At 41.6% G+C, this 61,955-nt stretch overlaps 1 long non-coding RNA gene across 1 annotated transcript; it reads right to left on the bottom strand.

Moving 5' to 3' along the window:
• Positions 1 to 15,444: 15,444 nt before the first annotated feature.
• Positions 15,445 to 26,364, bottom strand: LOC146002469 (uncharacterized). The gene is made up of 4 exons (XR_014443713.1): positions 26,188 to 26,364; positions 24,228 to 24,291; positions 16,926 to 16,957; positions 15,445 to 15,981 (listed from the first exon to the last, which is right to left on the bottom strand). It is a non-coding gene; the product is annotated as an uncharacterized LOC146002469 (long non-coding RNA).
• Between the last annotated feature and the right edge of the window lie 35,591 nt (positions 26,365 to 61,955).

The raw sequence follows: 61,955 nt of genomic DNA, 5'->3' as shown, positions 1-61,955 counted from the left end.
TAGAAAAGAATTTCTCTGAACTTCAAACCGTCGTGAACGATATAGACGCAGAACGCTTGCATGTCGTCGTTTCCAAATTACAAGAAGAATTCACCAGCACGTTGGAAGAAATTAAATCCAAGTTGCAGACTTTGGAAGATACAATGACGAACCTACCATCGTCGGACGAACTGCAGGTCATCGGTAAAAGCGTCGCGAACATAAAAATTCAATTGGAGGCCTATCGAGATTTCGAACACATTCAAACCACCATCGCCACGCTTCAGGCGTCCTTGGAATTGATCAACGAAGAAATTAAAAATATTCACGCTGAAGCGAGAGCGTTGACGAGCATTCAAGACACGTTGAGCACGGTTCAGCAGAAGATCGAATATTTAGAAAATTTGAACGTCGAAACGAATCTCGCTCATTTTCATCACGTACTCGACAACATACAGGGTGACTTGGAATCGTTACGGACGAGCGTGCCTTCGAGCGAAGATTTGGAAAAATTGAAAACGGCGGTGACGGCACTATCCGATTCGAGCGACATCAAAAGTTCATTGAGCGATCTCGAGAGTAAAGTGGCCAATCTCCCCACCTCCAAAGAATTGCACGTTTTGAAAAGAAACATATCTCGAATGCTGAAACGACTGGAAACGGAAACGGCGAACGTGGAACAGATTCGAGACGAAATTAGTTCGCTGGTGTCGACGCTGCCCACTTCGCAGAGCGTAGTCGACCTTCACACGCAGCTTACAGAGATGCGAAGCATCGTGAACGATCTTACCGAGAAGAGCTCGAAATTGAATCAAGTCGAGAACCTTCAGAGCATCGTCGTCAACATCAGAGATCAAGTTGGAGTGCTGGAATCCACGCAGGAATCGACGCAGGCCTCTTTCGGTGCCAAGTTGCAAGAACTCAACGAAAACTACAAGCAGTTGAACGTGGAAGTGAAAATCAAACCGTCGTTTTCTACCGTAACGGATACCATAGTCGAGCATTTGCTGCCCATCGAAAATAAACTCGGACAAGTTCACAGTAACCTCGTTAGCGTCGACACTAAATTCGCTAAACTGCATTCTCTGCAAGCCATCGAAATCAACAGCGTACCCAATCAACAAAGAATCTCCACGTTCGTCGAAGGTAACAAACTGTACATGTTGCATCCTTATCATCCGTACTACAAGTTTCTCCTCGATGGCACGATTCAGATAAACGAATTTTCGTACTGGTCTCACGGCAGAAAAGCTAGCGTTCCCACCATGACTTTGATATCGAATCGTGGTGTCCAGAAAGCAGGAAACATTCCTCTGGCACGTTGGAACGAAACGCGCAACATATATGAAATACACGAAGACGAAGATCTCACCGTTTTCGACGTGAGTGCCGGCGATAAGCTGATCATTCAAAACACGAGCGAAGTGCCACCTTCTTTGAATCCCATCACGCTTGTGCTTCTCTTGAAACGTAATCTCTAAACAAAATGTCTAGGCAAGCCATCGTCGAAGAATTGCATAAACCTGCACGCCGCAACTACGAACGTTTGGCTGTGGTAACCAAGGGCATCGACGACCTCTGGCAAAGTGACCTCGTGGAGATGAGTAGCGGCAATTTGAAAAACGTACATAAATTGAACAAGGGCAACAAGTACCTCCTCACCGTCATAGACACGTTTTCGAAATTCGCATGGGCTCTACCTTTGAAGGCGAAAACGGGAACGTGCATCACGGAAGCATTCAAATTAATTTTTCGCAAAAGCGGTGGCAGACGACCACGGTTTCTGCAAACGGACAACGGTAAAGAATTTTACAACGCCGTATTCCAAAAGTTTATTCAAAAACATGGCATTCGACATTATTCGACCTTCAGTCACATCAAAGCCAGCATCGTGGAAAGATTCAATCGAACCTTGAAAACACACATGTGGAAACGATTCACGCTTCGGGGAAATTACAAATGGGTCGACATCCTGCCGGAACTCGTCGACACCTATAATAATACGGTACACAGAACGATAGGTATGAAGCCAGCCGACGTTACCAAGTCCGACGAGCAGCGTTTAATTTCTACTGTTTACTGCCCAAAGTACACGCCCACGACAAAAAAAGCTAAATACAAAATTGGAGACCGGGTGAGGATCAGCAAATTCAAACGCACCTTCGAGAAGGGATTCACAAAAAATTGGAGCACGGAACTCTTTACGGTGGTTCGAGTTTTACCTGGAAACCGACACACGTATATAATAAAAGATAGTAGCGACGAGATTTTGAAAGGAAGATTTTACGAAGAGGAACTCTCTAAAACAAAACACCCCGACACGTACCTCATCGAGAAAGTATTGCGTAGGAAAGGTGACAAACTGTTTGTCAAATGGTTGGGACTTCCGGAAAAGAGTTGGATCGACGCGGACGAAGTGATCTTGTGAGTACGTGGAACGTGGTGAAGCGTCTACCGGATCCGGAAAGTCAAACGAGAAAGAAAAAAAACGGCGAGTTACTTCCCGACAGCATCCGCTGTCTGATCGTAGGTCCTTCGGGGTGTGGGAAAACGACACTGCTCGTGGACAATTTTCTCCTCGCACCGAATTGGTTAGATTGGAAGAACAGGCACCTGTACGTGTTCTCGAAAAGTTTGGAGCAATCCAAATACCAGCAACTGATGAAACTGTACGATGGTCTGGACATTGCAACGTTTGCCTCGGAAATAAAACCACTCGACGATTGTCGTGAAAATTCAGTTGTTGTGTTCGACGACGCCATCCTGGAAAATCAAAATGAAATTCGCAACTTTTTCACGCAAGGTCGTCACAAAGGAATGGATTGTTTTTACCTAGCTCAAACGTTTTCCAAAATTCCAAAACAGTTAGTGCGCGACAACGCCAATTTCATATGTTTGTTTCGTCAAGATCACACCAACCTCAAGCACGCGTACGATGACTACGTAGGCGGAGACATGAACTACAATCAATTTTCGGAAGGCTGCTCTACTTGCTGGAACGGTGACGATTTCGGATTTGTGACGATCGACATGACGAGGAAACCCAACGACGGAAAATACAGAAACAAAATCAACGACTTTCTAAACGTTGCAACGTTGTGAGAAACGACGTATATAAATAACGTCATGACGAAACGAAAAATCGAAGACGAAAATCTCAAGCTTCGCGATTACCTCGCGAAACGCTTCAAAGGTTGGAAATCCGAGAATCGAGGATTCTACGAAGAGAAGAAACGTCAGGATCAACCCGTGATCGATGCCATCAGCAGTCTAGGTAAAGAAATTAAAAGTGTCACGGAACAAAATAAAAATTTGATTAATGAACTCGTACCGCTCGCAGCTAAAAGTTACGCCGTACCCACGCCTATTTCGAGCATTCCTTCGACGCCGTTCGAACTGAAGGATGCACCGGCACGACGTCGAGCCATAGGCAGCACGTCGTCGTCTTCGGATAAAATCGAGTTGGGGCCTTTGGCACGAGACTACCTGAGCACGGGGAAATTCGACAAGGATGAAGTGTTCGGATTGTATCCCAGCATGGAAACCAGCGAAGGCGGCGGTGTGGTGTGGAAGATTGGGAAATCGAAGGTGACCTTCGAAGGCAACGACATTAAAGTCAATTTAGGCGACAAGGATAGTTGGAACAGGTATCCGGGTACGGTGGGACTGTGGGAACTCGTTGCCAAAAAGCAGCCGAAAGATTACACCGACGAAGATTACCAAAGTTACAAGGAAATTCTGATCATGACGGATGCCTTGTACCAGAACAACGACGCCTCGCAGAATAGGGTGAAATCGAGCAGCGGCGAGAAGTACAGGAATCTCATCAAACCGATTTGGAACCAGGTCAAAACAGGCAGCGGCGTCAAACGCTACAACACGTTACCCAAAGAATTCGTTTGGGTGGACGACGTTAGGAAACTCGTGGACCGATTGTTGGTGATAGCCGGCGAAGAGAATGCAGGCAATCGTAATTTCTACAACGAGAAGGTTGGCATCGTGGACATGATCAGCACGAAATTTTCCAACTTCATCGTGAACGACGACAAGGGCATAGGTTACCTGATCAAAATCATCAACACGCTGCCTCCGAAATTTTGGAACGTGGCCGAAGGAAAGGGACTCGTGAACGACATCATCAACAAGTTACCTTTCGAGATGCATCTACCTGGCTACCAGTACTGCGGACCGGGTACCAAACTCGAGAAAAGATTGGAGAGAGGAGACAAGGGTGTGAATCCGTTGGACGCCGCATGCAAAGATCACGACATCGCCTACAACACTACGCAGACGGATCTGGACGCACGTCACGAAGCAGACAGAAAGTTAGAGCACGCAGCTTTCGAAAGATTCGTGAGCAGAGACGCATCGCTGGGTGAACGGGTCGCCGCACTGGGTACCACCATCGCCATGAACACGAAACAAAAATTGGGGTGGGGTATATAAATAACATACAGTAAAAAAAACAACATGTCTCGTATAACTGATTTGCCACCCGAGCTACTATCTAAAATATTCAAAAAGGTAGTTAACGGAGATGTTAATAAACTTGTAAGCATGGCAAAAACAATGCCGGAATTTCGCATCCCTTGTGAAATGGTTCTCAAGGACCTTCTTCGGGAGATCAGCGGCCTGAGGTGCGATGATCTCGACACTCTTCTGTCGGCTGCAGGGGAAAAATTAAACGATAGGTCGGACGAACTGTACGAGGCGATGCAGGGAAGAAGACAGTATACTGATGATTGGTACAAGTCTATGCAGGAGAGGAAAGATATCACTACGCACATCCTCGCGTTTTCCGAAGCACGGACTTTCTTCCTCTGTTAAAAAATAATAATATATATACGTGCCAAAAAAAAAACTTGATATATAAATAACACACATCGTGAAAAAAATAATCTTCGGTATATATAAATAACACACATCGTGAAAAAAAAAAAGCAATTAAATTTCTCTCTAACACTCTGAAATTTTTTTTGATATGACGACCGAAAAAATAAGCGATCTCCAAGCATTAAAACAAATGCTAAATTTGTCAGTCGAGTATGTAAAAATTCAGGAATTGGAAGTCGACAAACCTTACACGATAACTTCCGGTTCAATCGTTTCTACCCAGTATGGTCCCAAGGTACGCCTGTTGCTCAACGCACAATACAGTCTATTTTTACCAGATCGATACGCTAACATGTTATCCGACGAGAAGCTATCTATTTTAATCGAGAACAAAACTCGAATCGTGTACAAGGGGACAAAGGAACTTCTTGGCAAGAAAACGAAGCACGTAATAGAATTTGTGTAACGACAGCGAGGCCTTGAAAATATATAAATAACATACCGTAAAAAACTACACAAGAAAAAATCTCAGAATATATATATAAATAACATACCGTGAAAATAACACATAGAGCATCAACATGAAGCCCAAGGGTGTCGTGTACCAGATACCATACTCCAATCTAAAAAATCTAGGTGCTCTCGATGGGTTACTCACCAAGAAACAACGCGAGAAGAAACGTTCTTGCTTGTCGAAAGGACACGGAATGAAATTGCTGCTCAGCACACCTCAATTGAAAAGATTGCAGCGTTCGCGGAAACAGCAAAAGGTCGGAGGTTTCATATTCAGCATCCCGGCCATCCTGGCAGCATTGGGGGCCGTTGGAAGTTTAGCCGGCGGAAGTGCCGCCATCGCAAAAACCGTCATCGACTCGAAGAAGAACAAGGCGGAATTGGAAGAACAGAAACGTCACAATCTGGCCATGGAGAAGAAGGGGAAGGGCGTGATGAAAAAGTTTAAAAAAAAGAAACAGAAGCACTCACCAACCGAGACATTGAATCTCTGATCGAACCGTTACAAATCAAACACTTCAGAGGAGTTTTCATGTCCGACTCGTTACCTTCAACCGTGAAAAAAAAAGAATGCGGAGTAGTCAACTTGGACGGTCAAGAAAATCCAGGCACGCATTGGATATGTTACCACAAAAACGACAATGATAAAGCATTCGTTTTCGATTCTTTCGGAGGTGTTCCACCTGCAAATTTAATTCATTATCTGAAAACGAACAAAACCTCCATATACTACAACGACGAACGCATTCAAAATTTCGGAGACGTGAACTGCGGTCATCTCTGCCTCTCCGTGCTCGCGTTTCTCTCTAAAATAAATAACCCTACGATCGAGGATTTCCAGAAAGCATTGTGGAACCTCAAACAGCATCACTAGGATGGGCGTGTTCCATCTCACGAGCGAATCTTCAATCTTGAAACTCACGCTGCACGACGACATCGTCTATCCTAAATCCGTGGCTCTGCGTGCATTCTACAGCATGTACCTCATACCTAACGTCACCCAGCACAACAACAAAATTAGCGTCGGAAGCGAACACATCGTCGTCACGCCAGGACAATACAATCTTTCCACTTTGCAAGCTCAATTACCCAAAGGCACATACCTTTCTCAAAATTCGGTCACGCACAGAGTGGAAATCCTATCCGCGACGGAGACCGTGGACCTGGGCACCATGGGAGAACTTTTAGGTTTCGAGAACGACACCAAACTCGAAGCTGGCATCAAGCACGTAGCAACCAACATTCCTAAATTCTTGGCCATAGAGACTCTGAACGTACACTGTAACGTGGCCGAAGGTATGATCACGAAATCTTCGGACGGATTATTAGGAAGTCACAAGCAGACGGGAATCATAGCCACGTTCAAACCAAGTTCCGAGTTCATGGAACCGATCATCTACACGCCCTCTTCGCCGATCTATTTTCCAGTATGTCGCAACCGCATAGACGACATAGAGTTGGTGGTGACGAACGAGAAAGGAGACGTGGTGGATTTCGCAGGTGCCACTACGACGGCCATCGTGGAGATCAACGTATAATAAATAACCATACATGTAAAATGGAGCAAATCGAAAGTTACGAATTGCAATCTTTCCCTCCCAACCGTCGCACGTTCGCCAATCTCAACGAAGCGAACAGGGAGATCGAATACGACGTGGACGTAGGCGACGGGTTCGTTCATCCTCACAGAGCAGACCTCTACCTTCAATTCGACGTGGTGAAGAAGGAAAGCGGAGACGCGTTTCCTGCAGCAGCAAACTTAATACTCGTGGACAACTTCGTGCCTCACCTGTTCTCGCAGGTGGAGGTGAGGAAACACAACACCGTCATCGACAGAATAGATTATCCAGGCATCACGTCGACGGCGGTGGGAACTTTGAAATTATCCAAAACGGACGCAGCGTACTACCAGGCCGGGGGATTCGAAGCCGGAACCAAAATATCGACGAAAAGTCACACGGTGCTCTTTCCCATGCGTCTGCTGCCTGGTTTCTTCTCGGACTACAAGGAGATCATGTGGAAGGGAGGACTGAGGATCACGTTTCGAAGAGCGGCCAACGACAACGACGCACTGATGCGATACGCTACTTTGGGTCCGGACGGCACCACGCCGATAGCCAATACTTTACCCGAAGCAGCAAAATGCATCATCCGGAGCATGGAATTGAGAATGCCGGTAGTGGAATACGAAACAAACTACGCCCTCAAGTACAAAGCGGAGATCTTAAAAAGTCCGCAGGTATTGATTCACTTTCACGGTTACCAGTGCGTGCAGAAGATGGCGTCGGGAAGTCACATGGAATTCGACGTGACGACGCAGTTCAACAACATACAGTTCGACATGCCAGATTTCGTCGTAGTGCTTTTTCAGACCGGGCGCGATAACAACCAGGAGAAAGATTCCAGCAAGTTCGACGACTGCAAGATCAAGAACGTTTATCTGAAGAATGGACGCAACGAAGTGTTCCCGCGCGAGAATTACAACCTCGACGTGACCAAAAACGATTACCTCAAACTTTACGAAGCGTTTTCGGCTTACAAACGCGTGACCGAGGGAAGCGTGGACATGTACTACACGCCCAGCGAGTTCAAAGCACGGAGACCCATGACCGTCATCAACACATCTAAGAGAAAGAAGGTTGTGGTCAACGATCGAACCAACATCAAGGTCGTCTGCGAGTTCCACGACGCGCTGCCCGAGGATACCCTATGCAGCGTCATCCTGATTGCAGAGAAGTCCTTCGCCTACGACGTGAAGAACGAGAGGGTCACAGAGCAGTTTTAAAATTCATAAAAAATTGCCACATACTAAAAATCAACATCCAACACATTTTAGGTTATATACAATTTGTGAAAACCTTATAATACTGAAATATTAAAACAAACAGAGTCCCCCTTGAAGGTTAGTTCGGTGCGTAAATAAAAAAATGATAGGTTAAGTTATATCACTTAGGATCGTAAAAAAAAAGATAGGTTAAGTTGTATCACGTAAGATCCTGATATACCTACCAAGTACGAGTGGGGAAAAAAATGAGTGCGGTGAAAATTTGTACTAAAACATCGCTAAACGCTATAACATCGACAAAAAATTGTCAAAATATGTCAAAAAGTGATATTCGATTGATAAAAAAAGAGGATACCTACAAAATATGATCCTCAAATAATGACGTTCAAACAGTACCTAAATAAAAAAAATGATAGGTTAAGTTATATCACTTAGGATCATAAAAAAATTAAATAATCGTAAAAAAAAGGATAGGTTAAGTTGTATCACGTAACATCATGATATACCTACCAAGTACGAGTGGGGAAAAAATGAGTATGGTAAAAATTTGTACTAAAACATCGCTAAACGCTAAAACATCGACAAAAAATTGTCAAAGTATGTCAAAAAGTGATATTCAATTGGTAAAAAAAGACCATACCTACTAAGTACTACTTTGAAACGCCCCAATAGCCAAAAGTTGCAGAAATGCGAAGTAAAATAAACCAAATCAATCAATCGACAGTTTACTAAGAGCTTTTGTAACCATAACATTTAGCTGCATTCGTTATGTGGACTCCTTTTTTATCCGAGTTGCAATAAACACTACCATAAAACTGAAAACTTGTTCCTATGTGTGGGTGGCAACATTGGTATTTAGTTGTAACCAGTTTTCAGTTACCTCCCCTTTGACAAAAACCGCACCAGATGGTACACCCGTGTTGGATTTTCCAATGCACAATGGGCTCATGGAGCCGCGCGTCTTTCCCAATGTCATCAAGCCTGGTATAACCATATTCTATGGTATAACCCTCCTCCACCAGCTACCTCTACCTCTCTCTCTCTCTCTCTCTCTCTCTCTCTCTCTCTCTCTCTGCAGAATATTCATGGATCTTTGCATTCCATCAGCTGAGTATGTAAATTTTAAATCAACTTTCCATTTTTTTAAAATAAATGTTCATTATAAATAATTAAGGAAGCAAAAAATCAGGAGATTTCCACATTTTCATGAAACTTGTCAGGAGATCAGTAGACCGTGCTGAAAATCAGTAAATCTCCTGCGAAATCAGTAGACCTGGCAACACTAGTGACTGTGCTTCCCTCGCTTGTGCGCCTGCCTGTGACGTGGGACGGGCGAGTCCATTTGCTCGGAGGTAAGGTAGGTATGTCAACAACATGTGCTATCAGCGCCACTACTAAGCCAAGCGTCAGGTTAACCTTGCAGCAGGTTTTATGTATCAATCCGCGCGAGAACTGAGCTCAGAATCTTCCGTGCCAGTCTTTCCTCAACCGCCGAGCTGCTTACATCGGAGACACTGAGAAAATCTACAGTATTGCCAACCGCACAACACATCAAAACCCGCATGCATGTCAAGTGGATTGTATTTTTGCTTCTCTTTGTCTCCTGAAACATAACATTTTAAAAGTACTTTCTGCGCATATATTATTTAATAAATGTGTCATTAATATAAGAGCGAAACAACTTCTAAACATGAGAGCATGTGTGTATATTTCGAGCACGCAAAAATAAAAATAAACAAAGATAAAAGTAAACAACGATAGGCCCCTCTTGAATTTAATGACAAATTATTGTTTTTGGTTTAGAAAGAAATAGATTTATGAAAAACTTGGTTGCTTCGTTCGCAATACATCCGTTACTGTAAGACACACGCACTTCAAGTTGTACCACCAAAAAAGCATGATTTGTTATTGGTGATATATACAATCAGGTGCATTGTCTGTCGCTATTACTCTGGTTTCAATTTATGAATCACTTCACTAAACCAGGATTCAAATCTTGGTCTGTCTATTTGTTGCTGATAATCACCCTTCCCTTTCTTTGCGCTGAAAAGTAAATATGCGCCTTCAACAAAGCTTTCATTGCCGCCAGTGGGTGAAACAATAAGCCTCCCCCTTCCCCTCATCGTCGGTTTCTTCAGCCCTGGCGGTGGTTTTGCATGGTGGTATCCTTCCATGGTTTATTCCCCCTTCCCCCACTCACCGAGTTGAAGGACGTCTCGTCCAAATAATAAACATGTTTCTTCTCACTGCGATATATTTTAATACCGCGGAGATTCTTTTGTCGTCAAACAACAAACAATCGTTTCCTCTTGCTAAACTCAAACCGCAAATCATTCAACACCCGTGATACAATTCGTGTGCACATTGACGGCAAATCACCTCACGCCCTGTTTTACTTTGATCTTGTTGCCGCAAGGAGGATTATGCATTTAAAACAACTTGCTTGACTTTGAAGAACATTTCCTTTCGGATGAAGCCCAAAATAACATTCGGGTAAAACCGCGCGCTGAACAGGAGATTCAGCCATTCTCGCCGCTCTACAATAAACATAGGGTTAAAATAGTGGGATGTGCAACACTGGTATCAGCGATTTCACGCGCTCTGCAACGCATTCAGTCTCGCTCGACTCGCTCTAAAGTTTCAATGTCTCTTCAACGCAATACAGATTCGAGTTGGCGAATCTGCGGTTCTAAGTTCGTCTGCACAGTGATTGCAACCAATTAAGTCCATACCTGCTAATCAATGTATTATTTTGTCTGTATATTACAAATTAAATAACTGTTTTCTTGCAAGTATGCAGTTGTGTCGGAATAGAACCCGTCTCAGTGGAACTATATTCTTGCGCGCACGTTTGGATCTACATATGCTAAAACCTGCTGCAAGGTTGACCTGACGCTTAGCTTACATTCCATTGCATAGTGTCTCCACAGCAGTGTTGCCACTATTTAAGTTCCAACCCTTGTATATCTATAAAAATTTATCCGTACCAGAGGTAAAGTTTCAGAGTTTTTCACTTGTAAAATAGCACTCAACTTTACAGAATTTTTTTTATATATATCTTTTCTAAATATTTACTTCTTTTTTGTTTTTCATGATAATTTAGAATGTACTCTATCTATCGCCGTAAAAAAAGTTATCTTAGTGCAATTGTAGGGAGTACAGGCGATCGGAGCCTGGTTCTGAACACTTCACATCCACAAAAAAAGTTGATCATGAATGTGTGGAACCTTACCTCCGCATTCCTCTGTGTGCATTCATGCTACGTTGTAATGAGAAGGGAATTGTTTTACCTTTAACCTTTAGTATTATTATTATTATTAATAATAATAATAATATATTTTCGTCGCATGTAGACAATGTGTCCCGCACTACGGCCGTGCGGTCTAAGGCATCAGGCTCCTTGAGGGACGACTGACTTTTCTCGTGAGGAAATTGGGGAGCTACGAATGAGTAGCTTAAACTGGTCATGGAAACCTACAACAGCGACAGAGGGTTTCGTCGTGCTGACCACGGCCTGGCCCTCAAGGGCTGTTGCGCCTCTGGTTATTATACAGATTTTGTGTGTGTGTGTGTGTGTGTGTGTGTGTGTGTGTGTGTGTGTGTGTGTGTGAGTGTGAATGAAGAAATTTGAGGAAACTATGCATTAAATCGTGGTTATTGTCAGTGACATGGTCAAACGAGGGTCAGCTTCTCGAACAATAATAAAATAAAATTACATTTGTGAAATATTGTAAAATTCTGCCAATAAGGATACTTTTTATTACCTTTTTCCTGTTATATTTTAGGCACGACATTGAAAATAAAAATACACTTCCAGGAAATACTTTTTACTCCCATTAATATGAATTTTGAGTGCACTTAATGTATGCTTTATATTTCTCACAAAAGGATGATGTTCCGTTCTTCCACCACCAAGCACTAACTTCCGCAACCATCATTGCTAATGCGCTACAGAAATAACAGCCCGCTATAGCACTGTCTGGTATTGTTTCAGTTATACAAAACCCTCTCTTATTCCAGTATGCATTCCTGGTATGTATTGCTAACGCGTTCGGTGAGAAATGCTACACTTTTTTTATTTATAAAACTAGCGGATTACCCGGCGTTGCCCGGGAATTTATTTATCCCAATCTTCTATTAGACAGGAAAATAATGAATTCTAACTATAGTGTAAAATGAACTTGGAGTTGAACGGCATTGGGAGTGTCGCTATTCATCTTAGCGACCCCGAAAACTATGTATTCCACACTAATATCGGTCGTTTTACATGTCACCTCTTCCCACCCCCACCCCAAGGGGTGTCAGGGGTGTCTTACCCCACAGTATTTATTTCCAGATTGAAAGTGAAACGTGTACCAAGTTAGGTTGAAATTGCTCCGGGCGTTCGAGAGTTATGCCGGAACAAACATATATACATACATATATTTTTATATATGTATATAGATTTCAAAGAGAGCCTTTGGAAACACAAGAGAATATCACTTTTTTGCTCTTACGACGATAAAAAAACTGAAGACATACTTTTAAAAAATTGTTACCATAGATTAAGGCAGAATTCAAATGTAGCTCGCTGTTATGTAGGTCTATCGCTTAAGTTTTAATTGGTGTCCGAACGATTTATTCCCGACTCAGGATTACCCAAATTAAGAACTATGGAAATTCTAATGAAAACAGTGCTATTTCAGGAATTGGTCTGTACCAGTTGGATATTTCAGTGAAGTGTTTTCCCAACTCAGTAAGTCCTACTAACTGCCTCGGGGAGGCTAAATTGGTGTTTCAAATAGTTGACACTACGCACACCTATGTAACTGCTGACCTTACCTAGCCTACAAGCAAAATGTTTGCAATATATTCAAAATATATTAGAGGAAAGAAGAAACTCCCCGTACAGCACAGTACGTTTTCTGCAAGTGGATATACATCACTTCACCTTACCCTAAAACCTTACGTGATGTATATAAAAAGTAAAGTAAAGTTTTTACTTTTCTTTACTTCTTATATACATCACGTAAGGTTTTAGGGTAAGGTGCAGTATCGAAAAAAACTCTCAAGAACCTGTTCTTAGCTCTACCCCTTGCCTCCTGAGGCAGCCGTTCCTGAATTGGAAACATTAGACGTGAAAATATCGGTTCCTGAATTGGGAAAATTACACGTGGAAATATCGGTTCCTGAATTGGAAACATTACACGTGGAAATATCGGTTCCTGAATTGGGAACATTACACGTGGAAATATCGGTTCCTGGCTTGGGAACATTACACGTGGAAATATCGGTTCCTGAATTGGAAACATTACACGTGGAAATATCGGTTCCTGAATTGGAAACATTACACGTGGAAATATCGGTTCCTGAATTGGAAACATTACACGTGGAAATATCGGTTCCTGAATTGGAAACATTACACGTGAAAATATCGGTTCCTGAATTGGAAATTTTTGTCATAGTCCCTGAATTCTTACGTCCTGAGTTGGGACGTAAAGATAATCGACAGTTTCAAGACTACTGGATTTTATTCTTTCACCTCATTCAGATGTTAAAAAGCAGAAGGGGGCACGCAATGTCAGGGATCACTCATTTCATTAAAACTACGCATCAACTAATTCGGGAATAATTTAATAATCCTAGGTCGTCCTAATTTATGATTGTACTTTAGATTCTTAGTCGTGATGTTCAACTTCCATAGGTTTTCCACGTTCAACTTGTTAAAAGTCTCGTATTATCAATAACAAGGAACAGAGAAAAGATTCTCTCAGGCTATCGACCAGGTGAATTGTGGAAAGAATTCTAAGCTTTCGAGAACTAACGTCACTCTCATCTTCAGGGAGGAAGTGCAGTGGCGGTTTGACGCTCAGGACTGCAATAAAGCTTCAAGCCTTACAACAAGAAATGTAGTCAAAGACGAGCTTAACATAAATTCGAGTTTAAAGTTGAAGCACGTAGTTGCCAATATATTTCGTACAGTTAGAACAAAGGGCGGTCAAAAAGTTTTGCACACTTCATTGTAACTTTTTTATTATTTACACTAGGTCAATGAGGTTTCATGTGAACATACTTTGGTCCTTTGAGTACATAACTATGGTACTCAATGTAACCCCCGTTTGCTGCCACACATCTGCGCCAGCGTTCTTTAAATGCCAAGAAGGCACTTTGGTAAAACTCAGGGGGCTGACTTGCACACCATTGTTTCACACAGGCAATGAGGTCTTTTTCGAATGTCTTCCCACGCAGACGAGCCTTCAGACGACCAAATAGAAAAATATTCATAGGGAGCCAAGTCCAGACTGTAAGGGGGTTGAGGGACCACTTCCCATCCCATCATTCTGATTTTCTGCAGCGTCATCGTGGCTGAGTGAGGCCTTGCATTATCGTGGTGCTGTTTGATGTCCTTATCTCTTGATGCTGAGTTCACGTCTCAGTTTGCTCAATGACAAGCAATACCACTCCTTGTTAATTGTTGACTCACGTTCCATGTTGATCCCAAGTAAAGGTTGCCATTATATATTCGGCTGATCTGGTGAGTCTGGGTTCTTTCTTCTTGGGAGAACCATGATGACGTCATTCCATCGACTGAGTCTTGCTCTCTGGATCCATATGGAATAACCATGTTTCATCCAAAGACAGATCGCCATACACAGGAAGCAGCTTTCTTAGAATTGTTGTGGTCGTGTAAAGGATTTCTATCACGGACCGTTGATGGGTGCGGCTGTCTACTTCATTGGCCATTGTGTCTCGCTGATAATTACAGAAACGAAATTTGTATAATCAACTTTTACATAAAGGACCAAAGTATGTTCACATGAAACGTCCTTGTCCTAGTGTAAATAATAAAAAAAGTTACAGTGGCTTGTGCAAAACTTTTTGACCGCCCTTTGTGCTTTTCGTAGTTCTACAATAAATCACACATACCTATTTATGTACTTAATGCCCAATGCAGGGGAAGCTTAGACTTGTATGATCGTGAGGTATAGTCCCGTACTTCCTCCTTCCCCAGGCAGACGCTTAGGTTGAAGTGAAAGGTGAAATCAAGGCACAAGATTACAGTCGCCAAGATCGAGCCCAGAGAAGGAAAGCAGTGTTGCCAGTGCTGAGAACAATTTTCATATTGTCATGTTCCACTGTAGAATGTGATATTTAGCTTGATGAATAACATCACTGACGTCAGATCATCATTGCTTATTATTCACGTCTCCAACCTTAAGTTCATAAATTCAAGTGGCCAACCGGCCTCTCCGGTGGTGCAGTGGCAACAACGTCACCTTGTAATCAAGGAATCCTGGGTTCGAGGGAGGGGGCAGAGGTTTTCATACACTCCTGTTGATTCTTCTCCGTATGAGAAACGACTTTCGTTTCTTTCTAGCTATATTTTAGATATCTTGTAGTTGTAGTAACAGTGCTAAATGAATGCTTCTGTATGTTTTTAAAACCAGAGTCTGTCTACATGAAAAATAAAAATTACTGTAGCACTTATATTTGAAAGACAAAGTGAAACATTACTTTTTGATACAAACTGGTTAGTAACATGTTCTACTTCTTGTTTTTAATGTTGTTTTGCGCTGCCATCTGTTGCAAGAAACACGAATCACAGTGAAGTATGTCGTTAATGATATACGTGAAGTGTCAGTTCTTATAGATTTCTTTGTTCAATGTTTTTCAATTCTGCCAGAGTGTTGACTCTTGTCCGGCATCCTTTGAAGCACGTTATTTTACTTCAGGCTGGTCTCTTCTTCTTCTGATTGTCCTCTTGACTCCCTTCTCCTTTGGTTTTACTTCTGGTCATATTCTTCATATTTCTCATGTTCCACGGTCCAGTCGATAGGGTCATATATATCACCTCTTCTTTTGTGTGGCTTTTCTATATATGTTTCATTGGTCTGAAAAATTTAGAATCATTGGTTACTATAAATCTCTGTCTCTGTCTCTCTTTCTCTCTCTCTCTCTCTCTCTCTCTCTCTCTCTCTCTCTCTCTCGCTCTCTCTCTTTCCATCTTGCCCCCTCTCTTTCACAAACTCACGCACAGTTTATTTTATCTCTATACTTCTCTTCCCGTAACTTTCACCCATTTTTTCCTCTCGAGTTTCTCCCTTCTTTCTCTACATTTCATTTCTGTTCCTCTTATCCTAATACTCTTTCTCTTTCCATACTTTCCGCTTTTCTATTCACACGCACACAATTGCACAACCTGTTCTTATCTTCTCTTTCGTCTTTTCCATTTATTTATTTCTCCTTCCTCATTTCCTCTCTCTCTTTCACACTCCTTTTTTGTTACCCAGTATTCAGTTTCCCTGTACTTTTCTTTCTCCCTGTCACCTTGTCTTGCTCTCTCAATCTCTCCCTCTCTCTATCACTCTTACCCTTTACTTTACTTTTACATTTTGCTTCCCCCTCACTCTCACCTCACTCTCATGCTCTCCTCACCTTTCTCTCCCCTCTTCATTTTTCTTTCTCTGCCTTTCTATTTTTGTCCATCCCATTCTATAACCCTTTCTACTAACATCTCCCTTCTCTTTTTGTTTCTCTCTCTCTTTCTGTCTTCTCTATTTCTCTCTCTCTCTCTCTCTCTCTCTCTATCTGTGTGTGTGTGTGTGTGTGTGTGTGTGTGTGTGTGTGTGTGTGTGTGTGTGTGTGTGTGTGTGTGTGTGTGTGTGTGTGTGTCTGCATCACTTTCCTACTATCCTGTCTCCCTTTACTTTTAGGTATTAATTTATTAATTATTATAAATCATTATAATGCAAGTATTTCAATGTTATTAGCCTACAACCCCCTCCCTAAATAAAGGCGACAACTATGGAAGAAGTAATTACTTTTTATCACTTACCGTTGGACGAATATTTTCTTCCTGCGAAGTAGCTGAAAAATAAACAACAACTTATGAGACTGGCGTGATAAATATTATCTAATATTATAGTGTAATAAATCAGTTTAAGACTATATAATAAAAGATAAAGGGATACTAGGAGACCAATGAAAACGCTGGATTAACGACACGTGATTAAAGGTAGGGCATAACACTCCTCCCAATGGGTTTATAATCATTTTACTTTACTTCATAAACTCAACGCAACTGTTTAATTCATCTATTTACAGTATAATTCCCATAAAATTGTGCATGATAGAATCTACAGGGCCTCCAAGATGGCGTGGTGGTAACGACGTCACCTTGAAAGCAGAGGGTCTCTAGTTGATACCAGGTGGAGGCGCATGATGGTTCGAATCCCTCTCCAATATGATTAATTTCTCTGTGCGCAAAATGGACAAAACAAGTTTTAAAAGTAGTAAATAATACATGGGTTAACATATTCCGATGCTCTTATTTTTAATTTTTGGAAAAGCGAACCTATGCTTAAATTCATGATTTCCCAAAATTGAAAACAAACGAACATCGACATAAGTTGACAAATTGTGTAGGTTTGTCATTGAAAATTTAAACAATAAATATCTTTTTTAAAAAATAACTTGTATGTGTCGCTAACCATAAAGGCTAAAAGGCATATGTATGTAATGTGTATATATGTGTGTGATTTTATTTTAAAAAGTCACAGTTTATATTGGACACATATTTTAACAACATCCTGTGGTTACATACAGAAGTCATTCTCATCTGCGTTCAGAAGTCAAATTGACACAAAATGAAGTCGTATTTGATCTCCACTTTAATGTGTATTGATTTAAGATTGCATGCATTGATGTCATTACTAAAGTTTTGCTCTTTATTCAACAATCGGAGTCTCGGAACATTCATGATTGTTGCATTGCGGTGACCCATTTCTTTTAAGAGTATGGAATTTTCCATGCGTGTTTAGGCAGGGTTGTAAATTAACCAGTCACGGAACACAAGGTCCGTTCTGTTTGACGCACACAGAGAATCATAAACTCGCCAATTTATAGCAAGTTAATTGATTACCGTGTGGATAGATATCATTGCTGTTTTTAGATTGTGTTGCAATGAACTGATTCATTTTAAAATTTCCTTTGTAAAAATGCGTACGTTATTATAGAGATTTATAGTATTCAGGAATAGCGTGGTTTGAACAAAGACAGGGATACCAGTATTAATAATTCGAATCTTTGATACATAATAACAATAAACTAAAATAATATTCAGGGTGTACCAGAAATGATAGTGCAAGCTAAAACGGTGAAACGGAGACGATAGTAGAAGCCATGGCGTAACTTGGGACCTAACTTTGAGGGGACAGAATTAAACTTGGGCCCAATTTTCAGGGGGTTGCATCAAACTTAGCTTAATTTTGAGGGGGTTGAATTACATTTGGGTTTAGTATTGATTGGACAGAATTACACTTTGATTTAGTTTTGAGAGGACAGAATTACACTTGGGTTTAGTTTTGAGGGGACATATTACACTTGGGTTTAGTTTTGAGGGGACAGAATTACACTTGAGTTTAGAAGGGACAGAATTACACTTGGGTTTAGTTTTGAGGGGACAGAATTACACTTGGGTTTAGTTTTGAGGGGACAGAATTACACTTGGGTTTAGTTTTGAGGGGACAGAAATACACTTGGGTTTAGTTTTGAGGGGACAGAATTACACTTGGGTTTAGTTTTGAGGGGACAGAATTACACTTGGGTTTAGTTTTGAGGGGACAGAATTACACTTGGGTTTAGTTTTGAGGGGACATATTACACTTGGATTTAGTTTTGAGGGGACAGAATTACACTTGGGTTTAGTTTTGAGGGGACAGAATTACACTTGGGTTTAGTTTTGAGGGGACAGAATTACACTTGGGTTTAGTTTTGAGGGGACAGAATTACACTTGGGTTTAGTTTTGAGGGGACAGAATTACACTTGGGTTTAGTTTTGAGGGGACAGAATTACACTTGGGTTTAGTTTTGAGGGGACAGAATGACACTTGGGTTTAGTTTTGAGGGGACAGAATCAGACTTAGGGCTTAAGTTTAGGGAAAGAGACTCGAAAAGTTTTCCATCCCATAAAAACAGCGTCCAGGAATATTTGCTAAATAACTGTGACGTTTGCGAAATCACAAATATTACTCTTTATTACCTTGCTCCTCAGGTTCTTTAACTTGTAAATTTTAATTAACAAACCTGAAAATTTGCCCCCTACCTTGACCCCGCCAAGTTACGCCTATGGTAGAAGCAAGTAATGTTTCAGCAAACGTGGGGTCGAGCTAATTGCGAATGTATGGTAACGATTCTCCACTGGCTTGATTGTTTGTACACATCGTATGCTTTTCACGTACCAGGTGCCATAGGCCTACTTAGTAACAATGGACTTCCCCGATGGTGCAGTGGTAGCGTCGTCACCTTGTAATCAAGGGGTCCTGGGTTCGATACCCGGTGGAGACACATAGTGGTTCGGATCCCACTTTAAACTGTGCTTTAAGTGGACTTAAAACACCAAATCAACCAACCAACCAACTTAGTAACAAATAACAGAATTAAAGGTTCACCTCGCTAGACATTAATGTTGCTATTATTACCAAGGACTGTTGTACTGTACAGTATGTTACATGTTCGACAGTGTTCAGTTCTAAACAAAGACACCTTGTAGTGCGCAAGGAGACAAGCATACGATGTGTACAATCAAGTCAGTGGTGGATCGTAACCTTACGTTCACAATCATCTCGCAAATGGTTCCTTGGCTACCCCATTTTTTTACTGAGCCTTCTTGCTTCTACTATCGTGTTTTTTCCCCCTCCGCCTTTAATCGTCTCGAATTTACTAATTACCAAACTTCTTACTAGACCTTACTAATTCATGGTGATGAAAAACTTTTAACAGATAAAAATTAACAACAAATAGAGGCTTTAAATCCCAAATCCTTTCTCTCTCTCTCTCTCTCTCTCTCTCTCTCTCTATATATATATATATATATATATATATATATATATATATATATATATATATGGATGTTTGTGTTCGTCCGAATAATGAGAAACAATGTGAATACAGTGGAATTTGACATGTGTGAAAGTGTGCTGCGAATGTGTGAATGACGGGTGATACTGCCGAATAGGGGTATTCCTTAGAAAAAAAAAAAAGTGGTTAGCACATCGCGCTGCGACGCCAAGGGTCCCGCGTTCCAATCCCGCTCGGGCTTGGTTGTTTGTGAATGTCCATTCATCAATTTCATGATTTCATCACTCATCCCCATCTTCACAAATTAGCCAAGAGGCACAAAACGCGAAGTAAAATAAACTAATTCAATAATAATAATAATAATAATAAATTTTCTTTATTCAGCGGGCGAGGTTCAGCCAAGGGCTGCTCTGCCACCTAACCCTTGTCAATATGATAATACATATGAGATGATTATAAACTTATGGAGCAGTAAGCTAAACGTAATAATAATAATAATAATAATAATAATAATAATAATAATAATAATAAAAATTTAAAAAATGAAGAAAGAAAAAATACATAGGAATTAGTTGCATACAAAAAAAAAGTGTAACTAGAAATACAAAAGACAATAGTAATAATAATACAATAATACAATAATACAATTCCTTACAGTGAGTGACTTGATACCTTCAGTATGTGCCCCGACTCTGCCATTGTTCCATTAACAGCAGATCTTTTATTTTACCTTTGAAATATAATGGGTTGTTTACACTAGCGATATTTGCAGGCAATGCATTCCATGCTTTGGGAGCCGAAAAGGAGAAAGATGATTTGTAGGCCGTGGTAGAGTGATGGGGTAAATCGAAGTTGTTCCGCTTACGGGTAACATACTGATGGATTTCCCTACGGGAATGCATCTTCTCAAACAGGTACTGCGGTTTACCTTCTGTCAGTATGCGGCGTATAAAACAGAGATAGTGCAACTTCCTTCTGTTTGCCATGGTAAGAACCTGATTATTATTTAATAATGGAAGAATATGATCGGATCTTTTTGCTTGAAAAATGTATCGGAAGCACGCATTTTGCACCATTTGTATTTTTTTACTGAGCTTTTGCGAGAGTTGAGGGCCGTAAACATTATCACAATAGTCGAACAATGGGTAGATTAATGCTTGGATGAGTCTTAGCTTGCATTCCGCAGGGAGGAAGTCACGGAAACGATTCAGATTCCTAAGTGTTCCATAAGCTTTCCTACATTGCGTTTTTACATGTTCTGTCCAATCAAAAATTTCGTCAAAAATCGGACCAAGATTTTTAGCAGTGTTATGCCTGACAATGGGCAAATTGTTTATTTTGAGCTCGATCTTAATATTTTTAATTAATGACCTTGAATAATTAGAACCAATGATTATGAAAGTAGATTTTTCTGGATTTATTTTAAGACCGTTAGATACAGCCCAGTTACTGACGATGTTCAAGTCAGAATTTAGTGACTGAAGCTTATGTTCCAACGAAGCGTAATGATCTGAGAAATATAACTGGGTATCGTCTGCGTAAAAATGTGGAGTGAAGAATCTTATGACTTGCTGCAAATCTGCAGTGTAAAGGGTGAAGAGGAGGGGGCCTAATATCGATCCTTGCGGCACGCCTGCTTTCAGCGTTATACTTTGAGACACATGAGATGGTGAATTATGTAATACGACCCTTTGACGTCTGTTAAATAGATATGTTTGAAACCAGTTTAATGTTGAAGGAGAAAACTTGTAATATTTAAGTTTGGCTAATAATAAATCATGCTGCACAGTGTCAAAAGCCTTACTGAGATCCAGAAGTACTAAGATAGTGACTTGCTGTTTATCAATGGCATAGAGAATATCATCCAAAACTTTAGCAAGAGCAGTGGCTGTGCTGTGTTTCTCACGAAATCCGGATTGCAGCGGGGGCAGTAAATTATTCGTGTTAACGTAGTTTAACGTCTGCGAATGCACTATTTTCTCGAGTACTTTAGATAGCACAGGCAAAAGACTGATAGGCCTAAAGTCAAGAAGTAAGAAGTGGCGATCTGCTTTTTCTGAAGTGGCAGGATTCGTGCTTCTTTCCACATTTCAGGAAAGACGCCACTGGAAAGAGAGGAGTTAATGACGTGCGTTAGCGGAGATAAAACATAAGGCAAAGAAAATTTGAGCATTTTAGTGCTGATACCATCTACTCCAAAACTATTTGAGCGTATGCTATAAATAGTTTTATGTACATCTTTTTCAGTTACCTCAGTAAAGTTAAAATATTGTTCAGCGGTGGAACAGGTTTTGTTCTCGAAATGCTTTATTTGCTGAGCCTTAAGTGGAGGAGGAATTTCAGATTCATTGCAAATTTTACCAAAATGGTCATTAACAGCATCTAAATCTTCAGTGGTACTTATGAGCGAGAATGTATTATCGTGAAACTTTTTATTGTTAACAATACCCAATTGTTTCAACTCATTCCATGTTTCTCTCCGGTTTAAATTTTTCCCGCCAAATTTGAAGGTAAGATAACATTTCTTTTCTTGTCTTATGACAGTTGTTGTAAAGTTCCGGAGTTCTTTATATTGTTGCCAGTCGCTTGGATTGTTCGAACGTTTGAACTTTCGTAGCGCGTTATCTCTGATTCTCATCAACAATTTAACATTACTGGTGATCCACGGTGCATTTTTCTTATTGTGTTTTACGATTTTTAGAGGTGCGTGCGTGTCAAAAAACATTTTGTATATTTGAGGTCAAAAACTCCACTTTATTATTAACATCATCAAGTGAGTAAAGCTTTGACCAATCTACATCAGTTATATCTTTTGCAAAAATTTCTTCGTTGATGGTATTAAAATTTCTACAATAAACGTAACTCGCTTGAGGTTCCGGTTTCTGCAACAAGAAATCAGCGTACGCAACGCAGTGGTCTGATTTACCGATTGGGACAGTGACGTCAGTTTTAAACAGTAATTCTGTATTGTCAACGGCTATGATGTCAAGCAGCGTTATTAACTATTTGCGTTAGACCAAATGAATCAAAAATCGATCTTAAAAACCGTGTTTCTGGTTTATTCGGGATGAGATAATCGCGGTTTACATCTCCTAACAGGAAGAGATTATCAACTAGTGGATAGATTTCGGACATTAATTCTTCGAACAATGTAAGTTTTGTGTATGGGACATTGGGCGGTCTGTATATGGAACATACGCCAAACTGTTTATTCATGTACTTCAGAATCAAAGTTAATGTTTCGATGCCTTCAGTATTTACTTTCGTCTCTATTGTTCGAACAGTTAGGTTAGATTTATGAAAAACTACAATTCCGCCACAGCTTTTCTTGGTTCTATCAATCTCTAAATTTAAGATCCTAAAAGCAATAATTGAAGCATTCCACCGAATAACGCTGCATGGCACATTTCAGTGAATGCGAGAACAACGGATAAAACCTGTTGTATGTTACTGGACTACAGTAGAAACAACATAAAACCTTATGCAAACACAGTAGCAATCTTTGGGCAACATCCGACCTTATGACTGGCCAGCTTGTAGCCTGTAGAAGCAGGGCCGCAACATAATTTCACTGGTAACTCAGCACATTCCCTAAAGTGCCATAGATCTAACACAATAACTTTTTTACCATACTTACACTATTATTTGGAAACCAATGATTATTCTGGTCTCCGAATAATCATTGGTCCATTTTCTGGTATGATTTTAAATCATACCTATATGTAAAAATATGTAAAAAAAAAATAATAATTACAAATAAGGATAAAGAACGAAGATAAACGGGGGAATCCGGTAAATATTTCGTGTCACAGACGTTCCGGTATAATTTAAGGCTCCGGGACAATAGCGCATACCTCGAAGGCATTTTCTGTACTTTTCACCGTTGCCGTCTACGCTATAACTTTTGGTACATCCTGTATATATTTAGACGAAAAACTTTACAGCGTATATGAAACTACCTGACATCCCATCTCGAATTTCGAACATTGTATTATTATATTAATCGAACATAGCACTGGCATCAATAACTGAGCTGTTAGTGTTATGCCATAATGGACCAATAGACTTTAAGTTACAATCATGATTATAAATCTCTTACGTGCATACGGAAGAATATGTTATTACGATCAATTAACTGTCTACATATTTTTGTCATTACCATGTAAAACAAGACATGGAAGTGTGCATTTCCTATTAATATAATTGCAAATCAGACAGCAATTACATGTATAACACTGTCTTAGAAATTCAGAATTAATTGTTCTACTTGTCTGCTCACCATCCTTTAACGCTGTACCTTCCTTGCTACCATCAACATCTTCAGCATAGACAATGAACTCAGGCTGCAAGAACAAAGCAAGAAAGTTAAATAAGAATTGGTTGGCTGGTTGGTTGGCTGGTTGACTGGCTGGCTGGCTGGTTGGCTGGTTGGTTGGTTGGCTGGTTGGTTAGCTGGTTGGTTGGTTGGCTGGTTGACTGGCTGGCTGGCTGAGTGGTTAGCTGGCTGGTTGGTTGATGTTTTAAGTCCACTGTATGAACAGTAAGGCTAACCACGACTGGACCTACAGCTTTAAGTTGGGATCCGAACCACTATGCACCTCCACTGGGAATCGAACCCGGGACCCCTTGATTACAAGGCTACGACGGTTCCACTGCGCCATCGGGGAGGCCCAGTTAAACAAAAAGAAGCATTTCTTGGGACTCTTTGTTTGTTAAGCACTGATTACTGAGTACCAAGTAAAAAAAACTGTTCAAATTTATAAATAAAATGTCAATTTATGGATATTTTGGAATCTAAAACTGGTTTCGATAAGACACGCGTTCATTGGTCGAGCCCTCTCGAGTTCTACTTGTGCAGAAGACTAATTTCCGGTTGCTTGCTCCAGAAATTCCCGAGACAGAGTTTATCGGTCTCGTTCTCGCACGGTAAGCCTCGGTTTTGTCTCGTGTCTTTAAAGTTTTCACAAATCTGACTTCACCACTGAATTCCTGGTGAAATTCTAGCCCAAACCCATACCCCACATTGCCCCCTTTCCATGTAAAGAAATGAAGTTGGATCCAAGATGGCGGTCACCAAGATGTCGGACGTTGTCATTACATGCACCAAAAAGTTTCCCCCTAGGCCTAACATATTACTACCATTATTAATTGCTGCAATCTACACTCCCTTTCAATGTATAAGGGGTGGTCAGGGACTTTTGACTCACCCTGTATATAGTGTAAACAGCATGTACAGTCACCGGATATAAAAATGGGACACATAGATCCTGAAATGCTAGCTTCCCTGCAAGGCGTTATTGGTGTTGCCTAACTCAACGGCGTTAAGTGGATTTTAATAGCTACTATTAGAGTTAGACAACCAAGTAACAACTTGCAGGGAAGAGAGTATTTCAGTATCTAGACGTCCCATTTTTATTGCCGTTGAGTGTACATTGTGTCGCAGGAAAAGCCAAAATATCACTGTGTAGAGGTCATTAAGACAACTTTAATTAACAAAGTTTTTTGTTTGACTCCTCATTTCGACGTTATGAATTCTCGAGAAATGGGAATTTATCATAAATATGTATGCAACAACGCAGCACAGGTTTACACTTCGCTTTTCATTAAGATTGTTGTTTTTAATTTTATACATAAAGTGCTCGAAATTGGAGAATGATAGATACACTCTAGATGGGTAAATTTCCGTGAAGCATTCTTCTATTCAGGCCCAAAGCTTGAAGAAACTTCCTCAAGCATATGATAATGTTAGGTTTGCCACGCGAGTCTTGAAGCCTAAAGTCGCATATAGTCTGCGTCACTGCTGTAAGGCTAAGTATTTTATCTCAGATTTTTCCTATAGCGATTACATAAATACAGGATCCATCCTGCTCTGTCACTACAGGCAATAGTAGAATGGTACACTTAAATAAAGCCATGAACTGGTTTCTTACCTCTCATTGTCGTATTGGGCTTTCGTTGCGGTTAACCTTATGGTAAAAAGCGACAATAATTATTCATCGCTCTAGGCCTCTCCGATGGCGCAGTGGTAGCGTCGTCGCCTTGGAATCAAGGGGTCCCAGGTTCGATACCAGGTGGAGGCACATGAAGTGGTTCGGATTCCACTTTAAACTGTAGGTCCAGTCCCGATTAGCCTTAGTGTGCGTAAAGTAGACTTAATACACGAACTGAAATTTATTCATCTTTGCGATCACGGTAAGGAAACAGTAAAGAAACGTGTACAATGGAAATAGAACACTTACCGCTTGGAATAGGTAGACAAGACACGCCGCTAAACAGGCCAAAATTGTCTTCATTTTGAGTCGAGGCGTTGACTGATATTAACAAAGAATTCACCACATCTTGTCCAATTTTTCTGTCCCACTTTCAGCAAGGTTACTTCATACAGGTGCTGCGTTGAAAGCGAAAAGGAAATAGCTTTTATGATTGCACCATTATTGCCTGCTGAACGTGATTTCTTTTGGAAAAGGCTGAAAAATATGTTGTGAATGTGTTTTCAATGTCATGTATTGTCAGCGGAAGCGAATCAAATGTACAGGAAATGGCGATTTTCTGAAAGCTAAATGTGGTTTTGAAATCTTCTGGCGAACGGAGGGCCCGAACCGTTTGTTGCAAATTAGCCATATGTAATCAAAGTTTCCGCCAAGCTGTCAACAGTAGGGGGTCGAGTTGCTGTAGGTGCGGTCAGTGTGTGCGTTTCCATTTTTAATGAATAAATTCCTATTTTTTGTGACAATTTTTACGTAAGAATCAATTAACTTGTACCTTGCAAAAAAAAAACATACTAACGCTTATGCTTTTGTCCGTTAATAAAGCAAAATTATATGTACAGTGGGATCCACTAGTATTACTCGGCAAATTGTCCATGACTATTTTGATTAATTTTTCTCTTACATCCTATGTATTTTTAAGTAATGGATTTTTATGAGTGCTGGTGCAGAAGTTGTCAACAGCTTGTATTGAGTTTTCTTTGAATTCTTGAAGCTCTTATTGGGTTAAATGAAGTTCACGAACATGGTGATGGACAATTTGCATAGATCCCACTGTACCCATATATTGTCTAGCTTTCGTTTTTGGTAATAGTTTCATAGGAACAAATTTCAGATTTGCCCCCCGCCCCCTCCCAAATTGAATAGCCTAGCTGCGTCCCTGGAAGGTCTTGATCCTCAAAGAGCTGTAGCAACACCCTGGATTCCTTGAAGGAAACACTCGTCCCGCGGAATCGAGGCTGATGTAACCGCGCAGTGGAAACGTCCCAGAGTGTGGCCCTATGCGTCTCGAGAATGTTCATTGGAAATTAAGATCTTAAAATTACTACCAGCATTTCTTTCAAACAGATAAACTTGAAGTTTATTCATTGCAGGGTGGATAAGAATCACGATTTGTAATTAAATAATCATTTTTGTTGATTTCTTATTTATATCTTTTTTATTTAAAAAAACATGCTTATATTAATTGTATTGTTCTTGGCACCATACACATAGATACATGATTTTTTATAGTAAGTCTTTTTCTGGTAAACGTCCCTGTAAAATATTTGAATAGTTTGAATAAAGCAAATAAAAATATATGTAAATATATATTTTTTTAATTTCTGATACTGTATATATGAACCTACTATGGAAATGTTTGTTGGGAGTGTTAATGAAACCATAATATTTTCAGTAACTTTTCTTTAAGTAAAAATAAAACATTATGGATGTACTAAATAATTAAAATATTTTTTTTAATTTTTTGTAGCTGAATTTTGGTGATTGTTTTAATGATAGCTTGCAAAATATCAGCTGCCATATTTATTTATAGTTTATGACGACACTTTTTACGGTTTAACACGATTAATATCTTGTATATTATTATACAACAAATGTTTGTTATTTTTGCCTATAAAGATTATTGAATTTTAAATCAAGAGAAATTTAGTGTGGTTAAAGTAAACATATTACATTTCCTTTCGTATGAGCTTCACCCCACCAGTACATACAGGTTGTATCATAAGTAATAACGCAAACTGACGGGTCCGCAAACGAGCCGTTTTCGAGATATTCGGCACCTCACTCAAAACCCTCGTCACTAGAGTGGACGTTCTGCAGAGAGATGTTGGCTCCCTTACGAAACGTGTGGAGGAACTGTCTCAACAAAATAACTGGCTGGAACAAAGACTGGACGACCAAGAAGACAGAAGCCGACGCGATAACTTGGTGTTATACGGTGTTGAAGAAGGGGACTCGGGAGAAGACTGGAGCCAGACGGAGACAAAAGTGCGAACAATAATTAAGGACAAATTAAACATCGATCTGCAAGAGGATTCCATCCAGAGAGCGCATCGGATAAACACAAACAGTAACCGAGGTCCTCGTCCCATCGTCTGTCGCTTTTTGCGATACAAAGAAAAAGAAAAAGTTATTGGATGCCGCAACAAGCTGAAGGGAACGAAGATATTCCTGGAGCAAGATTTCTGTTATTCCACTCGCAAAGAACGTCAAGGATTACTCGAGCATATGCACCGAGCCCGGAACGCTGGTCACCGTGCGTACATTAGTTATCGGGAGCAAAGTGAAAGCGGAGGTCAAGAACCCTCACCCCTCGTTCGTCCAGGAAATCTAGGAATGCAGGATGGAAGGGGGAGCAAGTGGGCAAGAGGTAGCGGTCTCCGAGCTCTTTGAGGATGTCAAGGTAGCCACGCCCAGCGCAACTTGTCAGGTAAGAAGTTTACTTCACCTGTTCTTGTCCCTGCTTTTGTGGAGACGTCAATCAATCTCGCTAGAACTGACCCATCCAAAACTCTGTGCGACAATGAAAAAAACAAAATTAGCATGAACATAATTTATCAGAATCTGAGAGGAGTTCGATCAAAAACCAAACAGTTCTTTTTAAGTGTATTGAGTAACAATTACGATGTGGTGTTGTGCACGGAAACGTGGCTAAATTCTTCAGTTTCTGATTCCGAACTACTCGACGATAGATATAGCGTCTTCAGGTCAGATCGCAACACGTTAGAAACTGGCAAAACTCTAGGTGGCGGTGTCCTCATCGCCATAAAGAAAAAATTTAATCCTGTAATGGTCGATGCTCTTTTACACGAACAAAGCATTGGCAGTTTAATTATAAAATTTATAACAGAATCTGGTCGCGATTGTTACATGTGTGTAGTGTATATTCAACCTGCATCTCCCGTGGCCGTATACGAGAACTTCTTTAGTCATATAACTGCACATTACCCTCTGGGTAGCCCGTTGGTCATTGCCGGTGATTTCAACATCCCTGAAATTAAAAATTCCAACACGGAGTTGCTCACGTTAGGCGCACAATGTCGCGAACTGAAATATTTCCTCGATTTCAACGACCTGAAAAGCAAAAATTCCATCCAGAACGCCAATAGTAGAACTCTCGACCTAGTCTTAACAAATATTGAAAATACTAAAATATTTCGCCAAGAGCCTCTGGTAAGCGAAGATAAACACCATCCGGCTCTAGAAATAACTTTAACACAAACCATGCCTAAACAAAGAGCTTTAAATCCAAACATCCAACGATATAATTTCAAGAAAGCAGATTTCATTAATTTGTATCGGAAACTCGAATTAGCTGACTGGGACCAAATAAAAGAATGCAAAGACGTAGATATTGCCGTTGATAAATTTTATGAAATGATCGAAAGCATTTTTAATGAATGTGTTCCACGCTCTCGCTCCTCTGTAAAAAAATCTTACCCATGTTGGTTCACGCGGGAAATTATTAAAAATCTGAAAGCAAAATCACGTCACCACAAAAAATGGAAACAAAGAATGGGAAATGTAACACATCACGAAATTAAGTATAAAACTTTAAGAACGAAATTAAAATGGGAGATCAGTAAAGCTTACCAAAACTATATTGAAACTTCAGAAATCAATCTTGCTCACGATACTAACCAGTTTTGGTCCTTCATTAAAAATCAAAGAAAAAATCCACCCGTGCAGCCAACTAAGTATAATGATAAAACCATTGACGATAATGAAAGTATCCAAGATCTCTTTGCAAAGTATTTTGAATCCGTATATTCCAAAGAACCATCTATCTACAAAAAATCCGCATCCTAATGTAAACATGAACTCACTTCCTAGTATCTTAAATATCTCTGAAATATCACTAAATGAAATTGAGGAAGCCATTAAAAAACTGAAACCTAAAAAATCCGCCGGCCCTGATTCAATCCCCCCGTATGTAATTAAAGGATGTTCGGAAATTCTTAAGAGTGGCCTGGAGGTTGGCATGAAAGTACACTGCCCTCCAGAAATTAAGCAACAACAAGAAAATGTAAGGTAAAAGAAAAAACAGTTGAAGAAAAGAGAAGAAGAGTGGTGGGCACGCTGAAAGAAAGCAACGAATGCGTTAGGGAAAACAGGTGAGTCATAAAGTGCGATCATCGTGCCCTCGCACGGATTTCTGGCGTACCAGGTATGGGAGTCGAAGAAGCGCGTGCACGGAAGAGGTGTGTGTCTCTATCTGGAGAGTGCAGAGGTGAGTCAAGTTCGCGGAAAGGGTCGAATATGGCAACCAGGCATCATTTGGCTGATGAATTAAGGTGGCGTGCCATCGGTAGACTAGAAGCCGGGCAGCGTCAGGTCGAAGTGGCCAGGTGGCTCAATCTCGATCGTTCAGTTGTCAGCAGGTTATGGAACAAGTTCCAGAGAATGCAAAATGCATCGCGGAGTTTCAGTGGAGGTCGATCGCGTGTGACATCGGTCAGGGATGACCGATATATCCGTTTGACAAATCAACGTAACAGGTCCGCAACAGATACCCAAGTGCGTACAGCAGCTATTGCTGCCACAGGATGGCCTATGTCAACGAGTACAGTACGCAGACGGCTACACGAGGGTGGGTTGTATGCCAGGAGACCCGTGTTGTGTATACCACTCACCCAGCGTCAGAAGACAGCCCGCTTACGTTGGGCACGAGAACATGTGAACTGGACACTGGACCAGTGGCGGTCTGTTCTCTTCACTGATGAGTCCAGGTTCTCACTGGACAGTGATTTGCGACGCCCATTGGTCTGAAGAGAGGCAGGACCTCGTTACCATCCCTCCAATATTGTTGAAAGGGACAGATATGGTGGTGGAGGTGTGCTTGTATGGGGTGGCATTTCTATTGGTGGATGTACTGACCTCTATATCCTCCTACGTGGCACCATGATAGGTTAGCGCTATAGGGATGAGGTCCTTGCACGTTATGTGGAACCCTTCGCACGAGAACGAGGTCTGGGCTTCATTCTGCAGGATGATAATGCCCGTCCCCATAGGGCAGGACTAGTCGATCGGTTCTTGGACGAACACCTATGACGCTCCAGGAGAACTGAGAACTCCAACCGGTATTATCCCTTACTTTGGAGGAAGCCCCCCCCCACAGGTCACTCTCGCAGCGCCTGAAAGCGCAGGTGGGAGGAAATTTGCCGGGGGAGATCAACTACCCCAAATAAAATATGACGTCAGAAACCCCATCTGAGTATAAGTAATTTTCGTATGACGCTCCAGGAGAACTGAGAACCCTAACAAGTATTTTTCCCTTGTTTTGGAGGAAGCCCCCCCCCCCCCAGGTCACTCTGAATAAAATTTAAATTACCATAAATCCTTTACCACTTATGGTATTTAATGCACTCTCAATGAATTACAAACACTCTGTACACAGTTCAACTATTAATCATAGAAAAATACAAGATTCTTGTTTCTTTAACAAAGAATGCTCTAACCAGATAATGAAAACGTCGCCTGTCAGTTGATGTACATCATGACGTTGCACACGATTTTTGTGTAATTTATCTTGCAACACACGCCTCACACGAATGCATGCATATTTGTACACTGTTAATTTTTGGTAGATCTACCTAATTTGCGTCGACATGAGCTCATGCTAAAAGTTTGGAAAACAACAGCTTACCTTCTGTAGCCGGGAAAAGACGCCATGCCGTTGTCCCTCTGTGGACTATTTGGGCACGATATTTTTAACATATCACTTACGCATCTTCCTTCTCCAAATCTTAAAGACGTTCCTCACCCATTACCGGTGTGGAAACAACACTCAGTCCTTGTCTCACAAATGTGTGATCACCAAAATTTTACGGGAAAAGATTATCCCTTCTCTTCACCAACAAGCTTCTTCCGCTCCATTTTTTCCAGAATCAACCGCTTTTTTTCTTCCTCTTCTTCTCACCTGTACCACCGTCTTTTTTGTACAACAGATTTAACTCGGATAATTTGTTAGTTAAAATAGTTGTATATTATCACAATACTTGCAGATGCATATGCCCAAGATATTTTTGTAATAAACGTTTGAACAAACTGTCTATATTTATTCATGCGATAGCATGGAGAATATTACGCTGTAAATTTTATAGGTTTTCGCCATCACTGCAAATTGTCCTTGCGTGCAGCCGCCGTCACATCAAAATGTCCTTGTGCATAGCGAAAGCAAACTGTTTTTGGCGGTAAATTTTACGACAATGAGATCTTCAACAACAAGAGATTAAAATTTGTTATAAAGGCACTTGCAAAAAGATGACTTTGAATTTAACTTCAAAATAACATTCACGTACAATGTGATTAAAGAATTTTACAATTTAAAATGACTTACAAATGGTGCCATCTAGCGTTATTTTCTGAACTTCGTATTGTACCGGTTTACGGACGTAAGTAGATTATTTAAATGTTCTCAACATTCATTACATTCTTTTAATATTATGATGCCATATGACAATAACCGTCATACACCATATTCAACGCATGGTGTGGCCATTCTGTTCCCCGGACCTTAACCCCATTGAACACATGTGGGATGCTCTGGGGAGACGTCTCGCTGGCCTTGTGCCCCCTCCACAAACACTCCAAGACCTTCAACTGTCTCTCTCCCAACAATGGACCCTCATACCCAATGAGTTGGTGGATAACCTTATTGGCAGCATGCGGCGGCGTTGTGAGGCGTGCATTGCTGCGAGCGGTGATCATATCCCTTATTAGTGTCAGACAACGGTCACATTCCGTCTCCAACGTTTACCACCTGTGATGCTCCATGCGTACATTTCATTTCTTTTGCCCACGAGTGTACCTTGTTTTGTGTTTCTTCTGTTCTGTAAGGCGTGGGACACTTGTTTCTTTCTTTACAAATAAAATATGTACACCCTCCGACCTTGTGTTTGATTCTATTGGATGATCACCATTTGTTGCCTAATTTATGGAGAGCAGTGTAGTTTCCTGGCCCGATGCGATACAGAGACACCTAGCGACATATCAGAGGACTAGGAAGAGAACCTTCCTCCCTTCACCACCCCCTCTCCTCCGCGTGACTCCCGCAGTGAGGTTTCCAGGAAAAGGACACCCACCTGTTTCTTTTCATTCTGGTTTCGGAGGCTAAAATTTCTCCACTGGCAAAGCAATTCGCATTTCACTGCTTGCTGGCTGACTCTTGCTTGGAACGAGAAGAGTGGCAGGCTCCCGAGACAGAACCTTCATCGCTGAAGTTTTGATTGAATAAATTTGGTTGATTACAGTGGCTACTATAATTATGTTGAATTTTCTTGTTGAGGTTAGAATTATCATTTGAGAGTAAAGAAGGAGGTAGAGAATATCAGTTGAAAGAAAGTATTTTTTTTAAGGGGGTGTTCTTTTATACAAAATCGATATATAATAATAATGATAATAATAAGGCAAGAATTAGTAACAATTATTATTTCAACTATTAACGATTCGAGTCCCTATTAGAGATGGGCAAGAGCGAAACTACCTGGAATTTAAAAAGGGGAAACGTGGACATGCGTAATAACATATGGAAAAACTGAAAAGGAGAAAGACGGACAAAACAATGTAACAAAATGTACAGTAGTAACAAAGATGTCAGGAAACAATAGTATAATATTGAACATACACTTTGATGAAGTAGTTTTCTTTGTTATGATCTGAATTAAGTCCCTTTGCACAGTTCTCATCGTTGGAGTTCACAGCAGCTTTAATCGGCCAAGATTGATTGATTTTCTTTATTTTACTTCGCCTTTCTGCCACTCTTGGCTAATGATGATATGATGTAATCGATGAAGAGACGCTCACGAAGGACACGTATGCCCAGACCGGATTCGAACCCGGAACCACTGGCGTCGTAGCGAAATGAGATAAATACTCCACCACGGGGCCGGCTAATCGGCCTAGGGTGGGGACAAACTCTCAGTGGTGATGGGAATCCCCTGTGGAAACATATGACCAGTTCCTGCATCACATTAGTTGCTTTCTCCTATTGTGATTTTTCCCAATGTTAATTGATTGCTTCCCAAGTGAAATTTCAGTCCAACTAATGATAGTATGATCTTCAAGGTCAACACTATACGTGTTATGAAGAATTCGAAGTAATAACACTAGTCAACAAATTTAAACTTTTTTTCTGCAACACGGGAAAAAAAGGGCCAGTTTAACTAAATTGAACCTCCTGAACACGAAAATGATAGTAAAAATGTCGTAACACGTAACGTTTTTGTGTTACACTGGTAAAGAGGATTATAGTGAAGGCAACGAAAATATATTACGTGACTTGTATTTTTAACTAGGTTACGAATGCAGTTATTACACTTGTATGAGTAAGTATCAATAAGATGTAAAAAAGATCAAGGTACAAACATGCACACATATGTGTGTGTGTATATATGTAATATACACAATATACAGCTATCACAATGGATGCACTTACCCTAATTTCCTCCTCTTGTAATGTTTATCACTATCTCTAACTAGGAACCAGCAATAATTGCCCATCATGTGAGGATCCCATCTACCTTGATATCTTTGCTCCATTGTGCGAATGTCTTGATGGGATCGTTCCCCTTGTTCATCACTGACAGCTCCTAAGTTCTTTGGGGGAAAATCCAGGTGGGAGTGGAGAAAGTGGATTTTGAGCGACATTCGACATCCAAGCTTTGCATAAGAATCAAGGAGTTCCAGAACTAATTGAGTATAGTTTGGTTCTTTAGTATTGGCCAGAAATAGTAGTAATGCACCGGCGTTGAAGTCGATAAATCAATTGATTGGAAAAGATCGATCAAAGATCAATTGATGATGTAGTTGTGTGGGCAAGCAAGGGGTATTGTTGTTCGCGATGACGTCATAAAATGGGCGTGGCTTATTTTGTAGGTTGATTTTGATTGGTGGGATGTTTTAAAATGGGCGTGGCTTAATTTTGTGAGGAGCGTTTTGATTGGTTGTTGGAGGAAAAGTATTCGGGTTTTTCCCGTTTTGCCGACGTCTGAAAACAGATGGCGTTGATGATTCTGAAATTCTGGGAATGTGGGTTGGGGAGATTCTCGGAATTTCCGGTGTCTGAAAACAGATGGCGTTGATGAGTCAGACATTCTGGGAATTTGAGGACGTAGCGCTATTGTTCTTTTTTATGGGAGTCACGTGACTGTTTGTGACGTCACAAAATGGAAGTCACGTGACCAGATTATATTATTAAAGCATTATTAATTTAAAGATTATTATTATTATGAATTGTTTTAATTTCTGGGACGCCATTTTGTTTTTGTTATGTTATTGTGGTGTGTGACGTCATATATAAATTGGAGTATGTGTTTCCGGTGTTTGAAAACAGATGGCGTTGATGAGTCTGAAATTCTCGGATTGGTTGTTGGGGAGGAGGAAAAGTATTCGGGGTTTTCCCGGTGACGGTTGGTCTATGTTTCCGGCGTCTGGAAACAGATGGCGTTGATGAGCCAGAAATTCTGGGAATGTGACGGTTTCTCGGAAGTTCCGGCGTCTGAAAACAGATGGCGTTGAGGAGGCTTTTAAGGCGTGCGGTGAATATTTCGGAATTGAAGCACGTGTTTCCGGTGTCTGAGGAAAGATGGCGTTGATGGGTTTGAAAGTCTGGGAGAGATGGCGTTGATGAGCCATTCTTGGGAGGAGGTAACTGTTTTGCTCAGAATAGGGATCTTTCCTGCTTGGCTGAGAGATATGGAATTCTTGGAACGGTTGAGTGATATGTGTGGCGTGTTTGTCGGGCTGATGATATGGGTTTCCGGCTGTTAATGGGTCTGTGACGGTTGAAGAAGAGAAGGGAAACGTTTGGGCGTAATCTTCTAGGAATTGTGCCTGTTTGAAATATTTTTAACGGAAAACGTGATGTTGGAAAATAGAAGGTACAAATAGAAGGGATAAAAGATAATAGGATCTGGTAACGTTTCTTGTGTGGGGAAATGTTTGTTCGTTTGTTCTAGGTAAGAAATGTGGTGTCTGTTGAAAATAAGGAGGATAAAAAGAGGAATAGGTGAAGATGGGGTTCGATAAAAGAGGAAAATAATATATTCAAAAATATGAATTATTTGGAGGAATCTCGAATGGGTTATGTAACACTCAGGATAAAAAGAATTGGTGGAATACTTACGATGACGATTATAAAACTTATGGAGCGCACTGTACATGGTGTTTTTAAAATGAAATCAAATATGGGTAGTATGTATTGTAAATTAAGTAAAATGTGTACGTTTTGCTGAATTTTGAAGTTCTTATTTCGTGGAAGAAAATACAGCAAAATACTTATGAAGCCCACTGTACATGGTGTTCTTAAAAGAAAAACAAATATTGGTAGTATGTATTGTAAATTGAGTAAAATGTGTAAGTTTTTCTGAATTTTGAAACTCTTACTTCGTCGAATAAAATACAGCATAAAACTTATGGACATGAAAAGAACTATTGGTAGTATGAATTGTAAATAAGTAAAATGTGTAAAATGTTCTGAATTTTGAAGCTTTTATTACACATCTGTTGCGAGAGTGAAGAAAAATGAAAAGGTAAGAGACAAATATTTAGTTTTAATGTTCTACCTAGAACAATTCAAATCGCTGGTCAAAGACCATCATCACCTTCACACAGTGGGAATCGTAAACATAAATACATCTTTCTTTTGAAGCAGACAGCTTGAAAGGTGAGAAAATAAAACGGCCCCTCAAAAAATAACACATTTTTACAATGCCCTCCTATATTTCTGTTCCGATTAGTCTCTGTGCATAACACAAATTTGAAACATCGGTTCAATTTGTCATTCGATCGGACCTTCAAGAAAATACCACATTTTCTACCACGCCTTCATATATTTATGTTTCGATTAGCTGTAGTGCATAAAACGGATTTGTAATATCGGTTCAATCCGTCACTTGATCAATCGATCGGACCCCGAGAAGGTACCACCTTTTCTATGATACCCTCGTATGTTTATAAACACTTCCCGTTTCCCTTATGTTTTTTACAATGAAATAAGTGCAGTTTAGCATTATATTCATTTAGAAGGCCGTATTCGTGCTGGATATTCTGGGCACAGTGTAACACGGAAGTTGTGTGAATCAAGTTATCTTTTTCATGCAGCCTCAAAGAGGATGTTGTGGTTATCTCAGGAATGCTACAAGCAAGTTGCATCCGTTCCGTTATCCTACACAGAAGTGATATATTTGAATATGTTGTGACCATCACTGCAAAATTTTCATTCTTCCTCAACATCTTTAACGGTACAGCAGTTATAGTACAACGATGGACGGAGAGAATGTTGTAAGTATAGTTCTACACAATAACATTAATTCAGTTCATTTCCTTTTCATCTGTACATCAACATGGATAACGCTCGAGAACTCTTCCGCATTGTAAGTACCCTTTTGCATTTTACTCTGTATTCTATGTCCTTTGCCCCATTTGCAAAGGTGGAATAAGTGCTAAACAGACATTCAGAACCAAACCTCTCCGATGGCGCAGTGGTAGTGTAGACGTCTTGTAATCAAGGGTCCCGGGTTCGATACCCGGAGATATAATTGGTTCCAATCCTATTTTAAAAGTGTAGGTCTAGTCCCGATTAGCCTTACTGTGCATAAAGTCAGGCCGGTATTTGTAGGGGATGGGGGCATTTCCCCCCACAGGCAATTTCTTAACTACCACAGTGCATAACTTTAAAAGTGTAGGTCTAGTCCCGATTAGCCTTACTGTGCATAAAGTCAGGCCGGTTTTGTAGGGATGGGGGCATTTCTCCCCATAGGCAATTTCTTAACTATCACAGTGCATAACTTTAAAAGTGTAGGTCTAGTCCCGATTAGCCTTACTGTGCATAAAGTCAGGCCGGTATTTGTAGGGGATGGGGGGCATTTTCCCCACAGGCAATTTCTTAACTACCGCAGTGCATAACTTTAAAAGTGTAGGTCTAGTCCCGATAACCTTACTGTGCATAAAGTCAGGCCGGTATTTGTAGGGGTGGGCAGGATCAGAAGTGTTTTGTATGCAGACATAGCCAATTCCGTGATTCGAATCAGGGTAACAACCACGCCCGGGTGGGTTTCGAATCCGGTACTTTTTCATTAAATTTTATTATTTGTATCCTGTGTCTTTGGTATTCGTACACAGTACTATTTATATACAAAACAATATCGTTCTATACAACATCTTTTATTAACGCACTGAAATTCTATAGAAACATTACAAGTTTTCTACATATGCAAACTGCTGTTTCATTTTAAATCACAGATTATTAGATATTTTACAAATTCTGTTACATTTCATGATTTATACCCTCTACAGAAACAACGTCTTGTAATTAAGGGTCCCTGGTCTGTCCCGATCAGCCTAATTGCATAAAGTGAATTCTGTCCCGATTAACCTATCCGTGCATAAAGCGGAATCCACTTCGATACTTTCTGCTCGCGAATAACCTCAGTGTATAAAGTTGTTTCTGTTCTGATTAACCTATCTGTGCATAAAGCGGACTTTAAACAGCTGTTCAATCCACATAGATACATTCTGCTCCCGATTAACCATACATTCTACTTCCGATTAACCTCAGTGCATAAAAATAATTCACTCTCTTTATTTACTAAACAAAATACACACATTCACACATCGAACACTCCATATTTACGGCATGCAGTTTCCAGTTCGGTGGAGCGAATTATTTTGTCTATCACATCATCTACTTTTCTATTATGTTCGCGCCATAAATCACTCCACCGGTACATACCAGGGAAGCGATTTTCTTCCAGAAAATCCAACTCGTCGTTAAACATGGGGCTAAAATTAGCAAAGTCTGTTATCTCCTTCACTCTGCACCCATACGTGGCATGAGTGTAATCGCCCACCACTATCTGCACAGCAGTTTTCAATATTGTATTCAATGCTGCTAAGGGAATAATATCGTGCAGGGGAACCATGGATAAAATCCGCACCCAGATTTCCGCTGGCACCTCTTTCATTCTTACGGCTGCAAGTGTTCAATTTTCTGATGCCTGTGCATCTGTAGCAGGATGTGACAAGGAACATAGTGTGAACCAACTTATGTTTTATGGAGACTCTGAGAGGAAGTATTTGCTATCTCAGGCATGCAGACCCAACAAGAAAGTTGCATCCTTTCCGTTAATGACGCAACCCTACACGTATCTAATATGTGCATATGTTCCGACCATCACTGCAGAGTTTTTATTCTTCTGTAATGTCTTTATCAGTACAGTGCAAAGATGGAGGGAAAGAATTTGCTGAGTATAGTGCAACGCAATAATAATAACATTACTTTTGTATGTAAACACCACTCTATTTATTACCTGGACACGACTTACACATTTTACTCTATTTACAATACATACTACCAATATTTGTTTTCATTTTAAGAACACCATGTACAGTGGACTCCATAAGTATTTTGCTGTATTTTATTCGACGAAATAAGAACTTCAAAATTCTGAAAAACACACATTTTGCTCAATTTACAATACATATTACCCATATTTGTTTTCATTTTAAGAACACCATGTACAGCGGGCTTCATAAATAATTTGCTGTATTTTCTTCGACGAGACGAAATAAGAACTTCAAAATTCAGAAACACTTACACATTTTTTTAAATTTACAATACATACTACCCATATTTGTTTTCATTTTAAAAACACCATGTACAGTGCGCTCCATACGTTTTATGGAGCAAATCCAGACTAGGGGAGCAAAGTGACAAAACTGGGGGCAGGGACAGTTTACTTTTCCCTCGCAGGTGCGTTTTAGCATACTGCGGGGCCACAGATGATAAAAGTGGGTAGACGAACCAAATTCTTAACGACAAATGCGAAGGTACATATTGCGCTCTCTGTATGTTTTCTACAAAATCACCGACTACTGACGCATTTTTTTCCTTTCAATAATGAAGCTGAATATCTTAACCGATGTGTCCACCTTCACTTCATGCATATTTAGGGTGATTGGAACCGGGGTGAATCTTATCTGGACACGATTTAGATATGAATAAAACTTGTTCTTTTTAACATTTTCCGGGTGTTCTATTTTTGGCTCGATTGCTGCTTAATTTCAGTTTATGCACATATAGGGTAATTGGGACAGGACCCAGGGGATATCCAGAATTGGATGTGTTATGGGCAATTCGAGATCATATTTGGAATATTTTGTACACCAAGTGGACGTTATCTAGACAATATACTTTCGTTAGACATTTTTGTACGTACTTTGGTTATAGTGTGGATACAAAAAGTACATTTTAGACTACATTTGAATCTTATCTGGACACGATTTAGATATGAATAAAACTTGTTCTTTTTTAACATTTTCTGGGTGTTATTGGAATGTACAAAAGATGTTTCCTGTTTGGAACATATTATGGAAATTTTCGTAGCATTGTGTGGATATAACAGGGACTCTTTAAACATTTATTATAACCCTATTAGGACACCTTTTATATATCAAATAGCTGTATCCTTAACTGAATTGCATAATTCTTACTAAATCGTGTGTGCACAAGAATTTACTCTCCATTTGTAAGAAACATATATGGAACTACGGGAATATCATTTGGATTATATTTAGAAGAATTTTGAACACATCACATTCAAACTTAGCGGTGTTTAATATCCATACACCTCTCAATATCACATAACATTTTCAAAACTCTCCGCCGCCACACATGATTTTAAATCCAACCAATAACACCCTTGCCCCTTTCCAATATTTCCGAAAATGTAGTATGTTCCTTAATATTTACTTCCACTACTATATAATAATATTGCCAGCAATTCCCCATTTGTGAACACCCCTCACATAATCTTTTCTTGTTGCACCCCCATTTATTCATTTTATTTTTTATCCCAAAATTTATATAATCGTGATGGTAAATATTCCTCCAATTCTTTTTATTCTGAGTGTTACATAACCGATTAGAGATTCCACAAAATAATTCATATTTATGAATATATTATTTTCCTCTTTTATCGAACCCCATCTTCACCTATTCCTCTTTTTATCCTCCATATTTTCAACAGACACCACATTTCATACCTACAACAAACGAACAAACATTTCCCCACACAAGAAACGTTCCCAGATCCTATTATCTTTTATCCCTTCTATTTGTACCTTCTATTTTCCGACATCACGTTTTCTGTTAAACATATTTCAAACAGGCACAATTCCTAGACGATTACGCCCTACAATATTCATAGTATAGTGCAACGCAATAATAATAACATTACTAGTAGTGCAGGTGCACGGGTTCAAAGCCCGAAAGTGAGGCTCGGTGAGGCTCGCCTTAATGGTTTGCTCTTGTAAGGCATGAGCCTCATTTTCTCGCAGTGTTGCCAACACCTTACTCGAAAAAATCACCAAGGTTTTTTTTTTGGTCTAACCTAACCTAAAGCAAGGAGCTGGCAACCTTGCTTGAGGCTTCTTAATGGTTTGCTCTTGTAAGGCATAAGCTCTATTTTCTCGCAGTGTTGCCAACATTTTACTCGAAAAAAATCACCAAGGTTTTTTTCTTGGTCTAACCTAACCTAAAGCAAGGAGCTGGCAACCTTGCTTGAGGCTTGCCTTACAGTGCATAAAGCAAGGTTGCCAACCTACTGGTACTTTTGCCATGGCTTTTTTACAAAAAAAGAGAGAGGAGAGAGAGAGAGGGAAGAGTTAAACAACCGACAGCTGCCAACACCCACCTACAGCTTTTTTTCTTGGTCTAACCTAACCTAAAGCAAGGAGCTGCCAACTTTGCTTGAGGCTTGCCTTACAGTGCATAAAGCAATTTTTGCCAACCTACAGTCCGGCCAAGGAAGACGAAACTACCTGGAAAGGACGATTCCAAACGCGAGAGGGGAAGCAGGGAGAAGCACTCGCCAAACTACCCTGTGGTATTTCGCTTGCGTGGGTTCGTTTGTTGTGTTTATTACCGCTTTCTGTGTTGTGTTTGTGACGGCTCTTACAATTCGCAACAAACCGTTTCAAAGTGGAATGAGGAAAATTGGGACGCTTTGGCCCCTGTTGCACATTCTACAAAACACCCTCGTTATGCTAGAAAATGTCACAAGCCATTCAGTTACTACATTTATATTTATAATACTATATACAACAATATTATTATTATTGAATACTATCCTGATTAATGTTGTGTACATTTGTGCTAATTATAATATTTACTAAGAAGATCAATTTAATTGAATGACCTAAAATAAAGCTACTCGTTTACAAACAAGTTTATCTACTAACGTGACGATATGAATACTTTCCTGATATGTTCTGTTTGCTGATATAGTATATGACTGACTTACCTAACGCTTACATAATTCGTAAACATCTCTGTATGTATTTTGATGTTACTACGTTGAAACTTCATTCCTGTTTCTACAGCAGACGATTTTCAAGGAACCCGCTTCCTGTCCAAAGCTCCGTCACCCCTATTTAGCCACTGAACGCGTCCGGTTGGCGCATGCGCACTTCCGTCCATGGTCTCGGCTAAGGCAGCCAGACAGTACACACACTGGGCAAGGAGAGCCGGCAACAAACACGCACTGCCGTAAAAGAGAGAGAGATGGGCGGATGGCAACACAGTATGTGTGTGCGTGTGTGTGTATAATATGTAGCATTATTAACTAGAGTGTGTTGGCAACCCACTTACAACTAAAAAAAAAATAGAGATGTCAACGTTGCTGTAAGATGAAGAGAGAGAGACCTACGGCTGGCAACAATGGTGAGCGAATGCGCCATATCGTAATTTTCCAACTCCGGCAATGTTTGTATATCGTGACCTTTGTAAACCTCTCTCGGGGGAACGATGTGCCACACACACACACACACACGCGCGCGCGCGCGCGCGCACGCGTGTATTGTGACGCAAGCAAACAAACAAAAATAATAATAATTGTTGTTTTTTAGGATTCCTGGCCCCCATAACCCCGCCAGGAGTGCGTGGTGCCCAACCAAAAAAGTAAAGGTTTTCCTGTACGGCCTTCGAACGTAAAATTGATTGACGTGGGGGGGGGCGAATCTCTTCGGGGATGTCTTTCAATTTGTATATTTACCCGTGCATACTATTTATTATTAATTTAGCCGTGTTCTGTTTGGCGTCCATTTCGAGCAGTTTGCCCGGTGGTAAAATTTTATCGTTTTTAAATTTTTTGATTTTTTACACAAGGCTATGATCTTACGGATGTACGTGGCGTTTAGCGTGTCCTGTGAGAAATACACGTGAAGATCAGCTTCCGTGCAGCCGGTGTGGGATTCGTGACGCCGCGATAAACATCAACTTCCGTACCGGATGGAACGTCCGTTCCGGCGGCGTGGAATTCGCGCCTCTCCCAAGTTCACGTTGAAAGGGGAGAGGCCAGCTGCCACCATGATGCTCGGGTAGAGTGACGTAAAGTCCAATGTCAAAATAATCTCATCCTCCGTTCTGTTTTTGAGTGCCACGTTCATGTGAGGGTTACGGTGTACGTAACCCCCAACCAGCTTGTGATGATACTCGAGATGCTGCCGTGGGAAACACAAACATTGCTTGTTCTGCAACGCTTCGCTGAAATAGTAATGCGAGAGATGCCAGTTGAGTTTGTGCCCTCGAACCTGGTCCGCGCGCAACACGCTCTGGCAGTACAATTCGGGTCGCCCTAAACTCAGAGGCCTAGTGAGTTGGCAATACTGACACGACCTAGTTTTTGCTTATATTGTCACCGCAACCGGATGCGACGACGGGTGGAGAGAAGAGAGAGGGGGGGAGATGACTTTCGTTTCTGTGGAAGCTTCTGGACAGAACAGTGAAGTTTTTGCGACTGTGCGCGATTATACTACCATTTGTGAGTGTTAAATTGCTAGCAGCCTTTTGTAGGTAAGTTTTGTTTTTTTGTTATTTTTTTGCATGTGTGTGTGTGTTAATAATAATAATTACGAGTGGCGTTAGTGAACAGAAAGTGTTGTTTTGATTAAACATCGAAATTTACGATAAACAAAAAAAATATGAGTATACATAACGTGCGCTTGAAAAAAACTATTCTTCATCACGAATAACATAAAAACAAGGTAATAATCGGAGGGAGGGGAGGGACGATGATTATAATCATGTTAGTTTACTCATGATGGATGGTATTGACGCGTGTACTCTGGGTTAGATTTGTTGTTTTAAGTCTATTTTATACACAATAAAACTAATCGAAACTGGACCTACAGTGGGATCCGCCGGGTATCGAACTTGGAGATTAAAATTATACAAGTGTACAGGGAAAACTTTATTTTTTTGAATGTGTTGATACTCTAAGTTGGATTTGTTGTTTTATGCACAGTAAGGCTAACCGAAACTGGACCTACAGTGGGATCCGCCGGGTATCGAACTTGGAGATTAAAATTATACAAGTGTACAGGGGAAACTTTATTTTTTTTGAATGTGTTGATACTCTAAGTTGGATTTGTTATTTTTATACACAGTAAGGCTAACCGAAACTGGACCTACAGTGGGATCCGCCGGGTATCGAACTTGGAGATTAAAATTATACAAGTGTACAGGGGAAACTTTATTTTTTTTTGAATGTGTTGATACTCTAAGTTGGATTTGTTGTTTTATGCACAGTAAGGCTAACCGAAACTGGACCTACAGTGGGATCCGCCGGGTATCGAACTTGGAGATTAAAATTATACAAGTGTACAGGGGAAACTTTATTTTTTGAATGTGTTGATACTCTAAGTTGGATTTGTTGTTTTATGCACAGTAAGGCTAACCGAAACTGGGCCTACAGTGGGATCCGCCGGGTATCGAACTTGGAGATTAAAATTATACAAGTGTACAGGGGAAACTTTATTTTTTTTTGAATGTGTTGATACTCTAAGTTGGATTTGTTGTTTTATGCACAGTAAGGCTAACCGAAACTGGACCTACAGTGGGATCCGCCGGGTATCGAACTTGGAGATTAAAATTATACAAGTGTACAGGGGAAACTTTATTTTTTTGAATGTGTTGATACTCTAAGTTGGATTTGTTGTTTTATGCACAGTAAGGCTAACCGAAACTGGACCTACAGTGGGATCCGCCGGGTATCGAACTTGGAGATTAAAATTATACAAGTGTACAGGGGAAACTTTATTTTTTTTGAATGTGTTGATACTCTAAGTTGGATTTGTTGTTTTATGCACAGTAAGGCTAACCGAAACTGGACCTACAGTGGGATCCGCCGGGTATCGAACTTGGAGATTAAAATTATACAAGTGTACAGGGGAAACTTTATTTTTTTGAATGTGTTGATACTCTAAGTTGGATTTGTTGTTTTATGCACAGTAAGGCTAACCGAAACTGGGCCTACAGTGGGATCCGCCGGGTATCGAACTTGGAGATTAAAATTATACAAGTGTACAGGGGAAATTTTATTTTTTTGTCTGTGAAGGTTCTAAGGTTTTGTGAATATGTTGGAAAAGCACTAGTATATACATAGAGCAAAGTTACAAGGTTTTACGTCCCATAGGAGTCCTATTAGAAACATAATGATTAGTGCTTAAACAAGAATATTTTCATAGTTTCACACCTCTACTAGATTGGTAGAAAAATATACTAGTAGGCAATAAAATCTGAAGAAGATTTGTGTCTAGCAAAAATAAGCTAAATAGAATTACACATGCATACAATATTTATTGTGCTTTTTTCTATCTACAATCATATTTTTCTTATATATTTTTTTTAATTTTTTTACAGGGTTTATTAAAGCACATATTTGAGGAAAACAACACCACCGATATATAAATAAACCCCTCAAACTAACACTAATTAGAATTAGCCTACAAAATTTTTCTCATAAGGTATTTTTTGTAAACACTCTACCACCAACAGATCACATATAAATAAACATACCCCCCAAAAAAATGCGCTCCATGAAAAGTTGCCCTGTGTGCAAAAAAAACATCAAGCAAAAATTTTGCAAGACATTGTCGCACCTGCGTGCCAGGCAAGCATTTGGCTGCCACCGAACTATGTTCCGGATGCAATAAACACATCACAATTGCGTATGCCAAGAAGCATAAGCTTACTTGTCTAAGCAAAAGTACATCTGGGGCCCAGCCTTCGACCTCCACCAAAAGGAAGGCGGAAGCAGCCTCCATCAATGCACCACCCACGAAACGCGTCAAGCCTGCGATGAAAGCAGACCGGTCTGCTTTCGAGCGTTTGTTAGAGGACTTTGTCCTTACTTCGGAGGGCTCATGCGACGTGCGTAGCTTTTTGGAGAACGTGCAAGCCAAAATTATTTCCATCCTCGGTGATGCGCTTGCAACGCACTCCACCAAATTCTACGCATCGCTACGTTGCCAGTACAAGAAGCCGTCTGATGAAATTTACAGCTTCTGCCACAACACCAAGGCGAAGACGTTGCATCTGGCGGATGTCGATAACCTCGAGGTCATCTACAACCAGTTTGCCGAGGAGTTGGTGGCAAAACAAGAAGAACATCAAGCTAAGGGCTCGGGGGGTTCGCTGTGTGGCGAGCCTCACGAACTGTGCGTCAAACTTTGCAAGTTCGTGCCTCTCTCCGCCTCCAGCTACGTCCCCTTACCACCTACCATTGTGGCAAAGAAGGCCGTCCTGAACATTCAGAACAGTGACGCCAAGTGCTTTCTCTGGTCGGTGCTGGCAGCATTGCACCCCGTCGACTGGAAAAACCATCCGCTTCGTGTTGGCCACTACCTACCCTACGAGTCAGAGCTGGAAGATGCGATGGCCGGGATCGACTATCCCGTGGAGGTCCCGGACATTCGAAAGTTCGAGGCCCGTACACACAACCCTCGGTTGGCCATCAACGTTTACGGTCTCACCGAGAACAAAAATGTGGTGTACCCTATCCGGGTGAGCGACGTAGACGGCGATGATGCTCGAGAAATTCACCTTCTGCTCATCAAGGACAAGACCCATCACCATTACACCCTTATCCGCTCCCTCTCTCGGCTTGTTTCGAGCCAACGGAGCAAAGACAAAACCCACATAGAAGTTTGTCGCAGGTGCTTGTCTACATTTCATAATCAAGAACAGCAGGATTATCAGCGCATCAGAGGTCCCAACATCGCTGCAAAGAAGCTCGCTCGCCACAAACTTTATTGTAATGCCAACGAGCCGGGTGTGGCAGTCTTGCCCGAACCTGGCGCCGTGGAGCGTTTCCGCATGCACGGTGCCATGGTGGAGCATCCCGCTATCATCATCGCGGATTTCGAGGCCTTCCTCAAACCCCTGTCCACTTGCGATCCAGATCCCGAAGTTTCCTCCACCACCCCTTACCAACTCCACGAGGCATCCAGTTTCGCATACGTTGTGGTGCGACGTGACCAGCACATCGCCCCCGAGCCCTACGTGTACCGTGGCCCCGACGCAGCCAAACACTTCCTCGAGAGGATGGTTGTCGAGGCCATCGAGATAGGGAAGGTACTGTTGGCCCCCAAGTCTATGCTCCCACTGTCCCCCGACGATCAACGTAGACACGACGAGGCCATCGCTTGCCCTGTCTGCGTCAAGGAGTACACCGCCAACAACCGTAAAGTCCAACACCACGATCACTTTAACGGTAGGTACGTTGGTCCTTGGTGCAACGGATGCAACCTCATGACCCGGGACCCGCGATTTATCCCTGTGTTTTTTCACAATGGCTCGGGATACGACTTCCACCATCTGGTGCCTCACTTTGGGTACGACGACATGCGAATCAACGTCCTGGCGCAGAACGAGGAGCGTTACATTAGCTTGAGCAAGTGGGTTCGAATCCCAGGATCACGCTCTACCGTCGAGCTTCGCTTCCTCGACTCCCTGAGGTTCCTCCCAGCAAGCCTCGATGCTCTCGCAAGGAAGCTTAGCGACGAGCAAATGCTTATTACCTCCGGAAACTTTCCGAACTTGGACGCCGGCCTCTTCAAGCGTAAGGGGGTCTATCCCTACGAATACATCACAGACCCTTCCAAGTTCGCGGAGACGTCGCTACCTCCCCAGGCGAAGTTCTACAGTCAGCTACGAGGCTCGAACATCACCGACGAAGAATATCACCATGCCCAGTCCATGTGGCGCGAGCTGGGCTGTCGAACTCTCTGAGACTACCACGACGCCTACCTCAGACTTGATGTGACGCTCCTCGCCGACGTGTTCCAGACGTTCCGTGCGACCGCAATGAAGATCTACCAGCTGGACCCCGCCTACTTCTATAGTCTCCCCGGACTGGCGTGGTCAGCCATGTTTCTGGTGACGAAGATCGAGCTGGAGCTTCTTTCCGATTATGACATGGTGCTGTTTGTGGAACGCGCTATCCGGGGTGGCATGGTCCAGGTGTCGCAGCGACACTCGCACGCCAACAATCACCACATGGCCACCGGCTACGACCCCTCACAACCGTCCAGCTACATCATGCACACGGACGTCAATAACCTCTACGGACACTCCATGATGCAGCCACTCCCCTTTAGAGGCTTCGAGTGGGCTGACCCCTCCAACTTTGACGTTGAAGGTTTCGACGATTCAGAACATGGGTTCTTCGCCGAGGTTGATCTGCAATTCTCCGAGAAGCTGCAGGATTTGTTCTGCGATCTTCCCCCTGCGCCCGAGTTCAAGTGTCCACCCGATTCCAACCAGACGAAGCTCGTCATGGACTTCGAGCCCAAAGAGCGTTACGTCCTGCACTACCAGAATCTCCGGTGGTTGATGCAGCGAGGGGTCACGGTCCACGCAGTTCACCGCATCCTCAAGTTCGAGCATTCTCCGTGGCTGCGTCCATATATTGAAGTCAACACCGAACACCGCACCGCAGCCACGTCCGAGCTTGATAAGGATTTCTTCAAGCTCATGAACAATGCGGTGTTCGGGAAAACCATGGAGAATGTACGGAATCGTGTAGATGTGAGGCTAATATCAAACAAAGCACAATGTCGCAGGCTCGTAGCAAACCCGTTATTCAAATCGAGGACCATTTATAATGAACAGCTTGCTCTGGTGCATATGAGGAAGAGCGAGGTGATGCTCAACAAGCCAATTTATGTTGGCGCCTCAGTATTAGACCTGAGCAAGCTGCACATGTTTCAAATATATTATGGGAAACTACGCCAGCACTATAACGACAATATCAGCCTACTCTACACGGACACGGACAGCTTGGTGTACCACGTTCGCACGGACGACGCGTACGGGGATATAGCCACAGTTCCATCTTTGGTTAACCTCTTCGACACCTCGGGCTATCCCCAGCAAAACAAGTACGGTATCCTGGCCCGCAACAAGAAGGTGCCTGGCAAACTCAAAGACGAGAAGGACGGTGATGTAATTCTCGAGTTTGCAGGTCTTCGCGCCAAGGCCTATCCCATCAAAGCCGAGGGCAGCGTTACCAAGAAGGCCAAGGGTGTCGGCAGACAGGTGGTTCGGGAGCATCTCACATTCGAGGACTTTGTCGATTGCCTCAAGACCAGGTCGTCGGTTCTAAGAGCAGAACAGCGCATCCAGAGCGTCGACCATATCATCACCACAAACAAAGTTAGAAAAATTGCGCTGGATCCCGATGACGATAAGAGGTGCGTCCTCGAGTGTGGTATTCACACACTGCCGTGGGGGCACTCTCGCTTTGCAGAAAGCAAAACCTGCAACATATGTCCATCTTCAACAGAAGATTCATAAAAACAAAACAAAACAAAAAAAAACACTTTGACTGTCATTACAAAAAAAACTTCGACCGTATTCTTAAATAACCAGCATGCCTATGAATTTGTTCGGTTTCAAAAAACAGATCATTATGGAAACCATACCAGATCATGAAGTCTTACCTTCCGTGTTACCTAAACTCAACGGTCTGTTGATCATTCACCTCAACAGCATTTGGACGAAATTGGATGATGATGTGGGTAAGATTTTTTATGTTTTTAATAACAATTTACATTTCTACGAAATTCCGATCGACGGAAAACTTCGGATCACCGTGAATCCGGAAAACGCAGGCGAAATCAAAATTTCTACCGGCAAGAATATTTTTCGAATCAAGCACGACAAGATGCTTTCTAACATTACGTACGATGTTTCTGCAGGAGATTATCTTTACATGGAACTCCTCGGAGATTACGACAAACTCATTCCTCTCTTCGTAGAATTACGAATCGTCTATCCTATTATAAATAACCGTTAACCAAAAATGCCTAACGACATTTTCGGCAACACCAAGCGTGTAGACCACGCAGAAGAGATTCTCATGTTGGACGTTCGAGTTAAGAAGTTGAGGACCGATTTGATCGCTTTGCAGGAGACCTTAAACAAAAGTTTAGAGTCGGAAATCGCTACGCTCCAAACGCAATGTCTCGACCCCATTCTGAAAATCGATTCCGAACTGAAAACGCTCATAAAAAATTATGTCGACGTACCTTCTTACGACAACGTTCAAAATATACAGTTGAGCGTGGATTCGCTTCAAAATGATTTGGCCAAATTACAGCAATTTCAATCGAAAAATGAAGATTTGGAAAAATTGAAACTCGAAATCGAAGAACGAACTTCCGCTATCGAAAAGAATTTCTCCGAACTTCAAACCGTGGTGAACGATATTGATGTAGAACGCTTGCACGTCGTCGTTTCCAAATTACAAGAAGAATTCACCGGCACGTTGGAAGAAATTAAATCCAAGTTACAGACTTTGGAAGATACCATGACGAACCTACCATCGTCGGACGAACTGCAGGTCATCGGTAAAAGCGTCGCGAACATAAAAATTCAATTGGAGGCCTATCAAGATTTCGAACACATTCAAACCACCATCGCTACGCTTCAGGCGTCCTTGGAATTGATCAACGAAGAAATTAAAAATATTCACGCTGAAGCGAGAGCGTTGACGAGCATTCAAGACACGTTGAGCACGGTTCAGCAGAAGATCGAATATTTAGAAAATTTGAACGTCGAATCCAATCTCGCTCATTTTCATCACGTACTGGACAACATACAGGGTGACTTGGAATCGTTACGGACGAGCGTATCTTCGAGCGAAGATTTGGAAAAATTGAAAACGGCGGTGACGGCACTATCCGAATCGAGCGACATCAAAATTTCCTTGAGCGATCTCGAGAGTAGGGTGGCCAATCTCCCCACCTCCAAAGAATTGCGCGCTTTGAAAAGAAACATATCTCGAATGCTGAAACGACTAGAAACGGAAACGGCGAACGTGGAACAGATTCGAGACGAAATTAGTTCGCTGGTGTCGACGCTGCCCACTTCGCAGAGCGTCGCCGACCTTCACACGCAGTTTACAGAGATGCGAAGCATCGTGAACGATCTTACCGAGAAGAGCTCGAAATTGAATCAAGTCGAGAACCTTCAGAACATCGTCGTCAACATCAGAGATCAAGTCGGAGTGCTGGAATCCACGCAGGAATCGACGCTGGCTTCTTTCGGTGCCAAGTTACAAGAACTCAACGAAAACTACAAGCAGTTGAACGTGGAAGTGAAAATCAAACCGTCGTTGTCTGCCGTAACGGATACCATAGTCGAGCATTTGCTGCCCATCGAAAATAAACTCGGACACGTTCACAGTAATCTGCTCGGCGTCGACACTAAATTCGCTAAACTGCATTCTCTGCAAGCCATCGAAATCAACAGCGTACCCAATCAACAGAGAATCTCCACGTTCGTCGAAGGTAACAAACTGTACATGTTACATCCTTATCATCCGTACTACAAGTTTCTCCTCGATGGCACGATTCAGACAAACGAATTTTCGTACTGGTCTCACGGTAGAAAAGCTAGCGTTCCCACCATGACTTTGATATCGAATCGTGGTGTCCAGAAAGCAGGAAACATTCCTCTGGCACGTTGGAACGAAACGCGCAACATATATGAAATACACGAAGACGAAGATCTTACTGTTTTCGACGTGAGTGCCGGCGATAAGCTGATCATTCAAAACACGAGCGAGGTACCACCCTCTTTGAATCCCATCACGCTTGTGCTTCTCTTGAAACGTAATCTCTAAAAAAAAATGTCTAGGCAAGCCATCGTCGAAGAATTGCATAAACCTGCACGCCGCAACTACGAACGTTTGGCTGTGGTAACCAAGGGCATCGACGACCTCTGGCAAAGTGACCTCGTGGAGATGAGTAGCGGAAATTTGAAAAACGTACATAAATTGAACAAGGGCAACAAGTACCTCCTCACCGTCATAGACACATTTTCGAAATTCGCATGGGCTCTACCTTTGAAGGCGAAAACGGGAACATGCGTCACGGAAGCATTTAAATTAATTTTTCGCGAAAGCGGCGGCAGACAACCACGGTTTCTGCAAACGGACAAGGGGAAGGAATTTTACAACGCCGTATTCCAAAAGTTTATTCAAAAACACAAGATTCAACATTATTCGACCTTCAGTCACATCAAAGCCAGCATCGTGGAAAGATTCAATCGAACCTTGAAAACACACATGTGGAAACGATTCACGCTTCGGGGAAATTACAAATGGGTCGACATCCTGCCGGAACTCGTCGACACCTATAATGATACGGTACACAGAACGATAGGCATGAAGCCAGCTGACGTTACGAAATCTGACGAGCAGCGTTTAATTTCTACCGTTTACTGTCCAAAGTACACACCCACGACAAAAAAAAGCTAAATACAAAATTGGAGACCAGGTGAGGATCAGCAAATTCAAACGCACCTTCGAAAAGGGATTCACAAAAAATTGGAGCACGGAACTCTTTACGGTGGTTCGAGTTCTACCCGGAAACCGACACACGTATATAATAAAAGATAGTAGCGGCGAGATTTTGAAAGGAAGATTTTACGAAGAGGAACTCTCTAAAACGAAACACCCCGACACGTACCTCATCGAGAAAGTATTGCGTAGGAAAGGTGACAAACTTTTGGTCAAATGGCTGGGACTTCCGGAAAGGAGTTGGATCGACGCGAACGAAGTGATCTTGTGAGTACGTGGAACGTGGTGAAGCGTCTACCGGATCCGGAAAGTCAAACGAGAAAAAAAAAGAACGGTGAGTTGCTTCCCGACAGCATCCGCTGTCTGATCGTAGGTCCTTCGGGGTGTGGGAAAACGACACTGCTCGTGGACAATTTTCTCCTCGCACCGAATTGGTTAGATTGGAAGAACAGGCACCTGTACGTGTTCTCGAAAAGTTTGGAGCAAACCAAATACCAGCAACTGATGAAACTGTACGATGGTCTGGACATTGCAACGTTCGCATCTGAAATCATTCCACTGGATGATTGTCTCGAGAATTCAGTCGGTGTTCGACGACGTCATCCTGGAAAATCAAAATGAAATTCGCAACTTTTTCACGCAAGGTCGTCACAAAGGAATGGATTGCTTTTACCTAGCTCAAACGTTTTCCAAAATTCCAAAACAGTTACTACGCGACAACGCTAATTTCATATGTTTGTTTCGTCAAGATCACACCAACCTCAAGCACGCGTACGATGACTACGTAGGCGGAGACATGAACTACAATCAATTTTCGGAACGCTGCTGCTCTTCTTGCTGGAACAGTGACGATTTCGGATTCGCGACGATCGACATGACGAGGAAACCCAACGACGGAAAATACAGAAACAAAATCAACGACTTTCTAAACGTTGCAACGTTGTGAGAAACGACGTGTATAAATAACGTTATGACGAAACGAAAAATCGAAGACGAAAATCTTAAGCTTCGCGATTACCTCGCGAAACGCTTCAAAGGTTGGAAATCCGAGAATCGCGGATTCTACGAAGAGAAGAAACGTCAGGATCAACCTGTGATCGATGCCATCAGCGGTCTAGGTAAAGAAATTAAAAGTGTCACGGAACAAAATAAAAATTTGATCAACGAACTCGTACCACTCGCAGCTAAAAGTTACGCCGTACCCACGCCCATTTCGAGCATTCCTTCGACGCCGTTCGAACTGAAGGATGCACCGGCACGACGTCGAGCTATAGGTAGCACGTCGTCGTCTTCGGATAAAATCGAGTTGGGACCTTTGGCACGAGACTACCTGAGCACGGGGAAATTCGACAAGGATGAAGTGTTCGGATTGTATCCCAGCATGGAAACCAGCGAAGGCGGCGATGTGGTGTGGAAGATTGGGAAATCGAAGGTGACCTTCGAAGGCAACGACATTAAAGTCAATTTAGGCGACAAGGATAGTTGGAACAGGTATCCGGGTACGGTGGGACTGTGGGAACTCGTCGCCAAAAAGCAGCCGAAAGATTACACCGACGAAGATTACCAAAGTTACAAGGAAATTCTGATCATGACGGATGCCTTGTACCAGAACAACGACGCCTCGCAGAATAGGGTGAAATCGAGCAGCGGCGAGAAGTACAGGAATCTCATCAAACCGATTTGGAACCAGGTCAAAACAGGCAGCGGCGTCAAACGCTACAACACGTTACCCAAAGAATTCGTTTGGGTAGACGACGTTAGGAAACTCGTGGACCGATTGTTGGTGATAGCCGGCGAAGGGAATGCAGGCAATCGTAATTTCTACAACGAGAAGGTTGGCATCGTGGACATGATCAGCACGAAACTTTCCAACTTCATCGTGAACGACGACAAGGGCATAGGTTACCTGATCAAAATCATCAACACGCTGCCTCCGAAATTTTGGAACGTGGCCGAAGGAAAGAGAATCGTGAACAACATCATCAACAAGTTACCTTTCGAGATGCATCTACCTGGCTACCAGTACTGCGGACCGGGTACCAAACTCGAGAAAAGATTGGAGAGAGGAGACAAGGGTGTGAATCCGTTGGACGCGGCATGCAAAAATCACGACATCGCCTACAACACCACGCAGACGGATCTGGACGCACGTCACGAAGCAGACAAAAAATTGGAACATGCAGCTTTCGAAAGGTTCGTGAGCAGAGACGCATCGTTGGGTGAACGGGTCGCCGCACTGGGTACCACCATCGCCATGAACACAAAACAAAAATTGGGGTGGGGTATATAAATAACATCCAGTAAAAAAACAACATGGCTTGCATAACTGATTTGCCGCACGAACTACTATCTAAAATATTCAAAAAGATAGTTAACGGAGATGTTAATAAACTTGTGATCATAGCTAAAACGACGCCGGCATTTCACATGGGATGCGAAATAGTTCTCAAGGACCGTCTTCGGGAGATCAGTGGAAGAAGATGCGGTGATCTCGACACTCTTCTGTCGGCCGCGGGGAAGAAATTGAACAAGAGGTTGGACGAACTGTACGAGGCGAGGCAGGGGAGAAGACGGGACACCGATGATTGGAGAAAATCTAAGCAGGAGACGGAAGAAATCATCACGCACATCATCGCGTTTTCGGAAGCACGAACTTTCTTCCTCTGTTAAAAAAATATTCGATACAAAAAAAAAATCTCGTGAAAAAATATATATATAAATAACACACATTGTGAATAAAAATTAAATTTCTCTCTAACACCCTGAAAATTTTTCTTTGATATGACGAGTGAAAAAATGAGTGACCTCCAAGCATTAAAACAAATGCTAAATTTATCAGTCGAGTATGTAAAAATTCAGGAATTGGAAGTCGACAAACCTTACACGATAACTTCCGGTTCAATTGTTTCTACCCAGTATGGTCCCAAGGTGCGTCTGTTGTTCAACGGACAATACAGTCTATTTTTACCAGATTGATACGCTATCATGTTATCCGACGAAAAGCTAGCTATCTTAATCGAGAACAAAACTCGAATTGTGTACAAGGGGACAAAGGAACTTCTTGGTAAGAAAACAAAGCATGTAATAGAATTTGTGTAACGGGGCTACGCGGAGTATATATAAAATAACATCCATTGAAAAAAAATCTCAGAACATTTATATATAAATAACATATCGTGAAAAAATAACACATAGAGCATCAACATGAAGCCCAAGGGTGTCGTGTACCAGATACCATATTCGAATCTAAAAAATCTAGGTGCCCTCGATGGGTTACTCACCAAGAAACAACGCGAGAAGAAACGTTCTTGCTTGTCGAAAGGACACGGAATGAAATTGCTGCTCAGCACACCTCAATTGAGACGCTTGCAGCGTTCGCGGAAACAGCAAAAGATCGGAGGTTTCATATTCAGCATCCCGGCCATCCTGGCAGCATTGGGGGCCGTTGGAAGTTTGGCTGGCGGAAGTGCCGCTATTGCGAAAACCGTCATCGACTCGAAGAAGAACAAAGCGGAATTGGAAGAACAGAAACGTCACAACCTGGCCATGGAGAAGAAAGGGGGTAAGGGCGTGATGAAAAAGTTTAAAAAAAAAAAACAACAGCACTCACCAACCGAGATATTGAATCTCTGATCGGACCGTTACAAATCAAACACTTCAGAGGAGTTTTCATGTCCGACTCGTTACCTTCAAGCGTTAAAAGAAGAGAATGCGGAGTAGTCAACTTGGACGGTCAAGAAAATCCAGGCACGCATTGGATATGTTACCACAAAAATAATGATAAAGCATTCGTTTTCGATTCTTTCGGAGGTGTTCCACCTACAAATTTAATTCATTATCTGAAAACGAACAAAACCTCTATATACTACAACGACGAACGCATTCAAAATTTCGGAGACGTGAACTGCGGTCATCTCTGCCTCTCCGTGCTCGCGTTTCTCTCTAAAATAAATAACCCTACGATCGAGGATTTCCAGAAAGCATTGTGGAACCTGAAACAGCATCACGACAATGGGCGTGTTCCATCTCACGAGCGAATCTTCAATCTTGAAACTCACGCTGCACGACGACATCGTCTATCCTAAATCCGTGGCTCTGCGTGCATTCTACAGCATGTACCTCATACCTAACGTCACGCAGCACAACAACAAAATTAGCGTCGGAAGCGAACACATCGTCGTCACGCCAGGCCAATACAGTCTTTCCACTTTGCAAGCTCAGTTACCCAAAGGCACGTACCTTTCTCAAAATTCGGTCACTCACAGAGTGGAAATCGTGTCGGCGACGGAGACCGTGGACCTGGGCACCATGGGAGAACTTTTAGGTTTCGAGAACGACACCAAACTCGAAGCTGGCATCAAGCACGTAGCAACCAACATTCCTAAATTCTTTGCCATCGAGACTCTGAACGTGCACTGCAACGTGGCCGAAGGCATGATCACGAAATCTTCGGACGGATTATTAGGAAGTCACAAGCAGACGGGAATCATAGCCACTTTCAAACCAAGTTCCGAGTTCATGGAACCGATCATCTACACGCCCTCTTCGCCGATCTATTTTCCAGTATGTCGCAACCGCATAGACGACATAGAGTTGGTGGTGACGAACGAGAAAGAAGAGGTGGTGGATTTCGCAGGTGCCACTACGACGGCCATCGTGGAGATCAACATATAATAAATAACCATACATGTAAAATGGAGCAAATCGAAAGTTACGAATTGCAATCTTTCCCTCCCAACCGTCGCACGTTCGCCAATCTGAACGAAGCGAACAGGGAGATCGAATACGACGTGGACGTAGGCGACGGGTTCATTCATCCTCACAGAGCGAACCTCTACCTTCAATTCGACGTGGTGAAGAAGGAAAGCGGAGACGCGTTTCCCGCAGCAGCAAACTTGATACTCGTGGACAACTTCGTGCCTCACCTGTTCTCGCAGGTGGAGGTGAGGAAACACAACACCGTCATCGACAGAATAGATTATCCAGGCATCACGTCGACGGCAGTGGGAACGTTGAAATTATCCAAAACGGACGCAGCGTACTACCAGGCCGGGGGATTCGAAGCCGGGACCAAAATATCGACGAGAAGTCACACGGTGCTTTTTCCCATGCGTCTGCTGCCTGGTTTCTTCTCGGACTACAAGGAGATCATGTGGAAGGGAGGACTGAGGATCACGTTTCGAAGAGCGGCCAACGACAACGACGCACTGATGCGATACGCTACTTTGGGTCCGGACGGCACCACGCCGATAGCCAACACTTTACCCGAAGCAGCGAAATGCGTCATCCGGAGCATGGAATTGAGAATGCCGGTGGTGGAATACGAAACGAACTACGCCCTCAAGTACAAAGCGGAGATCTTGAAAAGTCCGCAGGTGCCGATTCACTTTCACGGTTACCAGTGTGTGCAGAAGATGGCGTCGGGAAGTCACATGGAATTCGACGTGACGACGCAGTTCAACAACATACAGTTCGACATGCCAGATTTCGTCGTAGTGCTTTTTCAGACCGGGAGGGACAAAAATCAGGAAAAAAATTCCAGCAAGTTCGACGACTGCAAGATCAAGAACGTTTATCTGAAGAACGGTAGGAACGAAGTGTTCCCGCGCGAGAATTACAACCTCGACATGACAAAAGACGATTACCTCAAACTTTACGAAGCGTTCTCGGCTTACAAACGCGTCACCGAGGGAAGCGTGGACATGTACTACACGCCCAGCGAATTCAAAGCACGGAGACCCATGACCGTCATCAACACATCTAAGAGAAAGCAGGTGGTGGTCAACGATCGAACCAACATCAAGATCGTCTGCGAGTTCCACGATGCCTTGCCCGAGGATACCCTATGCAGTGTCATCCTGATTGCAGAGAAGTCCTTCGTCCACGACGTGAAGAACGAGAGGGTCACAGAGCAGTTTTAACAAGTTTTTAACATCTTTTCTTGCACAAATAAGAAATTTTTTGTACTAGCACAATCAGTTACAATAGCACAATACGAATTTCACTAGTTCAGATCAGTTACAAATGTCAATTTCATTAGTTATCAGTTACAATATCTTTTTTTTTGCACTATAGCACGAGAGACAAATCAGAAAATTTGCACAAAAAAATTTGTTGTTGTTTTTACACAAGAAAATTAACAATAAAATTCTTTCTTTTTTTATCGTTTCAGATGCTGTCGAAACATCAAAAACACATACACACACACTATAAAAAAAAGCATGCAACCTTATTTGTAACACACACACATACATTCTCCATCTTCATCAAGAAAATATTATAATAAACATAATTATTTTTATCTATATCTCACAATAAAACTCTATATCCAAAAATATTACAACATCAAAATAACACTAGAGTCGTTAGTACACGTTGCATGCATTACGGAGGTCCTCTGTAGAGTTTCATGGAAGTTTGAGAAAAAAAAACACGTGAAACTCTACAGAGGTGTGGTTATCTAGAACCGCAGCCGTTAGAAAACCTTTTACTTTTTTTGGTTGGGCACCACGCACCCTGGCGAGGTTATAGGGGCCAGGAATCCTAAAAAAACAACAATTATTATTTGTTTGTTTGGGTCACAATACGGAAATAATAAAAAGCACGCGCGTGCGCGTGTGTGGCACATCGTTCCCCCGAGAGAGGTTTACAAAGGTCACGATATATATAAACATTGGCCTCTCTCTTTTTTTTTCTTTTGGGACTTGGAAAAAATTTACAATAAGGTGCATTCGCTCACCATTGTTGCCAGCCGTAGGTCTCTCTCTCTTCATCTTACAGCAACGTTGACATCTCTATTTTTTTTTAGTTGTAAGTGGGTTGCCAACACACTCTAGTTAATAATGCTACATATTATACACACACACGCACACACATACTGTGTTGCCATCCGCCCATCTCTCTCTCTTTTACGGCAGTGCGTGTTTGTTGCCGGCTCTCCTTGCCCAGTGTGTGTAGGTTGGCAAAAATTGCTTTATGCACTGTAAGGCAAGCCTCAAGCAAAGTTGGCAGCTCCTTGCTTTAGGTTAGGTTAGACCAAGAAAAAAAGCTGTAGGTGGGTGTTGGCAGCTGTCGGTTGTTTAACTCTTCCCTCTCTCTCTCTCCTCTCTCTTTTTTGTAAAAAAGCCATGGCAAAAGTACCAGTAGGTTGGCAACCTTGCTTTATGCACTGTAAGGCAAGCCTCAAGCAAGGTTGCCAGCTCCTTGCTTTAGGTTAGGTTAGACCAAGAAAAAAACCTTGGTGATTTTTTTCGAGTAAAATGTTGGCAACACTGCGAGAAAATAGAGCTTATGCCTTACAAGAGCAAACCATTAAGAAGCCTCAAGCAAGGTTGCCAGCTCCTTGCTTTAGGTTAGGTTAGACCAAAAAAAACCTTGGTGATTTTTTCGAGTAAGGTGTTGGCAACACTGCGAGAAAATGAGGCTTATGCCTTACAAGAGCAAACCATTAAGGCGAGCCTCACCGAGCCTCACTTTCGGGCTTTGAACCCGTGCACCTGCACTACTATTACTTTTGTATGTAAACACCGCTCTATTTATTACTTGGACACGACTTACACATTTAACTCTATTTACAATACATACTACCAATATTTGTTTTCATTTTAAGAACACCATGTACAGCGGGCTCCATAAGTATTTTGCTGTATTTTATTCGACGAAATAAGAGCTTCAAAATTCAGAAATATTTACACATTTTAATCAATTTACAATACATACTACCCATATTTGTTCTCATTTTAAGAACACCATGTACAGTGGGCTCCATAAGTATTAAGCTGTATTTTATTCGACGAAATAAGAGTTTCAAAATTCAGAAAAACTTACACATTTTACTCGCTTTAGAATACATACTACCAATATTTGTTTTCAGTTTAAAAACACCATGTACAGCGGGCTCCATAAATATTATGCTGTATTTTATTCGGCGAAATAAGAGCTTGAAAATTCAGAACATTTTACACATTCTACTTTATTTACAATTCTTACTACCAATAGTTCTTTTCATTTTAAAAACACCATGTATCACATGAGTATTATGCTGCATTATATTCGACCAAATAAGAACTCCAAAATTAAACGTGGCTTCTAAATCAGCATTATTTCTTACAATATTCATAGTATAGTGCAACGCAATAATATTGTATGTAAACACCGCTCTATTTATTACTTGGACACGACTTACACATTTTACTCTATTTACAATACATACCACCAATATTTGTTTTCATTTTAAGAACACAATTAGTAGCGGAGATACAGCGGTTTTAAATTTTCAAAAAATATACCATACCCTCGTATATTTCTGTATCGATCAGCTTCGGTGCATAAAACGGTTCATCCTCGCTGCATAAAAGCTGTTTCAAACAGTTCAATCCGTCACTCAATCACTACATAGGACAACTTATACCAAGCCCTAGTATATTTCTGTATCGATCACCCTCGGTGCATAAACGGATTTTCCTGGAACGGATGCGAGCAATGTGTATATCCTGACAGGTTTTTCAACTTTTCAAATTTACCTACAACAACGAGCTGACAATAAACATCACCCACGATTACTATGTAATATTATACAATTAATTGTCATCTCAGCTCGTTATGACAATGGGGGCAGCCATCTTGGTCGCCATCTTGGTTTTTGTTATTTTTACCGTAGACCACCGTCCATATACTCTATGGAAAGGTCTTGACGTACAGATTCCGAATCTACAATTGCCTTTCACTTTAGTTCAATTAGGGATGGCTGAACAGCCCTTTAAAGTTTTCCGGACAGGTTTTTCAACTTTTCAAATTTACCTAGAACAACGAGCTGACAATAAACATCACCCACGATTACTATGTAATATTATACAATTAATTGTCATCTCAGCTCGTTATGACAATGTTGGCCACTTCACTCCACTTCTTGGTCGCCATCTTGGTTTTTGTTATTTTTACCGTCCATATACTCTATGGAAAGGTCTTGACGTACAGATTACTAATCTACAATTGCCTTTTACTCTAGTTCAAATAGGGATGGTTGGACAGCCCTTTAATGTTTTCCGGACAGGTTTTTCAACTTTTCAAATTTACCTACAACAACGAGCTGAC

Source organism: Lepisma saccharinum, chromosome 18, assembly GCF_977018435.1.
Source record: "Lepisma saccharinum chromosome 18, izLepSacc3.1, whole genome shotgun sequence".
NCBI classification, from domain to species: Eukaryota; Metazoa; Arthropoda; class Insecta; order Zygentoma; family Lepismatidae; genus Lepisma; species Lepisma saccharinum.
The sequence above is the reverse complement of the archived record's forward strand: the minus strand, read 5'-3'. Positions and strand labels throughout refer to the sequence as shown.